At 49.7% G+C, this 69,749-nt stretch overlaps 1 protein-coding gene across 1 annotated transcript; it reads left to right on the forward strand.

Annotated features, from left to right (window-relative positions):
* Positions 1 to 3,080: 3,080 nt before the first annotated feature.
* IL1RL2 (interleukin 1 receptor like 2) lies at positions 3,081 to 49,669 on the forward strand. Its single transcript, XM_084900508.1, has 11 exons — positions 3,081 to 3,188; positions 5,756 to 5,820; positions 6,527 to 6,758; positions 8,794 to 8,983; positions 13,597 to 13,756; positions 19,131 to 19,205; positions 24,422 to 24,551; positions 25,175 to 25,314; positions 35,425 to 35,568; positions 43,302 to 43,463; positions 45,561 to 49,669. The coding sequence occupies exons 2-11, from the start codon at positions 5,760 to 5,762 to the stop codon at positions 45,926 to 45,928; spliced, it is 1,662 nt and encodes a 553-aa protein (XP_084756634.1). The 5' UTR covers positions 3,081 to 3,188; positions 5,756 to 5,759; the 3' UTR covers positions 45,929 to 49,669.
* Positions 49,670 to 69,749: the final 20,080 nt, after the last annotated feature.

A 69,749-nucleotide genomic window follows, 5' to 3' on the forward strand; every position in this document is an offset into this window, starting at 1 on the left:
AAGGTACTAGGTATAAAATATACATCCCGTCGCTAATATAAATAATTGCCCCGCTGCTCTTCTGATCATGTATCCTGGCTTGAAGATCAAATACTGCAGAGAAAGTTGCTCAAAAAAGCAATAACAAAAGGAGTCATTGCCCATCGCTGACTAACAGCAGGAACACCCCTCCTGAAATAGCATAGGCTTTTAAGAATATTTGCATTGCAATTACAATCTCAAAACCTTGCGACTGGGGATGATTGGGGAGGACTTGGGAGAGGGTGATGATCAGAGGTCTGGTTCATTGGGGACCTATCAATGTGCCTCACTCTGTCTTGTAAGGAAGAGGGCCAGCCGGCGCGTTGGCGGTCTGCATTTCCCGGGGAAGGCACCCCCCTGAGACGTCGCAGGTAGAAGTCAGTGAGTTTTCTACAAACTAATGAGAGGAAGACAAACCAAGCGGGCAAAAGGGCAAACACATGAGAAGAATTCCATACGGAGAACACACATGTGGCCAACGATGTCCCACCTGAGCAGTCAATAGTGGAATGCAAAATGAAATCAGAAGACAGCTTTTACATCCTTGGGCTGACAAAACTAGCCACAGGTAACAGTGTGACATGAACAAACATGTTGGCAAGCAAATGAAGCAGGAACCCTAATCTTCCAAAGGACACAGATGTGGAGAAAATCAGGGATGTTCTAACATGATTGAAGACACACCTACCACTGATCACTCACAGCCAACCTCTGAAAACCCAGACTGAACATTACAGAAACCTGCACTGCAGCACCACTTTTAAGAGCAATACATACATTTGAAACATCGTAAATGTCCAAGGTGAAGGCTATGTGAATGGGGTCTGGCTATGCAGTGGGATCCATACATGTTCCAAGTGAAGGAGAGCTACGTCCTCCAAGTGCTTGGTCTCTCAAATGAAATGCTGAGTGAGAGAAAGCAAGTTACCAGTGAGAGCAGAGTTGTGTAAAGACGAACAATGATACTTTGTATTGCTTAAGGAACACACACACACACACACACACACACATTTTACGAAGCTGAGGGTAGCACAATTAGTGGGTGGGAGAGGTACATAGAGTAAAACTGCTAATTTTTATTTCTGCTGCTGAGTCTTGCTGACATAAAGAATGCCCTGTTTTGAGTTATTTAGCTCTTAAATATTGTATGATACACATTTAAAAACATCAAAAGTGAAAATTAGAGAGAAAAAATAAAGAATTCAATTTAGGAGCTTCTGCACCAGGACCTCCATAATGAATTCTGTTTGAATTCCTTCCTTCCCTGCTCTTGCAAACAATGCTCTGGTTCCTCCGGTTCCTCCGGTTTCTCCAAGGTGATTGAGAACCTGTCCGAAATCTTGGGCCTTGGTTTTTCAATTGCAAAGGTCACAGTCCCCACGCCATAGGTCCATGGCTTCACTAGCAAAGTAAAGTGTCAGAAACATCCAACGAGAGAGAGAGGCGGATGGGCTGGGATGGCCTTCTTAGCTCCCGCACTTGGGGCACCTGTATGATTAGGCTTGGCACATACTCACCTCAAACCACAGCAACAAGATGGGGCACACGCTTGTCTCTCCATAAAGCAGAAACTGAAAAAGACAAAATAAAAAGACGCTGCTGATAACAACAGGTGTAGTGCACATGCTTGCCCTCTGTGATGGTTTGGTTTGGGTGGACGTTGGCCCCAGTGTGTCTGTGGAGGAGGCTCACCCAGGCTGTGAGGGCAGAGGGCAGGCTCACCAGGCTGTGAGGGGCCCAGGGCAGGCTCAGCAGGCTGTGAGGGCAGAGGGAAGCTCAGCAGGCTGAGAGGGGCCCAGGGCAGGCTCAGCAGGCTGTGAGGGGCCCAGGGAAGGCTCAGCAGGCTGTGAGGGGCAGAGTGAGGCCCCGCAGTCCCGGGCTGCTTCCCTCCATGGCGGCGGGCGGCTGACATGTTCCCTCGTAAGAAATTAGGTGCGGAAGCAGATAGAAGCCTGCTTTCTTCTGTTGGGTTAGACATCAAAGAGACTTCCAAATATTGCACATGGGTATGCAGTGGTTTGTAGCACAGTGTCATTTTTCTCAGTAAGTTTGTTGGCTTTGGAAAGTATAGTTATTTTTCATAAAATGTCTGATATGCACATATAGTACTTTTTTATTGTTATTATTTAAAATGGATAAAGTAATGTTCAAACACTCGCTGCTTAATTTCTAATATAGCAAGTAATGACAGACACACCCACAGGGGGGCCTCGGAACCCGAGCGCGTGGCCTCTGCAAGCCACTGGCCACACCCCAGCCCCCTTCCCCTTCTCCCTCCCCCCATTCCCCCTCTTTCCCTCCTCCCCGTCCCCTTCCTCCCCATATCCCTCCCTCCTTCCCCTCTCCCTCCCCCCATTCACCTCCTCTTATCCCCCCCCACACCTGCCCCTCCCTCCGCCGGGCGGCCTCTCGCTCTGATCCTCCCCTGAGAATAAGCTTTCCTTGGTTTTTCCTTTTTCGCAGAGAGAGGGGAAGAACCATAAGGTGAGAGCGCACCCTGAGTGCCTGTCTCCGGCAGGTGCCCAGAGGGGGCGGGCGGAGCCACCCCCAGGTCCTTGCCGGGTCCGCCCGGTGCCGGGTGCCCGGGGTGGGGGGGGGGGGCGCGCAGCCCCACAGGCCGGCGGGTCCTGAGAAGGACGCAGCCCGCGTGTGCTGAGTGTCCGCCGGAGGGAGAGCCCGGTGTCCCCGCGCCAGGGCCACAGCCCCGCTCCCGGCTCCGGCTGAGCCGGCCCCGGGGCAGGGGCCTCGCCCCCTGCCCGCCTCCAGGTCCCGGCTCCAGCTCCGGCACCAGGCGCTCCCGCCCGCCGGCCGCCTCCCCGCGCGCCCAGGAGCCCGCCCTGCGCGCCCAGGAGCCCGCCGCCCCCCCCCCGCCACCCCTCCCCCCCCTGCCCCCCCCGCCCCGCGCCCAGGAGCCCGCTGCCCCCCCCCCCCCCCGCGCCCAGGAGCCCGCCGCGTCCCCGTGCGCCCAGGAGCCCGCCGCCCCCCCCCCCCCCCCCCCCCCCCCCCCCCCGCGCCCAGGAGCCCGCCGCCTCCCCGCGCCGCGCGCCCAGGCGGGAGGGAGCAGCAGGCCTGGAGGTGCCGCCATCCCGCCTGGAGCCTCTCCATGCACCCCAGCCCCTGCCCCTGCCTCCTGTCCACCTGCCGCCTGACAGCCTCGGGGCGCCCAGGTGGGTGTGTGTGAACCAGGTGGGTGTGGGGGAACCAGGTGGGTGTGGGGGAACAGGTGGGTGTGGGGGAACCAGGTGGGTGTGGGGGAACCAGGTGGGTGTGGGGGAACAGGTGGGTGTGGGGGACCCCAGGTGGGTGTGGGGGAACCAGGTGGGTGGGGGGGAACAGGTGGGTGTGGGGGGAACAGGTGGGTGTGGGGGAACCAGGTGGGTGTGGGGGAACCAGGTGGGTGTGGGGGAACCAGGTGGGTGTGGGGGGAACCAGGTGGGTGTGGGGGGAACAGGTGGGTGTGGGGGAACCAGGTGGGTGTGGGGGAACCAGGTGGGTGTGGGGGAACAGGTGGGTGGGGGGGAACCAGGTGGGTGGGGGGGAACAGGTGGGTGTGGGGGAACCAGGTGGGGTGTGGGGGAACAGGTGGGTGTGGGGGAACAGTGGGGTGGGGGGGAACCAGGTGGGTGGGGGGGAACAGGTGGGTGTGGGGGAACCAGGGTGGGTGTGGGGGAACCAGGTGGTGTGGGGGAACAGGTGGTGTGGGGGAACCAGGTGGGTGGGGGGAAGGACACAGGTGGGTGTGGGGGAACCAGGTGGGTGTGGGGGAACCAGGTGGGTGTGGGGGAACAGGTGGGTGTGGGGGAACAGGTGGGTGGGGAACCAGGTGGGTGTGGGGGAACCAGGTGGGTGTGGGGGACCAGGTGGGTGGGGGGGAACAGGTGGGTGTGGGGGACCAGGTGGGTGTGGGGGACCCAGGTGGGTGGGGGGGAACAGGTGGGTGTGGGGGAACCAGGTGGGTGTGGGGGAACCAGGTGGGTGTGGGGGGAACCAGGTGGGTGTGGGGGGAAAGGTGGGTGTGGGGGAACCAGGTGGGTGTGGGGGACCAAGTGGGTGTGGGGGAACAGGTGGGTGTGGGGGAACCAGGTGGGTGTGGGGGAACCAGGTGGGTGTGGGGGACCCAGGTGGGTGTGGGGAACAGGTGGGTGTGGGGGAACCAGGGTGGGTGTGGGGGAACCAGGTGGGTGTGGGGGGGGGAACCAGGTGGGTGTGGGGGGAAAGGTGGGTGTGGGGAACCAGGTGGGTGTGGGGGGACCAGGTGGGTGTGGGGGGAAAGGTGGGTGTGGGGGAACCAGGTGGGTGTGGGGGAACCAGGTGGGTGTGGGGGACCCAGGTGGGTGTGGGGGAACCAGGTGGGTGTGGGGGAACCAGGTGGGTGGGGGGGAACAGGTGGGTGGGGGGGAACCAGGTGGGGTGTGGGGGAACCAGGTGGGGTGTGGGGGGAACCAGGTGGGTGTGGGGGAACCAGGTGGGTGTGGGGGACCAGGTGGGTGTGGGGGGACCAGGTGGGTGTGGGGGAACCAGGTTGGGTGTGCGGGAACCAGGTGGGTGTGTGTGGGGGAACCAGGTGGGTGTGGGGGACCCAGGTGGGTGTGGGGGGGGAACAGGTGGGTGTGGGGGGACCAGGTGGGTGTGGGGGACCCAGGTGGGTGTGGGGGGGGGGAACAGGTGGGTGTGGGGGAACCAGGTGGGTGTGGGGGACCAGGTGGGTGGGGGGAACCAGGTGGGTGTGGGGGAACCAGGTGGGTGGGGGGAACCAGGTGGGTGTACAGGAACCAGGTGGCGAAGTGTGTGCGACCTGAGGACCAAGGTCGGACCCAGTTATCTTCCCACCAGCCTGGGACCCACATCTGCCTGCCCGCCCGGCGGCCCCTTCCAGGTGGCCCTCACTGGCCCTCACTGGCCCCTCACTGGCCCTCACTGGCCCTCACTGGCCTCCCAGGTGGCCCTCACTGGCCCTCACTGGCCTCCCAGGTGGCCCCCATTGGCCCTCACTGGCCCTCACTGGCCTCCCAGGTGGCCCTCACCTGCTCCCAGGTGGGCCAGGCTGGGATCTGGGTTCAGGCCGGTGGACCTGAGGCCTCAGGCGCCGAGAGGCACTCACCCCATGCACAGAGGACCCGCAGGGCTGAAGTGTTTGGGGGCGACCCCCCAGGATGCTGATCCCACCTCGCTGCCGGGGAAAGGGGGTTCCGCCGCCTCCCAGGAAGCGATGGCGCTCCTGCCCCCACTGCACCCCCTCCCTCAGCGCCCGCCCCCTCAGCGCCCGCCCCTCAGCGCCCCCTCCCTCAGCGCCCGCCCCCTCAGCGCCCCCTCCCTCAGCGCCCGCCCCCTCAGCGCCCGCCCCCTCAGCGCCCGCCCCCTCAGCGCCCCCTCCCTCAGCGCCCCCTCCCTCAGCGCCCGCCCCCTCAGCGCCCGCCCCCTCAGCGCCCGCCCCCTCAGCGCCCGCCCCCTCAGCGCCCCCTCCCTCAGCGCCCCCTCCCTCAGCGCCCGCCCCCTCAGCGCCCGCCCCCTCAGCGCCCGCCCCCTCAGCGCCCCCTCCCTCAGCGCCCGCCCCGTGGGCCCACGATCCTCCACCGGATCCTGAAGGTCGGCCCCAAGGACAGGAAGGGGCAGGGAGGGCACCCGGGGCCACGGGTGGAGGGCACCCCAGGAGGAAGGGAAGGCCAGTGGCTGATTGGGATCTCCCGGGCTCAGAGGTCGCCGGAGCCGGCCCCTGACACCCCTCTCCCCGCAGCTCGATGGGGGCGCCGTCCCTGCTGCTGTGCCTGAGCGCGGCCCTCCCGCTGCTGCTCCACGCAGGTATGCTGGCTTTGCCTGGGCCTCCGGCCCCCTCACATATGTCCCTGTGTGTGTGTGTGTGTGTGTGTGTGTGTGTGTGTGTGTCTGTGTGTGAGTATGGGGGCAGGGGAGGTGCGGGGGGCGGGGTGCTCTGAGCTGGGCAGCTCACCTTCCCCAGGGGACAGGCCGGGTCTGTGGAGTGGGATGCTCGGCCCAGAGGCCCCTAGAGCTTCCAGGTGACTTGGAGAGGAGGAGCGTTCGGCAAAGTTGCAAGTCCAGACTTGGGTTCAAAGGCCAGATGGGCGCAGTGCTGCCTGTGTTATGGGGACAGGGCCGCTGTGGGACCCAAGGCAAATGCAAACTAAGCAGTTTGGCGGAAAGGAACTTTAAAGCGAGCAGGCCTTTAAACAAACAGCTGGTGAGAGAAAGCAGGACAGGAGCGCTGGGAGCAGGAAGGGTCCTCCGAGGGAGGGGCAGAAGAAGGCCTTCGGAGGTCGGAGGTCGGGAAAGAGCGGTTCCTTCCGGAGGCTGAAGGTGGGGAGGAGCAGGGATTCAGTCCCATGGATACACAGAGGATGTGGCATTCTGCTTTCACATCAGCACACTATTTGGGGACATTCCCACACTGAGAAAGCTCTCAAATGCAATTGGCCTGGCATTGACACGTTTGTTAAACTAGTAATGAATGACGGCAAGTTCTCCCAATTGCTTCCCTTCCTCTCCCTAGACGAATGCCAGGACATCCGCACGCTGATCGAGGCACAGCCGGAAAAGCAGCCTTTTGCCATTAACTGCACATCCCCTCTGCTGACCGCCGCAGCGCGCGCCACGTGGTACAGACACCCGAGCAAGGCCCCCATCTCCACCGACCGGCAGGCCCGGGTCCACCAGGAGCAGAGCTGGATCCTGTTCCTCCCCGTGGCCTGGGGGGACTCGGGGACCTACCGGTGCCTTATAAAGTAAGTCCCCCTTAATGAGCACTAGCACACTCTCCCTCACAAGTCATAATTACATGTCTATAATTCTCTCAGGAAAATCCTTAGTAAATTCTTAACAACTTAAAAACTCAGTGAGAAGAATAAAACGTAGTTTTATAGTTGTAAGACAACTTCCAATGAAGACATTTTAAAGAGAGAAGACTTGTAAATCAGTTGTTAGAATGTGAAATACAGCTTTCCCGTGGAAATGATGCCACAGCCAGACCGACTTCCAAAGCTGGTGCCTCCCAGTGTTACTGTCGCTGCCCTCTTCCTCCGCGCGCCCAGCCACAGGCTGCCGTCCAGCGGGGAGCCAGCCTCCTCTGCGCACCGCTCTGTAAGGCGCCTGCTACGGAAATGGAGCAGTGGCAAGCACCACGCGTGTTCCGGGCCCAGTGTGCGCTGAGCTGGACCTAGCCCTGTGTGGACGGATGACAGCTCTGGCGGGAGAGCTGAGCGGGTGGGCCTGCGGAGAGCCGGAAGCATGCCTCACTGAAGGCGGCATCTATTCAGCTCATCTATTTTCCAGTTTTCCGAGGAAACGTGAACATCAGTGCGTGTGTGTGCGTGACCTACATAAAGCACACCTTGGACCCAGTTCTGCCTTTACTGACATGCACGTGCAGGAGCTGAATGCCTGCGGGGACCCTGAGGCTGGGCTCTCTTATCTGCAGAGTGGGCCGAGGCCCTGGGAGGGCTGAAGGGAAGTGAGCTGGGATCGTGGGAAGCAGGCGCCTCCGGAAGGAAGCTGCATTCGCTCTCATTCTGTTTCTGTGGTATCTGCCGGTCCCTTTCTGTGTCCAGCTCCGATCATACGATTCCTCATTTTCATACCTCAGACGGACCTACGGGACAAAACCACGTGGCGGTGCAGAAGCAGAAGTGGCGGGAGCCCGAGTACTGGCCCCTTTCCGCGGCTCCACTGCCCGCGCCATCGCCATCCTGCAGGAGGGAGCTTTGCTCTCCCTGACTGCTCACGGTGGTGCACTAACTAGAAGGGTGACTGTGTGTCACACAGATTCACCCTGAAATCCAGACTGCACTTACAGTGTCTAAACCTGGGGGCCGGGAAATGGGGAAAATCATCTTTCAGAGAAAGGAAACATATTGTCTGTAATAGAAAATTAACAAGAATTTTCACAAAATTTTAACATATACGTATATAGACATGATACATATTTAGTAAACTGTGTATTTGAAATACTTTCAAATTCACATAAAATTTGCAAGACTAGTATAAAGAACTCTCACTTACCCTTTAACTGTATTTCCCATTATTTGATGTTTTGCCACATTTACCTAATTATTCTCTCCCGGTATATTTGTGCATCACACATGGCAAGTTTTCTAACTCATTATTCCCAAACCATGTGAGCTGTAGGCATATGACCCCTGACCCTTCACTATTTCAGTGTGTGTTTTCTGAAAACAGAAACATGTTCTTGCTAATCGCACACAGAGCACACATTGGGACGTTTTACTGTAACAGTGTTTTACACCCGCCCTCCGCAGGCCGCGGTGCCGTCCTCCGCGGAGCAGTGCGCTCCTCCGGGGCTCTGGCAGGAGCGGCCGGCCCGCGGCCCGCGCTCCCGTCCCTGGAGCAGTCCGCAGGCTTCCTCACGACGCCGACCGTTAGAAGCAGCACAGGAACCTGTTTCATATGAAATCCCTAATCTGGGTTCTCTCTCCACGAGCCTCCAGGTTGGAACACTGTGCCGGGCCGTGTCCTCGGAGGCCACATTCAGCGGCGCTGTGTCCTCCCGCCGGCCACGTCCGCGCTGGTCACCGGGCTGGGTGCTCCCAGTTCCCATGAGCCGGCACTTCCTGGGTGCAGTGGCTGCAGTGCTCCCAGTTCCCATGTGCCGGCACTTCCTGGGTGCAGTGGCCGGGCGCTGTGCTGGTCCCGCTGCAGGCAGGTTCGCACTATGCCTCTCGGGGATCAGCTCGCGTTAGGAGATGACCAGCATCATTGGCTCTGTGATTGTTTCATGAGGCTCCACTCTGTTATCTCTTACAGTGATACAGACGTGTGTCACCAAGTACATGTAAACCTCACTGTGTTTGGAAAATACGGGTGTGGCAGAAACAGTCAGAGGATCTTACCAGATGGGCACGAGCAGATCCTGCATGTTGGGAGAGATGACAGCCTCTCGTGCCATCTGAACTTCCCGAAGAGTTGTGTCTTGAACTCAGTAAAGTGGTATAAGGTAAAAAAAAAAAAAAAAAAAAAAAAAAAAAGGATTTTCCTATTAATACTCTCTCTTCTTTTCTTTAAAACCCACTAGTGCCAAAACCGGTTTGACTCAGTGGTAGAGCGTCGGTCTGCGGACTGAAGGGTCCCAGGTTCGATTCTGGTCAAGGGCATGTACATTGGTTGCGGGCACATCCCCTGTAGGGGGTGTGTGGGAGGCAGCTGGTCGATGTTTCTCTCTCATCGACGTTTCTAGCTCTCTGTCTCTCTCCCTTCCTCTCTGTAAAAAATCAATAAAAATATATTTTAAAAAAATAAAACCCACTAGTTTTTTCAATTTTAAGGCAATTAGTAAAAAGATTGTGTATCTCAGACAGATTTGTTAGCTAATTGCTATTGCCAATCTTATCTGCTAATTATTTATGTTTAAATTTATGGTTATTATAGCTTTGTAATATTTTATTATTTGTATCTTCCACCTCCCCCCTCCCCCCACCATCCTTACTTTCCAGACCATCCTTGGCTATTTCTCTTTTCTAACAGACTAATTAGTCCATTTGTTTGAATGGCCCTCTCATGCTGCAATAATCACACAGCACCACCCCCTGAAGTCTCCTTCCCACTCTGATCTGTGTGTCCTGGGCCCATGCCCCTCCCCCAACAAGTGGCTACTCTTATTAGTCCTATTAAGTGTGATGTTTATTTTGGAGTTAAATGCCCTTTACCAGATCAAGGAAGTTCTAGTTTGCTTGAAATCATATTATGAATGGATGTTAAATTTTATCTGCCTTTCCTAATTATTAGATACTAGAGGCCCGGTGCATAGAAATGGGGAGCCCTGGATGGGGAGCCCTCAACCTGGCCTGCCCCCTCAAACAATCCGGGAGCCCTCAGAGGCAGGAGGTGACACCCCATCACGCCACTGCTGCTGCCACTGCTGGAAGCACAAGCCTGCTCCTGTTACCTGAGCCTCTGGCAGCCCTGGGCAGCTGGGGGGCTGAGGGGACTGGGTACTCTGGAGGCAGGTGCACAGTGCTGAGGGGACTGAGCACTGCCAACTTGTGGCTTGGGCACTGCCATCTTTGAGGGTGGGGCAGCCAATTAGCATATTCCCTCCTCATTGGCTGTGGGCACCACCATATTTGTGACAGTGTGAGGGTCAATTAGCATATTCCCTTGTTATTAGGAAGGATTTTTTTCTTTTTACTCTGTTCTGTACTGAATAACAGGAACTGATTTGTGAATGTTATACCAATGTTGCATTACTGGAATAATCTAAATTGGTGTTGTCTTATTGGCTTGCCTGATTAGTTAAAATTTTTTCATCTAAATCATGAAGTAGTTGTTTGTAATTTTTGTTGTCTGCTTTGTCCTTGTCAAATTTTGGTATGAAGGATATGCTGACCTTGGAAAATAACTTGGGAAGTAATCTTTACTTTCTTCTGGAATGTTTAAGATTGATTTTATTTTTATGCTATATGCTTTAAGTGTTTATAGTAAAGTTATGTAAGACTGGGACTTCCTTTGAGGGAAGGTTTTAAATTATAGAATTCAGTGTCCTTAATTATAGAACCACTCAGATGCCTTACCTGTTCTTATAGCAAATTAGCACATCGTGCTTGCTTAGAAATTTTCATTTTATTTTTATAATTTTTAAATTATTGAGCTAAAATTGTTCAAAATATACTCTTATTACCTTTTTAATATTTGTAGGATTTGAGGTGATGTCTTTTTTCATATCTGGTGTCATATCTCCTCTCTCTCTCTCCTCTCTCTCTCTCTCTCTCTCTCTCTCTCTCTCTCTCTCTCTCTCTCTCTCTGTTGTTTTGTTTTGTTGATGATTCCTGCCAAGGGTTTTTCAACATGAATAGTTTTTTCAAAGCCCTAACTTTGTTAACTCTGTTTCATTAATTTCTGCTGTCTTTTAGCCACCTTCCCCCTCCCCTGTTTTCTTGGGTTTTAATTTGTTGGTATTTTAATAACTTTATGAGATGGATTTTTGGATGATCCTATATAATAAAAGGCTAATATACTAATTAGACTGAATAGCAGGATGACCATCCAGTAGAAGCCAGCGCTGAGAGGGCTAACTAGGCTGCAAGGGCTGAGCCTCTTGCAGGGAATTTATGTGTTGGGCGTCTAGGTAATTATAAGCCTTTCTTCTTTTCTACTATATGCATTTAAAGTCACTTTTCTCTAAACTAATTTTAGCTGCTTTCTACACTTTTGATATATAGTATATTCTTATTCAGTTGAAAGTATTTTCTAATTTCTAATGATTTCTTCTTTGAACTCTGTATTATTTTTAAGAATTGCCTAATTTGCAAATATAGTGGATTTTAGTACTGTTAATCCTCACCTAAGGATATGTTTTTCCATTGCTTTTTCTGAGTGAAAGGAAGGGAGGGAGGGGAGATAGAAACATCAGAGTGAGAGAGCCACATTGATTGGTTGCCTTTCACACCCCCCAAGTAGGGGCAGGGAGTGAACCTACAACCCAGGTTTGTGCCCTTGACTGGGAGTCGAACCCATGACCCTTGGTTGTGTGATGCTCTACCCACTTAGCACAACAGCCAGGGCAATGTAGTGGATTTTTGAAAAGTTACTTTTCTGCTTACTTGCACTGTGGCAGAGAATCTACTCTATATGTTGTAAATAGTTTGGAATTTGGTGAGACTGCCTTCTAATTCCATGTTTGTAAATGCCTCAGGCTTATTCACAAGAATGAGAGCACTGCAGTTGGTTTGGTAATTCTGTTATTCACGTCTACAATGCACTTCCCGCCTTGCCTTCTTCTTTCAGTTCCTTAGGAAGAGATGCAGAAGTAACTTTGGTGGCCGTAGGTTTTGGAGTGTGGCTCACCCACTTCTGAGCCCAGCCCAACTTCTCAGGAACCAGTGTCCACTTCCCTCTTGTGGGTCCTGGACTCTGCTCCTCAGGCCTCTGGCCACCGCCGCTGCCTCGCAGCTCCTCCTGGCACTGGTGTGACTGGGCAGGGGCCTCCCTGAGGACTCTGGCCTGGCTGCACCTGCTGACATCATAGACATGAAAGCAGTGACATTTGAGAGGCAGATTTTTAGCATTAACTCTGCCGCTACCCCAGTGTCAAGATGCAGACACATTGCACCTGGATTTCTCCCTTAGAGAATAAATGAGAGTTTGGACCACATGATTTCAAGCTTTCCAACCCCCACGGCCACTAGTCTGAGGGAAAACCTATTCCCTCCCACTCCCGTGTGATCAGACTTAGAGGAGCGGGCGATGGTTAGCATTTGGCAGTGCTATAATCAACGCATGTCAATTTCTGTAAAACACGGAGACAGTCCAGAGCGTGTGATTGGCCTACGTGCGCACCACCTTTAACCTGTGGGACTTTTAAAGTTGGATGCATGGCCTCTTCTCTGCTGCCGAGCCAGGCCATGTACGAGGGAGACCCAGACAGATTTCATTCAAAATAGCCACTATGCCTGGGAAGACAGGAGGAGGCAGGGAGGCAGGGAATATAAGAAGCAGGGACCGTTCTCCAGTGTCAACCTGTGCAGACCCAGCGACCTCAGTTACGGCTGTTTTTGCTGTGGGTCCCCTTGGGCCACAGTGTTTTCATCTGTAAAATGGGATACATTATGAAAATATTTAGAGCTTATATCTGCCCAGTGTTGTGCCAGGCACTGGAGATGTCCTGAAGAGAGAGAGCCCTCGCTGCCCAGCAGTTACAGTTCACCAGAAGGCAGACAGTCAAACAAAAGGAGTAGTTGCCGAGACCGGTTTGGCTCAATGGATAGAGCGTCGACTTGGGGACTGGAGGGTCCCGGGTTCGATTCTGGTCAAGGGCATGTACCTTGGTTGTGGGCATATCCCCAGTAGGGGGTGTGCAAGAGGCAGCTGATCGATGACTCTCTCTCATCGATGTTTCTAACTCTCTATTTCTCTCCCTTCCTCTCTGTACAAAATCAATAATATATATATATATATATATATATATATATATATATATATATGGGAATAGTTTCATTACAGCACGAAGTCAGTCACAGGACTTCTGAGGAAATGCTTCTGGGCGAGTGGCTGCTGAGCTGTGTTCACAGAATGATTGACAGCTAACTCGGGGGGACCCCAGGTTAGCTGTCAATCATTCCTAAACCTGGTCAGCACACATTGACTATGGTCCAAATAGGATGTTGGTAAGGAGTTATTTTGACCTCTGTAAAGGCCAGCCGTTGGTGAGTGCAGGTACAACAGGGCCTGTGACACAGAGAAGCAGTCCTTGGCCAAGGGGCGTGGCGCCCATTGGGAGAGAACGCCCTGAGGGTGAGGACTCTGCCTGTCCACATCCTCCCACTGCATGCATTATGGCCCAGCCTGTGTTCCCCCACGGAGTCCTCCTGCAGCCTGAGAGGCCTGTCCGCAGACCCCCATTAGGCTGGGTGTTTGTAACACCATTTCAGCCTGCTGAACGCTCTTTCAGCTCTTCCTGGAGAGGGTTACAGTCTTTAGTAGGTTGTAAACTACCTAACGTCTAGGGGCCACACAGTTTCTTGTATCTCCCACAATTCAGAGAATGCTGCCAACTGGGAATGGAACTGATCCCCAAATGCTCTTTGAGTTGAATTTTCTTTTTTTTATATTTAGGACTGTAAAGAGATTAAAGAAAAGCGGTTTGAAAATTGGGGGAAAAGCCTGTTAGTGAACAATGTCTCGGCAGAAGACAGGGGGAGCTATGCCTGCAAAGCCAACCTGACACATGAAGGGAGGCAGTTCACCGTGTCCCGGAGAATTGCTGTGAATGTCAGTAAGTACGCTCATGGCCTGCCTGAGCCCCCAGCTCCGTGGGAGACGGTGCTCTCCCTTTGAGACGAGGGGTTGATCCTCCTGAAGGTTAGCGGGCTCTCACATGTCACTGTTAGAATCAGGGTAGAAAGAACGAGGCAGGAACAGTTTAGTTTCCTCATCTGAGAAAACAGAATACTCAAAACCCTTGGTCTACTGTAATGGAAACACACACACATCCTGTATTAGATAGCTCCTGGGATGCCTGGCCAGAATGGGGATGCAGTGCGTGGTGGACATTGTGAAAAGTACTCTGTTCCCCTGGGCCCTCACTGTGTGACTCTTTCGGTGGCCATGCCAGCCATGGTCTCTGGAATTGGTTCCAGATGCCTCATGCCCATGGGGTCTTAGTTCCCAGCCCAGAGTTCTGGATTTCTTAAACACATGCCCAGAACATTTTAAAGCCGAATCTTAGCAGGAGAAGAAATCCTAACTAGCAATGTCACTTGAGCCATTAAGTTTGCAGAGGCTCAGGAGGAGAAGGGCCTCCTGCCCTTACACAGCGGTCAGTGGTGGCCACAGGCCTGAACCCAGGCCGTAGGGCCGGGCAGCGGGTCCCTCTAACACTCAGCAGGGGTTTCTGCTCGCTGCCTGGGCTTTTTCCCAGGAAAGAGTTGTTTTCTACATTTACTCGGCTAAATGAGAAAAACTGAAGGCTAATACATCTTTATTTTAATATTAAATTTATTGGGTAACATTGGTTAATAACATTATGCAAACTGGAGGCGAACAATCCCATATAGCACATGTCTGTGTATGTCTTTGCCTTGTCTCTTCATGCTTGTCCCTGATTTCTGTCAGCCCTCATGTCCTGGGGACGCTGGATTTCTTGATGGTGTGGCTGTCTGTGGAGGTGTGTCCAGCTGGAGTGGCTTCCCGCTTCCCACCTGGAGTCCCTTCATTATGAAAATTAATTGCATTCATTGTTATGATTTTTTGCTTTGGGTTTTATGTAAGTGATACAACTCTGGAAGTAGGCACTTTGTGTTGGTCACAGTTGAAGCCCTAACATTGAACCCAGTGCCTGGCCCACGTCAGACAAAGATCTATGTCTGAACTGAATGATTGACTGCTCCTATACTTTAGTTTTATCTGTAGCAGAGAGAACTCTTTGAAAGGCAAAATTTCAAAGGCATCTGAAGAATAAGTCAGAGGTCACTGAGTCTAAGAGTCTAATTTTATGTAATTGAAGTAAACATTTATTTTTGATCTATTGTATACCCCAAACTGTTAAAATTTGATAAACAAAAAATTTTAAAAACTACACTTTGTTTTTTCTGTTGAGAAGCTCTCAGCCGAGTGGTAGCTGAGCTAGAGAGCATTTCACATTCTACAGTGAGGACAGAGTTAAAGACAGTGTCTGAGGTAGCAGGAAGAGACTCAGAGGTTGCCCCATGGGGGCAAGTAAATGGCCAGGAAGGCTTCAGAAAGGAAACGTCATCTGAGCTGAACTGTGAAGGATGAGTAGGGTTTGTGAAAATAAAGAAGAGTGAGGAGGAGCAGAGAGAGTATAAGGCAAAACATACAGTGTCTGCCATTGTAGATGATGTTGGATGTAAAACTAATCGTGTTAGAGCAAATGTACGTACAGGTGAGGAGGCCATAGAGTCCAATGGACAAGGTCAAGGGGATCGTTACAAGCAGGATGTATCATGTTGCCTCTGAAGAGCCCTGAGTCAGGTGCAAGTACAGAGTGACAAGGCTGTGTTTGTGATGGTGGACGTTTGAGATGGTTTGGCAGGAGGTGAACAGGGTCTGGAGGCCTGGACCATTTAGGATGCTTCTCCCATGCCCAGAAGAGCGTTGACCATCTGGATTGGATGGAAGTGGTAGGGCTTCTCAGGCAGCCACTCAGTGAGTCTTCACTCAGTGCCTAACAAGGCCAGGTCCTGTGCTAAATAGCGAGAACATGATGGTGAGAAAAACAGCCAGGACCACTGCTCTGATAGGGCTTTGAAGCCTGAGCAGGTGGGAGGGAGACATTTACCAGACAGTGTCCTGATGATGATAACCAAGGCAATGAATGCAACAAAGGAAAGGAAGATAGATCAAACAGACAAGGACCTACTGAAAAGTCAAGGAAAGCTTGGGCGAGCTTTTTTGAGACTGAGGGTGCAGCCAAGTGAAGGCCCTATAACAAACAGACAATGGCGTGTCTGAAGGGTAGAGAGCAGACAGGTTGGCTGGAGGTGTGGTGAGTGAGGGAAATCATGGTGGGTTATAAAGTTGGAAAAATAGTCAGGAGCCAAGATTCAATGGGAATAGGCACTCTAAAGCAGGGAGCATGGATTTATCCTAAGAGCAATGGCAGAGAGGTTGAGAGCAGGCTAGCTGATGGGACTCACATTGCTGAAAGCTCACTGGGGCTGCTGGGCACGGGTGATCCTATAGAAACAGGAGCGGCGGTTAGTTGGCAGGTGAAGAAATGCAAGTGAGAGGTCAAGTAGGTACAGGCAGCATGATGGCCCTGAAGATGGAGGGATGTGATGAGATGGATTAGAGGCATTTTAGGAGGTAAAATCCACAGGTCTTAGTGTTGGATTGGAGGCAAAGTGAGGGATGTGGCAAGATCAAGGAAGCTAGGCTTTTGGGCATACGCAAGTAATTGAATGATGATATTATTCAATGAAATAAGGTAACTTTAGAGGAAAATGGGTGAGGAATTGAAAATGGGTGATCATGAATTTGGTCATGGATAAAGTGAGTACATGGGTAAAGTGCGTATATGGATAACTTGTGGATAACATGAATACACGGATAAAGTGAGTACTTGGTGCTTCTGAGATGCTCAGTGGAGACATTGAGTAGGCTGTGGCCTATGTTGATCTGGCTCTTAGAGAAAGAACAGGAGACATTACAGCTTACAAGGTCACTGGCCTTGAGAGGGTAATTGAAGACCTGGATGATGAGCGTGCCCAGGGAGAGAGCAGAGAGAAGAAATAGAGGGTCTAGGAATAAGTAGTCACTGACTGAGAAGTGTTAGGAGGTAAAATTAGTTTGACTGGGTGACTGGTCACTTGAAGAAGGTAAAGGAAAAGCTCTTGCCTAGAATGACTTTCAGATTTTAGATGTGTGTGGTTCTTGTGGAAGGCAGCACATTATCTATCTGGTGATGACTTTTGTTTGGGATGTACTGAATTTGAATAGTTTTAGAAGGTGCAAATATTATTGCCATCTTAAAGGATGCATGTTTTGCATTTTTTTTAGTTTTTTAATAACTTTTTTATAACTTTCCACATCCCACCAAATGGATAGGAAGAATAGAGAGTTAAATTTTGGTGGACAAATGTGGAAGGGAAGAAGTACAGAAAGACGAGAGTGTGAGGGGGTCCATGTCATATAAGCTAAGCAATTATAAAGTGGGGTGCAGGAATGAAAGAGCTAAAGAAAAACAGGAGGGAAAGACAGAGAGGACATGAAAAGCAGGGTTAGGGGATGGAGGAATGGGACTAAAGACCAAACATTAGGGTCATTCTTTCTATCTAGGACCTAGGCCAGAGCTTTAATATTAGCCAATGTTTTAGGGTAATTTAGAGTACCAGAGATTTTTATTACATAACTAGGAGATCAGTGCACAAATTTGTGCAACTTGAAAGGTACTGTGGGCCGTGAGGTTGCAGTGGGCACAAGGACGGATGTCGGCTCATCCTCTGTGCCCTGCCTGTTCCCTCCCACCATGGCCCCCAGTCCCATCTGCTGTCAGCCCCACCCCTGCCACTGCCGCTGCTCCCATGCACTGATGGCACAGGCCCTGCTCGCATCTGCTAACAGAGTGGAGAGATTGGGGCCAGCTCCAGCAGGGGGTACGAGTGGGGCCAGTGCCATCAGCAGGTGTGAGTGGCGGTACTGCCCCAATTGTCTCTCAGGAGTAGGGGGAGGTGGAAAAGCCCTCAGGGACAATTGAGGCCAGCAGCCGGCACTCACACGTGCTGACAGTGCCAAGTGATCAGGACCAGTGTCAGGCACCGGCAGTGGGTGCGAGTGGGACCAGCACCTGCAGCAGATGGCAGTGCAGGGCAGGACCGGGGCACATGGGCGTAAAGAATTTTCAGAAATTCCAGAAGCTTTCCCGGATGGTAGAGACCAGTGCCCTGCTTGGTCTTGTGCTCCTGCTCACCTGCTCCACCCTCCCGCCACTGCCAAAACCCGTCATGTTCCATGCATGCCCCTTGGTGGTTAACGCATGTCACAGTGACCAGTTGTTCAGCTGTTTGGTTGTTCCACTGTTCAGCCCATTTCATATTAGAGTTTTATATATATAGATCTTTTCAGTTTATATTTACACCAAATAAGTAAATACTAGAGGCCCGATGCATGATTTTGTGGATGGGTGGGGTCTGGCCAGCCTGCCCTGATCAGGACCAATCAGGCCGGGCTGGTTTGGGGAAGGGGATGTGGGAGGTTGGCCGGTTGGCACCACCCCCAGGTCAAACTCCCAGTTGAGAGGGAAATTTGCATATTAGCCTTTTATTACATAGGATACTAAAGGCCCTGTGCATGAAAATTTATGCACTGGAGGGGGGGGTCCCTCAGTTTGGCGTGCCCCCTCTCACAGTCCAGGAGCCCTCAGGGGCAGGAGGAGGCCTGGAAATCAGGGGAATGTGACATTCCCCCATCACACCTCTGCTGTTGCCACTACTAGCAGCACAAGCCTTGGCTGGCCTTGGTTACCTGAGCTTCAGGCAGCCCTGGGCAGCTGGGAAGCCACTATTTGGGGCTTGCCTGCACCTGAGGTCAGCCCTGGGAGGCTGGGGGATTGAGGGGACTAAGGGACTCTGGAGGCAGGCACTCAGCATGGCCAGACTACCTGGCTCTGCTACGTGCCTGCTGCCCTAGCAGGACTGGGGAGACTGTGCACTGCCGTCTTGTGGCTGTGGGTGCTGCCATCTTTAAGGGTGTGGCAGTCAGTTACCATATTCCCTCCTTATTGGCTGTAGGCACTGTCATCTTTGTGAGGATGTGAGGGTCAATTAGCATATTTCATCTTTATTAGACAAAATAATGCAAAGCAAACTCTTGGTAGGCCAGTTTTTAGGTTTTTTTCCTTAGCAATTCAATTACTTTTGGTTTAAAAATATGCATTTATAGAGTGACACTTTGTCACACCATGAGTTCTGATTTTTCTTGGCAAATATTTTTTGAGGGTCTGCAAGTTTTTTAATGCTATTATATACATAGGGCCTTTAGTATCCTATATAATAAAAGGCTAATATGCATTTAATGCTATTATCACTTTAGTAAACTATGTAATAAAAGGCTAATATGCAATTTATAATTAAAGTAATTGGGAATGTATTGTATGTGATCCTAATGCAATTTCATGTATGGTTTCTTAGCAGAAATTGTTGGATATGCAGGAAGATTCCCTAAAATAACATATCCAATAAACAATACAATTGAAGCACAACTTGGTGAGTAAAGTTATGAAAGCCATTGAAATCACTAAGGGCAGAAATCCACAGCCTAGTGAATTTCTTGAATTTCAAGGATGAAGAAAATTCCATACACATCCCGTTTTCCAGCGTGGAGGTACCTGAGCTCCGTGGGAGAGGCACGGAACAACAAACCCAGGGAGCTGAGTCCTGGGCCGTGGTGGGACAAAGGCCTGGTAGTGAGCACGGCTGTCTAGGGAGTGAATTTCAACCCACTGACCTCAGGCATCTGACAGCCTGCACTATCTGCTGTGTAGTCAGAGGCACTGACCCCTTCCCCTAGGCTGTCAAATTTAAAACTAACAACAGCCAACACAACAACAGCCATCCAGGGTGAACAAATCAAAATTACACCTATTATTTTGTCAGATTGGCAAAAAATATATTTTTTGGTGTGTTACAAATTTTAGTAATTAGTTTATGTGTGCCATGAGTCAAAAAAGATTGGAAATCACTGGTCTGAATCATTATTGTAAATCTGCTTATGCAAAGGCAATGAAAATGTAAATATAGTTCCTGAAAGAGGTGATAAAATTACTAATACAACGTTGGTCAAGAATTCTGAATGATATAATCTCGGACTGGAAATTATTTTATAGGACTAGAAAGAGTTATCTTGTTATCCTTATTTTACTTAGGAAAGACACAGTAAACATTGCCTCAGTTTATGATCTAAGTGAAGAAAAAGGAGCTCAAATAATTTTTGAAAATGTAAAAGTAATTACTAATAAAATACTAGTTGAGTACTTTCTGAAGAAAAAAGTAAATTAAATAAATTATTATTAAAAGATAAATGCTGAGGTTGAATCAAATATTAAAATCTGGTTACCTGCTATTTTTAAAAGGCATAGTTCTAAAATACATGATCTAGAAGATTAAATATATATTCATATGCCTTGTATTACTTAACACAAAGAAATCAGGATGGCAATATGAATCTTTTAATCTGATAAATGCCTTTCAATGCAAAAAATTAAATGACAAATTAAATCATTTGATACTAATAAAATTATAATTATCCCCTTCCTCCACCCCAAAAACGTTATGTTCCAAATAACAGTGCATCAGAATATTTGAAGATAAAACTCTTGGATATACAAAAGCAATATGATAAGACAATACAATTATTTCAATTATAGCGGGAGATTTTAATATACTCTGGATGTGACTAATTTGTTAGTCAAATCAGGATCTGAAAAATTATAGTAACATGATAAGAATAGTGTATTAAATAAATCACACTAATACAAATTATGAAAAACTCAGAGTCCCAGAAGAGAAAATCAACAACTCTTATCTTTTATTTATTTGCTTTGCTGGTTAGATTTGACTCACAGTCATAGTTGCAGATTACTTAGAAAATAATGGCAGTGAAAACATGTCAAGTTTCATGGAATGCAACCAACACTGAATCTAAACAAGATATAAATATCATCATCAATAGTAAGTGCAAAAATAATAAAAAATGCATTAACTAATCACTTAACTTTATAAAAAGAGGCAACAAAATAACCCATGGCAGAAAATAACAAAGGTAAAAGTAAAAAGATAATGACTTTATTAAAAGATTAGAGGCCTGGTGCATGAAATTTGTGAATGGGGGAGGGGGTGTCCCTCAGGCCAGCCTGCACCCTCTCCAATCTGGGACCCCTTGAGGAATGTCCAACAGCCCATTTAGGCCCAATCCCACTGGGATAGGGCCTAAATTGGCGATTGGACATCCCTCTCACAATCCAGGACTGCTGGCTCCCAACCGCTCACCTGCCTTTGCCTGATTGCCCCTAACCACTCCCTTGCCAGCCTGATCAATTCCAAACTGCTCCCCAGCTGGCACAATTGCCCTTAATTTCCCTCCCCTGCTATCCTGGTCACCCCTAACATCCCTCCCCTGACAGTCTGACTGTCCTCTCCTACAGGCCTATTTGCCCCCACTGCCCTCCTCCCCTGAAGGCCTGGATCCTCCCCAACTGTCCTCCCCTGAAGGCCTGGGTTCGTCCCAACTGCCCTCTCCTGCTGGCCTGGTCTCTTCCAACTTCCCTCCCCTGCAGGCCATCTTGTGGTGGCCATCTTGTGTCTTGGAGTGATGGTGAATTTGCATATCGCTCTTTTATTAGATAAGTTTCAGGGTTGGTTCTGGGATAGAAGGGCTTGTGGTGGGGTGGGGTGGGGTGGGGGAGATAAAAAGAGAAGATAGAGAATCTCCAGTAAATGTAACCTACCAAAGGTAGAGAAACTCAAATGTAAAAGAAATGAGAAAGCTTATCAAGCAACAGTGGAAAGGAGATAAAATCTTTTAAAAGGCTTTGGACCTACATATATATTTTAATAAACTTTTAATATCTTGTAAACTTTCAAGGAAATAGTAAAGCTCATAACAGAGGATGTTTGTCTACATATTGCCATGTAACTTCACCAGTGGATTTTGTAAACACCCAGAAAATATGAGTATCTGTTATTGACTCTTCTGATTAATTTCTTGTCTTTGGAAATTCTAGCCATTGTGTTTAGACACTAAAGAGAAAAGATATGTAAACTGCTGTGAAAGAGGAAGGGGTAAACATATAATTATTTTAAATGACCTATGGTTATCTACTTGGAAATTATAAAAAAATTCTCTTAAAAAACTATGATCACTCACAATTATTCTGTAAGGAATTCCAATATAATATAAACTTTCAAATCTAATAGAACTTTTTTTTATACCTGAAATAATTGTATATTATGTAATTAGAGAAATGGCATTCAAAATTGCAATAAAAATAGCAAATTATTAAGAAATAAAAAGAACAGGAAATTTGGAAAACCTGCCTACATAAAAAAAATTGCAACATTTTATGCAAGGACGTTAAAAAAGACAAGTCCCAGTGATTCCTTTGCATGTTTCCAAATGGGACACTCAGTATCAGAAATAGTTATTTCTCCCAGATTAATGTATGCTTTTAATATCTCACCAACTAAATGCCACTGAATTTCCTGAAACTTGACAAAGCTTTTCTAAAAGTCATGTCAAAAAATGCTGGCAAGAGTCAGCAAAGAAATAATCAAAGAGAAGAAATATATTGAAGTATATTATAAAGTTACTAGAGGCCCGATACACAAAGATTCATGCAAGAATAGGCCTTCCTTCCTCTGGCTGCTGGCACCGGCTTCCCTCTGGCACCCTGGACCAGGCCTTCACTCTGGCCACCGCCTTCCACCTTCGCTCCGGCCCTGCCGCCATCCTTTGGCTCCCTCCACCCTTCACCCCCCTATAGCAAGTGTCCTGGGCCAGCCGCCACCATCTTTGTCATGTCAATTTGCATATTCCCTCCCTATTTGCTGTGGGTGTTGCCATCTTTGTTGCAGAGTGGTGGTCAATTTGCATATTCCATCTTTATTAGATAACACAATAAATAAATATTTATATTTGCATACAAATATCAATAGATTAAAGTAACATAAAACAATAAACAGTTGCTGGAATATATTGGAATTTAGTAAAACAGATTTGGTGGGCATTTAAAAATGGGTAGGGAAACAAATACAGTATATATGTGAAGTTAATATAACTTATTAAATTTGAATACTGTGTAGTTTATTCTTTATCTTATAACAAACACAAAAATGTATTTTTGATGAATTAAAGAAATATCTCTATATATAAAAGGCTAAGTAACTGACCATGTGTCTGACTGACTGACCAGCTGGTATATGATGTGCATTGGCAATCTATCAATATATATATAAAAAGCTAAGCAACCATCACATCCAAAGCAACTGAACAGATGACCAAACAGGCTGTGTGGGGCAACCAGGCTGGCAGGGGGTTGGTGAGGGATGACCAAATGACTGAGCAGCAGGCTTCGCAGGGTTACCAGGCCAGCAGGGGGGTTAGGGAGGGATGACCCAACGATTAAGCAGCAGGTTGCATGGGGCTATCAGGCCCACAGGGGAGGCAATTGGGGTGACCAGACCAACAAGCGGGGGCAGTGAGGGGTGACCAGGTTGTCAAGGGGGGCAGTTGGGGACTACTACATCTGCAGGAGGGACAGTTGGGGGTGACCAGGCCAGCAGAATTGGGCCTAAACCAGCAGTCAGACATCCCCCGAGGGATCCTGGATTGGAGAGGTTGCAGGCTGAGCTGAGGGGACCCCCTTGCATGAATTCCATGAGTTCCAGGCCTCTAGTCTATAATAATGGAAGTATAATATGCTAATTAGACTGGACAGCTGAACGACCTTCCAGATATCCTTCCTGACGACCTTCTGGATGAAGCCAGGGCTACAAGGGCGGAGGCAAGCTGCCATGGCTGTGAGGGCCAAGCCCCTTGCATAAACTTTGTGCATCGGGCGTCTAGTTTAAAAATAAACATTGATTTCCACATGTGCAATATTTTTCCCTGTCTGATACTGGCCTCCCATTTAAATTAATTCAAAAACAGTTACCTGTGATGTCAGCATTTGCAATGACTATTAATAAATCACAAGGACAAACTCTAAACAGAGTAGAAATATTTTCACCTGAATCCATTTTCAGATATGTTGCTTTCTCTCAAGTTCAAAAATGTGTGACATTAAAGTTAAAGTTCTAAATACCTCATCACAAGGGAAATTAGTCAAGCACTCTCAAAGTGTTTTCACTCTTAATGTGGTATTCAGGGAGATATTAGAATAAGTTTAACTTATTAGTTATTGTTTTTATATCATGCTTTTGTTGTTATATCATGTCATTATTTATTAATCATTTTATATATTTTTTCATATACATTTTACTAATTTTCTTTCATCTCTAACACCTCTATTATAGAGAAAGAGTGAATAGCGATATTAAAATATTTCTTCTAATTAATTTCTTTTCAATGTGCATGAATCCATGCACCAGGCCACTATACCACAAAAGTTACATTAAAAACTAAAGACATTTTTTAAAAATCTAATGCCAGAATTAGATTTCAAAACTAAAATCAGTGGAAGAAATCACAGAAGATCAAAAATTAGACGAGCATAAAAATGTAGATGGCGCTAGGATGAAAAGCGATGATGCAGGGTCCCTGCCCCTTATGCCCTCTGCCCGGTAAAGAATCAGCTCTGACCCAGGAGTCTTGGGGATGAGAAGGCGGAGTCTTGGGGATGAGAAGGCGGTCAGCTCTAGCCAGGGTGTGCTTGTTAAGCCTACACTGCGGGTCGGTTCACCGAGTGTTGTGAATGTGGTTTCAGGCTCCTCCCTCACTGTGAACTGCAACATCACAGACTCCAGGGACAACACCAACCTGCGCTGCTGGCGGGTCAACAGCACCTTGGTGGACCACTACTACCCAGAGTCCAAGCGGGTCCGAGAAGGAAACGAGTAGGTGTTCTGTCGTCCTGGCCTCTGCCAGCCAGCGGCACTTCCTCCAGTTCAGTGATGGGTTAGCGCTGCTCCCGAGAAGGTTCCTGCCTCTGGTCGCTTCCTTTGGCTTTGTCTGGAGAAGATCTCAGTGCTCTGCGTGGGGAGCAACTGTTCAATGATCCTCACTCTCCTGTCCTCATTCCAGAGGAGGTGACGGGGCGTGGCCTGCGGGGAGGAGATCAGTGTCTGTCAACTGCCACTGAGCACCAGACATCCCCAGGCACGTGATGGACCAGAGGCCTTCAGCCTTAAGCAGCAAAACCCATGGCGATACAGGAACCCTTGGGGAGCAGTGCATGGTCATTAGCTGATTGAGGGCAGAGAACGTGTCAATAAGTTAGGGAAGTGGAGAGGGAGAGGGGATGTCCTTTGGGGCAGAGGATGGAGTCTACAGTGTCCCCAGGAGAATGCAAGTTTAGAACTACACCATGCACACCCCTCCCTGAGCTACTCGGGGAAGTGCTCATAGCACACGGTGGCTGGAGTGTCTCTAGGAAAGAGCCTGGTTCTCCAGACGAGGGATCCTGAAACTCTTTGGGGAAGATATGACTCAGGCACTGATGCTGACTCCTCTTCCACAGAACCTGCGTTGTGTTTAAGGAACACGCTGTTTACACAGTTAGCATAACCTTTTTAGAAGTGAAAATGGAAGATTACGGCTTTCCCTTCACATGCCATGCTGGCTTCATGTCTGCGGCACACTTCCTGCTAAGGCCCCCAGGTAAGGTTCCCGTGGGCGAGGTACTGCTCAGAGGGCTCAAATGGTGCATGGACACACTCGGAAGACAAGTGGTGTGAAATGCAAGCGTGAGGCAGCAGGGTGGTGGGCACAGACATACCCAGCATGAGGTCCGAGGTGAGTCTGAGAAGGCTTTCTAGGCTCTTCGACTCCAGTGTGGGGGTGCCATATAAATATACGTGGAATGGGTGTGGAGTGCCATATAAACATATGTGCAATATGTGGGGAGTGTGTGTGGGGTGCCATATAAACATACGTGCAATGTGTGGGGGTGCCATATAAACATACCTGGAATGTGTGTGGGTGCCATATAAACATACGTGCAATGTGTGGGGAGTGTGTATGGAGTGCCATATAAACATACGTGGAATGTGTGGGGAATACCATTTGAACACGTGGAATGTGTGGGGAGTGCCATATTATCAGATGTGGAATGCATAGGGAGTGACATGTTAACAGATGTGGAGGTGTTCTCTGCCAAAGTTCTGGAAAACAGGTGTTCCTGTACCAAACCTGATTGCTCAATGTTTATAACATGTGCTTGTGATTTTCAGCCTTTAGGTGGTTTGTTATAAACAATTTCATATGAAAGTAAAATCTTTGTGTATGTTTTTATCAGGTACGTTTGTTACATTATCTGTAGAGGCTGAAGCAGAGGCGTTCAGATGTATGCACACACAGAGCTCACTGCTGCCCACTGGAGGGGACGCACCGGGAGATCCTGACGCCGTGCTCACACCCTGGGCAGCTTACACTGCCAGCGGGCGAGGGCAGGGGCCTGAGGACCCTGTAGAATGCTGACGTGCCCCTTAGCAAGACCGTACTCTTGATTCTATTGACACCAGCTGGTTTCCTTGGCACACTGCATGAAGAGGGGGCTGGCCTTAACAGTGTCCCTTGATGACTGGTTTAACCGTGCTTGCGTGTGTCTAGCTGGAGAGGTGTGTCTGGAATGTAACACCAACATGAGCTCAGTGGTGCTGTGTGGAGCTTGTGCCTGGCCCCTGGCCTCCTGCATGTCCATCGCCCCTTCCAATGACGATGAGCAGGGGTGCATCCACACAGCTGGCAGTCCTGACGCACGTGCGTGGCCCCGAGGCCATAGTCACTCTGCCCCAAGTGCTTCAGCCATGAGTGAGCGCCCGGCACCGCTCTCCTCACCTGGGCCCTGGGAACTCTCTGGGTTGCAGCAGGTGGAAGAAGCCTTGGGCCCATCAGCCGTTATTGTTCATTTTTACTCTTCTTAACGGCTTTCTCTTGTCATAGAAAGTAAATTTTTAAAGTATTTTTGTTGGTTTTAGAGAGGTAGGGAGAGGGGGATAGGAACATCAATGACGAGAGAGAATCATTGATCAGCTGCCTCCTGCACGCCCACACTGGGGATCCAGCTGCAACCCAGGCATGTGCCCTGACCAGGAATCAAGCCATGACTTCTGGTTAATAGGTTGACGTTCAACCACTGAGTCCTACAGATCAGGCAGACAGGTAAAAAGTAATTTTCGATGGTTTCCCCCAATAATCTTGAGCATCTGTCTCTCTTCGTGGCACAGCTGAGCGATTCTTGAGGCTCTGTCACCAGTGCAGTCCTTTCTGCATCTTCCTCCCTGGTGACCTCTCAGGGCTTCAGTGCGGGCTCTGTGCAGGTGCAGCCACAGGGCCAGCCGCCGTCTCCCTCTGCTCCCAGGTGGCATTGCCAGCTGCTTGCTGGGCTAATTCTGAACTTTGGGAGAGAATGATGTGGTCAGTGTAGCTGATTGGGCCTAGGGGGCTCATTGCTGCATCATGATGTAGCATGTAGCTGTAGTTCATTTTATTGCCGAATCCTATTTAATTGAATAACGAAATCACAATTTATCTATCCTACTATAAATACATCATCATTGGAGCGGTTCCCACTTTGGAGCTATTCATAAACAATGCTGCTGGGACATTTCAGGCTGAGTTGGTAGTCGGAGAGGCAGTCCTCCGTGGCATATCCCTGGGAGTGGAGCCACAGAGGACTCAGAGCCACCCCAGAGAGAGGAAGGGAGGAGACTGCACAAGACTCCAGGAACTGGAATTGAAATCAGCGCCACACTGTTGTCTGTGTTGATGGGGGCTGTGCGTATATGCTCTTTGGCCACTCTCTTCGCCTTCTTTCATCCAGTCGCCCACACCTTAGCCTCCTTTAAGATCCACGCCTCTGGACCTATTTTGTTCATTAGATTCCATGTATTAGTGAGATCATATAGTGTTTGTCTTTCTCTGACTGGCTTGTTTCACTTAGCATGATACTCTCCAGGCCCCTCCATGCTGTCTCAAATGGTAAGAGCTCCTTCTTTTTTACTGTTGCATAGTGTTCCATGGTGTAAATGTACCACAGCTTTTTATCCACTGTCTGCTGGTGGGCATTTGGTTACCTATACTAATAAAAGGATAATATGCTAATTAGACTGGATAGACCAGACATCTTCCGATGTTCTTCTGGACAAAGCCACGGTGGCAGGGCTGAGGCAGAGATGGTTAAGGGTGATGAGGCAGGCAGGGGAGCAGTTAGGGGCATCAGGTGGGCAGGCAGAGGGGGTAGGGGTGATCAGGCAGGCAGGCAGAAGCAGTTAGGGGTGATCAGGTGGGCAGGCAGAGATGGTTAGGGGCGATTAGGCAGGCAGGGAGAAGAGTTAAGGGTTAGGGGAGATGAGGCAGGCAGAGTGGTTAGGGGCAATCATGCAGGCAGGCATAGTGGTTAGGGGCAATCAGGCAGATAGGCAGAGTGGTTAGGGGCGATGAAGCAGGCAGGCAGAGTGGTTAGGGGCAATCAGGCAGATAGGCAGAGTGGTTAGGGGCGATGAAGCAGGCAGGCAGAGTGGTTAGGGGCAATCAGGCATGCAGGCAGGCCAGTGGTTAGGAGCCAGCAGTTCCAGATTGAGAGAGGGTACAGGCTGGTTGAGGGACTCTTCCTCCTTCTCCCCCTCCCCACCCCACTTCCGACCTGCATGACTTTCATGCACGTGGGCCTCTGGTTGTAAATATTGCTTCTATGAATGTAGGATTGTGTGTATTCTTTCTGACTGGTGTTTGGGGACTCCCTAGATATATTCCCAGAAGTGAGATGGAAAGGCAGTTTCATTTTTAATTTTTGTGAGGAAACTGTACTGTTTTCCACAGCAGCTGCACCAAGCTTTATCTTCACTAACATTGCACTAGGATTTCCTTTCTCCACATCCTCCCCAACACTTGTCATTTGTTGATTTGCTGACAGGTGTGAGGTGATAATTCATTTTCATTTTAATTAGCAACTTTCTGATGATTAGAGATGTTGAGCATTATTTAATATACGATTGGCCATCTGTATGTGCTCTTTGGAGGAGTATCTATTCAGATGGTTTGCTATATTTTAATTGGCTTATTTGTCTTCCTGTTGTACTTTATTTTTTTGTTGTAATAGTAAATGGTATTGTTTTCTTATATTTTTATTAATTTCATGGAGGAAGGGAGAGGAAAAGAGAGATAGAAACATCAATGATGAGAGCGAAGCATTGATCAGCTGCCTCCTGCATGCCCTCTAGGGAAATTGAGCCTGGAACCTGGGCATGTCCTCTTGTCCGGAATTGAACCCAGGACCCCTCAGTCCATGGATGGGTGCTCTATTAACTGAACCAAACTGGCTAGGGCATTTTCTATTTCTGATAGTTCATTATAAGTGTATAAAAATGCCACTAATCTGGATGTTAATTTTGTATCCTGCTACTTTGCTGAATTCATATGTTAGACTAGAGGCCCAGTGCATGAAATTCGTGCACAGGGTGTGTGTGAGGGGGTGTCCCTCAGTCCAGCCTGCACCCTCTCCAATCTGAGACCCCTTGATGGATGTCCGACTGCCCGTTTAGGCCCGATCCCACTGGGATTCACAATCTGGGACTTCTGGCTTCCAACTACTCACCTGCCTGCTTGACCCTAACCTCTTCTGCTTGCCAGCCTGATCGATGTCTAACTGCTCCTCTGCTGGCCTGGTAACCCCTAACTGCCCTCCCCTGCAGGCCTGGTCCCCCCATACTGTCCTTCCTTCCCTACAGGCCTGATCCCCCCTAACTGCCCTGCCCTGCAGGCCTGGTCACCCCTAACTGCCCTCTCCTGCCTGCCTGGTCACCCCTAACTGCTCTCCCCTGCTGGCCTGGTTCCCCCCCAACTGCCCTCCTCTATAGGCCTGGTTCCCCCCAACTACCCTCCCCTGTAGGCCTGACTCTCCCCCCCCCCCCCCCCATGCCCTCACCTGCAGGCCTGATTGTCCCTAACTGCTCTCCCTTGCAGGCATGGTCCCTCCCAACTACCCTCCCCTGCTGGCCATCTTGTGGCGGCCATCTTGTGTCCACATGGGGGCAGCCATCTTGTGTGTTGGAATTATGGTCAATTTACATATTAGATAGGATTTAACAGTTTTTTGGTGGAGACTTCCTGGTTTTCTATGCACAATATCATGTTATTGGTGAATAATGACAGATTTGTTTCCTCCTTTCCAATATAGATACCTTTTATTTCTGTGGCCAAGACTTCCAGTACTATGTTGAATAGGTGCTGAAAGCAAACATCCCTTCCTGTTCCTGATCTTAAGGGAAACACTTTGGGGTTTTGCTCAATGAGTATGATGTTGGCTGTGGGTTTGTCATATGTGGCCTTTATTACACTGAGGTATGTTCCCTCTATTTCCACTTTGCTGAGAGTTTTTATCATAAATGGGTGCTGGATTTTATCAAAATTTTTTGTGTACCTATTGATATGACCATATGGTTTTTATCTTTCATTTGTTTTTCGTGATTTATCATATTTATTGAATTGTGAATATTTTACCAGCCTTGCATCCCTGGAATAAATCTCAACTGATTATGGTCTATGATCTTCTCAATTTGTTAATATTTTGTTGAGGATTTTAGCATCTATGTTCATCAGGAATATTGGCCTATGATTTTCTTTCTTTGTAGTATCTTCATCCAATTTTGGAATTAGGGTAATGATGGCTTTGTAAAGAGCTTTAAAGTCTTTCCTCATCTTGGATGTTTTGGGATAGTTGGTGAAGGGTGGGTGTTGATTCTTCTTGTGCGCTTGATAAAACTCACCTATGAGGCCATCGTCCATGGCTTTTGTTTCCTGGGAGAATTTTTTATTACTGCTTCAATTTCATTAGTTGTTATTGACCTATTCAGGTTTTCTGATTCTTTCTGAATGAGTTTGGAAGATTGTATGTTTCTAGGAATTTGTCCCTTTTGCCCAGATTGTCCAATTTTTTTGGCATATTTTCTTACAATTATTTGTATTTCTGTGGTGTCGATTGCTACTTCCCCTCTTTTATTTATGATTTTATTTATTTGGGTTCTCTCTCTTTGTTTCTTGGTGAGTCCATCTAAATGTTCATCAACCTTATTTGTCTTTCCAAAGAACCATTTCTTGGTTTTATTTATCTTTTGCTTTTTTTTATTTTTTGGCCTCTATGTCATTTATTTCCACTTCCTTCTTTATTGTTTCATTTATTCTACTTCTTCTGGTCCTTGTTTGTTGTTCTTTTTCTAGTTAGTTTAGGTGTAGGGCTCAGTTATTTATTTTAGATTTTTATTGCTACTTGAGCTAAGCCTGTAATGCTGTGAACTTCCCTTTCAGGACTCTTCTCATTGTGTCCATATATTTTGGGTTGTTGTGTGTGCATTTTCACTTGTTTTTATTTCTTTCTTGATCTAATTGGTAACCCACTCATTGTTTAATAACATACTATTTAGCCTCCATTTTTTTTTGAAATTTCTTGAGGGTTTTTAAAATTGTAGTTGATTTCTAGTTTCATGCCACTGTGAGCCAAGAAGATATTTAATAAGATTTCAACCTTCTTGAATTTATTAAGATTTATTTTGTATCAACCATTTGGCCTATCTTTGAGAATATTCATTATAAATTCAAGGATAATGTATATTCTGTTGCTTTGGGGTGAAATGGTCTGTAAATTTCAATTAAATCCATCTGACCTAGTGTGTGTGTGTGTGTGTGTGTGTGTGTGTGTGTGTACGCACACACATGTGCCTATATGTTTACCAGGGCTATAGCTGCTATAGTATTATGTAGTGGCCTTATTTGTCTTATTTATGGCCTTTGTTTTGAAGTCTATTTTGTTAGATATAAGCATTGTTACCTCACTTTTTTGTTTCCATTTGCATGGAATATTTCTGTTGTTGTTAATCTTCAGCTGAGGATATTTTTTCCATTGACTTTTAGAGAGAGTGCAAGGGAGGGAGGGGAAGAAAGAGAGAGAGAGAGAGAGAGAGAGAGAGAGAGAGAGAGAGAGAGAGAGAGAGAGAAACTTCAATGTGAAAGAGATACATTGATTGGTTGCCTCCTGCACACTCCCAAACTGGGATTGAACCTGCAGCCCATGTACATGCCCTTGACTGGGAATCAAACCCATGGCTATTGCTGCACGGGCTGACACTCAAACCACTGGCTTGCACTGACTAGAGCATGCATGGAATTCTTTTTCTATCCCTTCACTTCCAGTCTGTGTGAGTCCCTTGTTCTGAGGTGGGTCTCTTGTAGACAGTATACATATGGATCACATTATCTTATCCATTCAGCTACCCTATGTTTGTTTTTTTTATTAGAGCATTTAATCCATTTACTTTTAAGGTTATTATTTACTAGAGGCCTGCTGGATGAAATTCGTGCACAAGGGTGGGCGGGGGAGTGATAGCTTTGCTGGGTAGATTATTTTTGGCTGTAGGTTCTTGCTATTCATCACCTTGAATATTTCTTGCCATTCCCGTCTGGCCTGCATAGTTTCTGTTGAGAAATCAGCTGACAATCTTATGGGTGCTCTTTTATAGGTCACTACCTGCTTTTCTCTTGCTGCTTTTAATATTCTCTCTTTGTCTTTTGCTCTTGGAATTTTAATTATGATGTGTCTTGGTGTGGTCCTCCTTGGATTCCTTTTGTTTGGGGTTCTGCGGACTTCCTGGACTTGTAAGTCTATTTCTTTCCCCAGGTGGGGAAAGTTTTCTGTCACTATTTCTTCTAGTATTCTTTCGGTATCTTGCTCTCTCTCTTCTTCTGGAATCCCCATAATTCTGATGTTGGTTCGCTTGAAATTGTCCCAGAGGTTTCTTACACTATGTTCAACTTTCTGGATTCTCTTATCTTCTCCCTTCTGCAGAGGAGTGTCCTCTCGCTCTTTGTGTTCTAAATCTTTGTCTTGATTCTTGCGATCTTCCAGTCTGTTTTTAGGACTTTGTATAATATTTTTTATTTCAGACAATGTTTTCTTCACTTCTAGTTGCTCCCTTTTCATATCCTCATAGGTGTCATTTATTTTATCAGCCTTTTTTAGGATATTGTTGAATAACCTTATAACTGTAGTTTTGAACTCAATGTCCAATCTTTTCTTTTCCTCCATCTCCTTCCTTTGTGTCCTTCTTCTTGTCTGCATTTTAGTTGTTTCCCTGATTTGATGGAATAACTTTGTGTGCTAGGTGTTCTGGTAGAGCCAAGTAGCACAGTCTTCCCAGTTACCTGCGGTGGACAGTCTTGGTGTAGCCCTTTATGGGCTGTGTGTGCAGTCTTGTTGTTAAGCATTGCTTATTGTTGGTATCACTGGGAAGCATTGATCTCCAAGCCAATTGGCTGTGAGGATCAGCAGTGTCTCAGCTAGGAGGGCTTCTGTATTCCGTTTGGATAGGGCGGGGTCTCAGGGTGGCGCAGACAATCTTTGGTTCCCTGTCAGTCTCGCCTTAGAAAAGTCCTGTTCCTGGAGAGTTTCGGTAGATTGGTTGCAGGCTCGCGCACCTCTTTGGTAAAGGCGCATACAAGCTTTGGATTCTAGCCAGTCCCTCCTTAGAGAAAGCCAGCCTCTGGGAGAGCTTTTGTGCTCAGCCACAGATGGGGCAGAGTCTCGGGTTGGTGCAGACAAACTTTGTTTTCCCTTCGGCTCCTCCCCAAGTCCCGCAGTAATGGCCTCTGGCTTCACACACCTCCAAGAGATCTCTGCCCGCTGCTTGACAGTCTGGCCTCTCCCTGTCTGGGGCCGTCTATCAGAGCAATAGGGTGGTTCTGTTTTCCTCTCGAACAAGAAAGCCAGCTGCGGGTTAGCTGTTCGCCCTCTCTGCGCACCGGGAGTAAGCCAGCAGCAATCTCGGTCCGGCCCTTCCTCTCCGTGCTCCGGGAGTAAGCCAGCGCCTTTTCGCGCACACAGTTCTCCATACCTTCACAGTTCCTGAGGTTCAGCGTGCCTTCTCTCTCCTTCCCAGATGGCAGAGCCTCCTCTCAGCTAGCCTTCCGGTGCTTCAGGGCAATGCCTCCCCTGTTTTTCAGTTCTAAATTCAAATTTGTTGTGGTAGGCTGCATTCGGGTGTCTACCCTATGCCGCCATCTTGGTTTCCCTCCTCACTTTCAATTTTAAATGCAACCCCAGAACCTATCACTGGCCTGCCTGGCTCCCAGACAGAAGCTTCCCTTGGAGGCGTGGTCTTTAGGTGCTAGCTCTGCAGTCTCCCTGGCACCTCTGTGCGTGGAACCAGGAAAGCAGGGGAAGAAAGTCATCCCTGAGCAGCACTTTGATTTCTCCATGTTCTTCACCACATTTCCAGCTCTGCTCTGGGCCCCTGAGCAGTGGACAAAGCAGGACAGGCTAACCGAGTATTCAGCCTGGCACTCAGCATGGGTGAGACCCACCTCCTTCCCACGCCCATATTAGCCCCTGCTAAGGACCTCTGGCCACCCTGGGCCCTCTCACCGAGGGCTCCCGAGCCTCACCCGCGGTGTGAGCGTGGTCTCCTCAGTGCGACCATTCACCGCAGGAGACCCCTGGCGGTACAGTCAGGGTTCCCAGAACAGAGCCTTCCGAAGGGAGGGAGCCTCGGCGTCCCCAGAGCTGGGAGAGGGCAGAGACGCAGAGGATGGGAGGAAGGCAGCAGCATTGAAGATGAGAAAGTAGAGGCTCAAAGAAGTGGTCAGATTCAGCTGGGCACCAGCCATGTGGGCTGGGCTTGGGAGAAGCTAGTGGGTGGCCCTTGTGATGACACAGTCTGTTTCCGGATGCCCTGCCTGGGCCCGCACCCGGGCCTGCGGTGGTGGCGGGCAATCCTGGGCCTCCGAGTGCTGGCAGCGGCGTGGCCTCGGCTGGCTGTGATCAGCCTGTTTAAGCAGAAAGTACTCTGGAAGCTCAGAGGGCGAATTCCTCCCTCCCTCGCGTCCTTCTTTGGGGACTGGAGGGTGGAGACGGCCCTGGAGGAGGTGGCGTGTGGGAGGGCCCCAGAATGAGGGGTTTCTCTCCTGGCCTCCCGCCCTCCGTCTTCCTCTGTCCTGGGCACCGCCTCCATTGGCAGCACAGGCTGGCTGTGGTGAGGAAGCAGCGGTTCCTCTTGTCCGAGACCCGGGGGAGCGTGTTTCTGTGTGCACGTCCAGGCGTCCAGGCAACTGCTCTGCTCCCGGTCAGGCCTGCCCGCAGCTTTCCCCACAACTGCTCCCTCTGCAGGGAGCTCTCAGCAGCGCAGCTTACCCGCCCTCTGGGGCTCTGACCCCGGAGACTGGGGCAGGTTGGAGTGGGCACTGGTAACCAGAGGCTGGGGCGCTGACCCCGGAGGCTGGGACGGGTTGGGGGTTGGGGTGGGCACTGGACCCCCAGAGGCTGCGGCACTGACCCCCGGAGGCTGGGGAGCACACTGGCTCCAGGCCAGGCTTGTGGAGCCAAAAGAGATGGCTTTTAAGGCACCCGAGGGCTCTGTATTTATGGCATCAATCTTGAGCAGCAGTTGTAGCAGCATCATAGGAAGAAGGTGTGGCAGTGCCAGCTGGGGGCTCTCCAAAACCTGTGCTCCTTCACATCTGGAGGCTGACAGGGGGCCAGCCCTGTGGGGCGGGCAGGGCAGCATCCTCATGCGGGGAGAGCCTCCTCCTGGGGGCGGTGCGTCCTCATGGGGCATCTTCATGGGGGGGCGTCCTCACCCAGCGGGTGGCAGCACCGCCCCGGGCCTGTGACTGAGGAAGGGAGGGGAGCACGCTCTCCCTCACTGACCTGGACGCACGCCGGGGCCTGCATGGCGGCTCTGCAGGACACAGGACTGACAGGCTGTCCTCTGCTCCCCACAGCGCCGGACGGGCGAGTGTACCTGATGGGCGGGCTGCTGGCCGCCGTGGGCGCGGCTGCGCTGGTCCTGTGCGTGTCCAGGAGGTTTAGGATCGACATTGCGCTTTGGTATCGAAGTGCCTTCATCTCCACCAGCGCCACAGTGGGTAAGTGGGGAGCCTGCGGGCCTGCCTCCGTGTGCCCCCAGTGGTGTGGCCGCTGGAGACTCTTGGTCATGCTTCTGGTCCTCGGCACCTTCGGAGGCAGGCCTCTCCCAGATGTTCATGCTGAGAAACGCCACCCAGTGCCAGCACTGTGTGCCACACCCGCCTGAGGCCGCAGCGGCCAGGGGGCAAATTCCCCAGGTCCCCAGCGGAGCCTTTAGGAGGGATCTCACAGCCACTGGTGGGAGCAAAGTGCCTTCACCAGGAACGGCCCTCACCCCGGTGGGCGGGACGGGCGTGGGCGGGATGGATGTGTGGGCGGGATGGGTGTGGACGGGATGGATGTGGGTGGGACAGGTGCCAGGGACGCCCCGCTGCCTGTGGTGCAGGCCGGGTACTTGGTGCTGGAAAATCTAAGTCGCCCACGCTCCGGTGTGAGGAGGGACAGAGTGAGTGTGAATGGAGTTCTCCATCCACTCCTTGTGTGAGCCTGGGAAGTATGGTAAGTTTTCTCTTTCTTAGTTCCAGGATGAGGAAAAGGAGGGAAGGTGGGAGGGGGGCAGGAAGGAGCGACTGGATTGAAGTCAGAAAGGCAATGGGCATACCCCAGGCACAGGCGGGCTCCCTGCTGCCGGGAGGCCAAGGCCCGCTGCCGGGCGGCTTCCCTGGAGGTTTTGGTTGGGTGGCTGATCTGGCCCCGCGGGTGCTATTCACCACGGGAACCCTCAGTGTGACTCTGAAACCAAGGAGCCAGCATCCCCACCAGTGTGGTTTTAACGGTGTTAACAGGGTGCAGCAAAAGTGAGTCTACAGCTGTGAGTACAGAAAACACAGCTTGTTCTTGTATTGACATTTATTAATTACTAGAGGCCTGGTGCATGAAAGTTCATGCCCTGGAGGGGAGTCCCTCAGCCCAGCCTGGCCTTCTCCCAGTCCGAGAGCCCTCAGGGGTGGGAGGTGACCCGGCAATCAGTGGAAGGTGATGCCCCATCACACCTCTGCTGCTACCACTGCCAGCAGCACAAGCCTCAGCTGGAGCTGGTTACCTGAGCCTCCGGCGGCCCTGGGTGGCTGGGGGCTGGTGGGACTGGGGTATTTCAGAAGCAGGCACGCACCACAGCCGGGCCCAACCCCTTGCCGCATGTCTGCTGCCCAGGCAAGGTTGAGGCAACTGGGTGCTGCCATTTTTTAGGGTGGGGCAGTCAATTAGCGTATTCCCTTCTTATTGGCTGTGGGTGCTGCCATATTTGTGAGGGTGTGATGGTCAATTAGCATATTCCCTCTTTCTTAAATAGGATTGTATTATTTTCCTTACAAATAACTATAAACCTACTTTGCTGCACCCTGTATACTTGTCTCAGAATGGACACGACCTATTCCGGCCTTGAGTAAAGTAATAAACCTGCTGTTGGTCTCCTGACTGGGTGGAAAGATTACTAGAAGACTACAAGACCCTGTGCAGCTCACGTGCATGCAGAGACACGTTTTAAGTCTTTCCGGTCCAGACCCTCGCAATGCTCACAAGAGAGGGCACAGGAAAGCAGGCGTGGACCGCGCCTTCCGAGTCCCTGCTCAGAGATGGCATCGTTTACGCTAAGTGCCTGCTCTGCATGGAGAATCACATGGCAGAGCTGCCCACATGCCCGGTGACATGTCCTAACTTGGACTTTATTTTACATGATATTTTAGAATTCAAACATGGCAGCCCTTGAGCAACAGAAGAGAAACTGCTGTTTTCATGATGACAGATTACACTGCAGAATCTTGCTGTGGCTCCTGGCCAGCGTGAGAGCCCCCTATCCTTCCAGTACCGCTGTGTACGGTTCACTGCGAGGGTCCGGACTGGCGGCTCAGCCGTGTCCCCAGAACTCTGTCACCCCCTGACCGCCGCTCAGTGAGGCCCAGCTCAGCACGAGGCGAAGGCAGCAGCTGACCCCTGCCGGCTGAGCTGAACGGAGGAGCACTCCGAGCCCCGCCCTGGGGCTGAGGGTGGGAGGTGGGAACCCAGTCAGCCAGTGGTCCTCTTCCTCTTTTATTTAATCCATAAAAGATCAGGGCACTTTGTGACTACCTTCTCCACAGCTCAGCTGTGCGTGCTCTCGGGAAGCCCCGTGGAGTGCTGGCCTGACAGCCAGCCGGTGGCGGAGGAGGCCAAGCTCCTGCGGCCTCCTTCTGGGAGGACAGCTGGTTGCCCGGGAGCCTGTGGAGCAATGGATGGCAAACACCATGTGGAGAGAGAAGCTGCCCTCCTTGTGGTCCAGTGTCCGTCCCAGGGATTAGTCAGGCTTTGTGCGTGACTCCTAGTTACTTGTGTCTGCGTCGCGGTGTTATAAGTGGGTTCTCTTCTGTAGGCCTGGCCACGCCCACGAGTTCTGTCTGCTCTCCATTCAGTCACAGGAGGCACTTTGCACACTTCCTGCCAGGGGTGCCCGTGTACAAAGCACGCAGATCTGCTCACACACCATAGGGATGCGTATGTGTGGGAAAGTTCCCGTAATCAGAACAAGCAAAACCAGAACCCAAGTAGGTGCAGTGAACACAGGGAAACAAAGGGAGAATGGCGAAATCAAGCCAGGCACTGTTCTGAGAAATCCTGGGCATGTTTTATTTATTTATTTATTTATTTATTTATTTATTTATTTAAAATATATTTTATTGATTTTATTTTTTATTTTATTTTATTTTTTTTATTTTTACATAGAGGAAGGGAGAGTGATAGAGAGCTAGAAACATCGATGAGAGAGAAACATCCATCCGCTGCCTCCTGCACTTCTCCCACTGGGTATGTGCTTGCAGCCAAGGTACATGCCCCTGACTGGAATCAAACTTGGGACCCTTCAGTCCACAGGCTGATTCTCTATCCACTGAGCCACACCAGTCAGGGCTTGGGCAGGTTTTAAAGGTGAGCTTGCGTTAGAAGCAAACATAATTATGTACTTCCTTGTGTGCTTTTCACTGAAACTTTTCAGTGGCTCCTGAGAGCACATGGCCTTTTTGGGGACAATTTTGCAAGAAACATTGTTTTCTTTACTGTTTTTGTTTTATTTTATTTCTTTACAGATGTCCCTATTCTCTCCCCCCCCCACCCCCATTTCTCCTGTCTACTGTGTTCCTGTTCCATCCCAGGCTCCACCATCCTATTGTCTGTGTCCATAGGTAATGCATATATGCATATAAGATCTTTGGCTAATCTCTTCCCACACCCCCACCCCCCACCGCTTCCTTCTAAGATTCATCAGTCTGTTCCATGTTCCCATGCCTTTGATTCTATTTTTTAGATTTAATTATTGATAGATATGTACTTACTGCCATTTCCATTTCATTGTTAATGATTTTTTCTTCTCCTTTTTTTCCTCCTTCTTCCCTGTCTCCTCATTCTCCTCCTCTTCTTCCTCCTCCTCCTCCACCTTCTTCTTCTCCTTCTTCTTTTTCTTTCTTCAGTGCCCTTTAGCCCTAGCTGGTTTGGCTCAGTGGATACAGCATCAGCCTGTGGACTGAAAGGTCCTGGGTTTGATTCCAGTCAAAGGCACATGCCTGGGTTGCAGGCTCAACCCGCAGTAGGGTGTGTGCACGAGGCATCTAATCAGTGATTCTGTCATCATTCATGTTCCAATCTCTCTTTCCCTCTTCCCTCCTCTCTGAAATCAATAAAAACAATCTCTCTATATAAAAAGCCAGTAACCAGAACACAGTAATGATGGGAATGACTGGTCACTATGATGCCCACTGTTGCCAGTGAACTTGCCCATTTGGGGTTGGGGCTGTGGAGGGCCAGCTGGCCAACCTCCTGGGGCTCCTCCCCCTGGCCAGCCCCGCCCCTGATGGGCCCCTACCACCCCGATTGGCCCACAGCCCCTCTCCTGGCCAACTCCACCCCTGGTTGCCCTCCCACACTCCAATAGGGGGCAGGGCTGGCTAGCCAACCTTCTGCAGCCCCTGTCCTGGCTGGCCCAACTCCTGATGGGACCCCACCACCCCAATCAACCTATAGCTCCCCACCACAGCTGGCCCAACAGAGTGTGGGGATGGCTGGGGAAGGGGCCTGCCAGACCCACCCCTGCTGGGCTCCCATCACCCCAATTGACCCACCGCCCCTCCCCCTAGGCAGCCCTGCTCCTAATACCCCCCATCACAATTGGGTTTGGGGCCAATTGGCCAACTGCCTGAGGCCCCTCCCCCCAGCTGGCCTCAGCCCTGATGGGCCCCTACCACCCCATTGGCCTTGCCCCAGCCAGCTTCACCCCCAGTCAGCCCCCTCACTTCAATCAGGGGTAGGGGCAGCCGGCCAACCACCTATGGCTCCTTCCCCAGGCCACTGGTACCCAATTGGCCCTGCCACCCCATTAGGGGGTAGGGCAGGGTGGCAGGCCCACCACCCACAGCCCCTCCCCATGGCCCTGATTGGCCTGCAGCCCCTCCCCCCAGCCAGCTCTGTCCCTGACCAGCCTTCTCCCCCACACCAATCAGGGGTGGGGCTGGCCAGCCAACCTCCCACGGCCCCTCCCCACAGTGGTTCCACCCCAAATCAGCCTCTCCACACCAATCAGGGGCAGAGCATACCAGCTAATCACCCATCGCCCCTCCCCACAGCCTACCTGGCCCTGATCAGGGTGGTCAGCCGGGCAACCTCCTGCCATCTCCTCCTCCCAATAAGCCAGGCCAATCCACCCCAATTGGGGCCAGGCCTGCTGAACTCTACCCATGCATGAATTCATGCACTGGTATGTGTGTGTGTGTGTGTGTGTGTGTGTGTGTGTATGAATAATGAATATCCCTCAACATTTCATGTAATACTGGTTTGGTGGTGATGAACTTCTTTAGCTTTCTCTTGTCTGTGAGGGTCTTTATCTGACCCTCAATTATAAATGATAGCTTTGCTAGGTAGAGTAATCTTGGTTGTAGGTTCTTGCTATTCATCACTTAGAATATTTCTTGCCACTCCCTTCTGGCCTGCAGTTTCTATTGTGAAATCAGTTGATAGTCATATGGGCTCTCCCTTGCAGGTAACAAACTGCTTTTCTCTTGCTGCTTTTAAGATTCTCTCTTTTTCTTTAACCCTTGGCATTTTAGTTATGATGTGTCTTGATGTGGTCCTTTTTCGGTTTCCTCTTATTTGGGACTTTCTATGCTTCCTGGACTTGCAAGTCTATTTTACCAGTAGAGGGAGTTTTCTGTCATTATTACTTCAAATAGGTTTTCAATATCTTGCTCTCTTCTCTTTCTGGCACCCCCATAATCAAATGTTAGCACACTTGAAGTTGTCTCAGAGGCTCCTTACACTATCTTCATATTTTTGGATTTGTTTTCTTTTTGCTATTCTGATTAGTTGTTTTTTTGTGTGTGTGTTTCCTCATATTCCAAATCATTGGTTTGATTCTCAGAATTCTGTACTCTACTGTTGAGTCTCTGTAAATTATTCTTTATTTTAGTTAGTGTATGCTTAATTTATGACTGGTTCTTTTTCATGTCTGACATTCTCACAAAGAATCTTGAAAGTCTCACTAAGTCCCTTGAAGCTCTTATGAATGTCCTTGAGTAACCTTATAGCCATGTTTTTTTAACTCTGTATATAGTAATTTGCTTGCTTTTACTTCATTTACTTATTTTTCTGAAGATTTATTCTGTTCTTTCATTTGTAACATGTTTATTTGTCTCCTCATTTTATTTCTCTGTGTTTGTTTCTATGTATTAGGTAGAGCTGCTGTGTCTCCTGGAATTGGCAGAGTGGCCTTGTATAGTAGGTATCCTGTAGGGCCCAGTGGCTCAGCCTCCCCAGGCACCTGAGCTGAGCACTCTAGGTATGCTCATATGTGATCTGTGAACACAGTCTTGACTTCCAGGCCAGTTGGCTGTGAGGGCTGCTGTGCAGGATATACCCTTCTGGAGCAGGACTTGGTATAGTGGGGATTTGGTGCTCACTGAGTCTTCTCCTTGAGTGTGTTGCTTATGGATGTGTACAGTTGTAATCTAGTGTGGTCTGAAGCTGCCCACTGGGTGCACTGGTTCTAGGACCTCCTGGGAAGCACAAATTCAGCCACTGCCTGGGGCCACCCATCAGGAGCTACAGAGAGATATGCAGATGGATGCTACTTGTATTGGGCTTGGAAGTGCCCAGGTGAGGCAAATCTGTGAAGCAAGGCATGCTGGTGCTAGTGCCAAGTCTTGAGCCTTTAATTGATAGTCTGGGGCCTTTTATTAGGAAATGCTGATGCCACCTTCTGCTTGTTTGAGAAAATTTAGCCAAGTCTGAATCCTGAGCCAGGACAGGCCATTCATATGGAAAAGCCTCTGCGAACAGCTTGGGTGGGCCTGCAAGTTGGACGAGGCAGGGTCTCAAGGAATCACCAACGTGGGGCGAATAGTATGGACCACGCTGATAGAAACTCTGCCAGTCAGCTCTGAGATGGGGCATAATGACACCTATGAACATCCCTGCCTGTAAGAAAACCACTCCCGAGTTCCCGCCTGAATGTCTGTAACCCCGTTGTTCCCCATATGTCCCTGGATCCCCTAAAGTTGCCACCCAGAGCTGGTGCTCAGGAGAAGTGGAACTGTGTAACTTTGTGTACCTAGCCCTTTAAGAGGAACTGCTGGGTCTCTTCTGTTCACTCAGCCATTTGCTTACTTACAGTGCTGCATGCTTTTATTTCTGCATTTATGAATGGCCTTCTGATTATATCTGTGTCTTGTTCATCTGTACACTGAGCACAGTGGCTGTGGCCTGTAGCTGGTCAGTACACACTGGCTCACTCTGATATGGTGACGTGCTATGGTGTTTGAATTCTTAGCATGGCACAGCCAATTCCTAGAGTCTGCTCTTTGGGTTTCCTGGTAGAGTAGTGTGCAGTTTCAATGAATGAATGATGGGGTTCACCACTGGGGCTAAATTGTGAGGATGTGGCCCACTTCACCTGGTGCAGTTAGGATAGCACTCTGTTGCACAGGACCCATCAACAGTGATATTGATGCAGAGTCTTGCTTCCAGTTCTTCTTTTCAGCTGCATACCACAGGAGGTAGTATAACAAAAATGAAGGTTGCCTCTGATGGGCTTGTTAGATATGCCATGGCCCATCAGAGAGTTTCTGAGCTTGATGATAACTAAGTAGAACCTTCTCCCCGCCCCCCCGCCCCCCAAAACTGAAAAGTAAAGAGAACAAAGACTGTAAAACAAAACAGAGCTAAACTGTGGTACAACCACAGATGGGTGAAGTCTAATTGGAGTCCCGGAAGGAGAAGAGAGAGAGAAAGGAATAGATATGTTTGAAACAGTAATGACTGAGAATTACCCCAAACTAATATTAGACACTAAATCACAAATCCAGGAAGCTCAGAGAACACCTACCATGATAAATATTTTTAAAAAACCACAAAAAAACAACAACCTCGCATACACCTAGGCACGTTATTTTCAAACTACAGAAAATCAAAGATAAGAAAAAATATCCCAAAAGAAGTCAGAGGCAAAAAGTCACCTTAACCATAGAGAAACAAAGATATAAATTATCTAAATTCTCAGACACCATGCAAGCATGAAGCCAGTGAAGTGAGATATTTAAGTGTTAAAGGAATGAGATGCTGAGAGCAGCAATGCTTGGCACCACGTCAGCCTGCTGGGCACTCTGAAGCCATCAGGCCTGAGCGAAGAGGACAGCATGGTAGCAACTCCGATTTCCACCTTGTTCATGTAGGAGGACCGGTAGGAATCACTCCATGCGATCACCACCCTCTCTTTCAGACGGGAAGCTGTACGACGCCTACGTCTTGTACCCCAAGCCTCCCCAGGACCTCCAGCGCTCTGCTGTGGACACGCTGGTTCTGAGAGCTCTGCCCGAGGTGCTGGAGAGGCAGTGTGGATATAAGCTATTTATATTTGGCAGGGATGAATTTCCTGGACAAGGTATGTGTTAACTGAGGTGTAAAAACAACAAATGAATAAAAAATTAAAGGAAACTTTCCTTTCCTTTCCTTTACAAATAGTAGGGACTCTGCTTGCCTTCCCTACCAAACCACAGGCAGTCTTCTACCTCCCAGCTCCCAACCCTGAGCTGGGAGCTCAGAACCCAACTCTCTTCTCCCATACATCTCATTCCTTCAACAGGTTAACAGAGACCCTGATTGAAACACCGTGACTCTCACACTGAGCAAGGATATGGCTAAACCACCCATGTGCACAGGTGGTGGGCGGCACAGAGACTGAAAGTGGTCGCTTGCCCTGATGTCCTTGAGACTAACTGCTGAGTATTTTTTTTCAGTTTGAACATGTAAATAAGCTCATGTTTAAAGTGGATTTTCTAATCCTCAACCCCTGTCCATCCCCTACCTAAATTGAATAGGTATTTACTTCTCTCCTTTAATAGCAGTATAGCTTTGAGCTGTGTAGCTGACATCTCTGAACCTCAGTTGGCTCATCTGTCAAATGGGGTTAAGAATACTTCCCTGACTTGGTTGAGAGAATTAAATGAGTTTAAACCTAAGCAGTACTGATTAGACAATTGGTGGACAAAGATCCCTCCTTTGATGGCTATAAAGTCAGTGGCTAAAATTTGAAATAAGTCTCATTTTCTACTCACCAGGAAATCAATATTACTACTTTATTGCACATGGTAGTGGCTTATTCTGGGCTGCTTTAAAAGGTTTCTAACTATTTTGGATTTATAGGCTACTTATGCCCACAGAGCGACCATAGCTATATCTCCGCCCAGAACTCTCCATGTTCAGAAATCACCCTCTATGCCAAAACCGGTTTGGCTCAGTGGTAGAGCGTCGGTCTGCGGACTGAAAGGTCCCAGGTTTGATTCCGGTCAAGGGCATGTACATTGGTTACGGGCACATCCATGGTAGAGGGTGTGCAAGAGGCAGCTGGTCGATGTTTCTCTCTCATCGACGATTCTAGCTCTCTATCTCTCTCCCTTCCTCTCTGTAAAAAAATCAATAAAATATATTTTTAAAAAAGAGAGAAAGAAAAGAAATCACCCTCTATGACCCTCTATGAGGAAATGAAAATTCAGTCCAGTGCTTGTGGTAAACATGTTGAAGAGCTCTCATTTCATAAGCGGACCAATCTCCATTCATTCATTCATTCATTCATTCATTCAGCAGATATTTATTGAGAACTTGCTTTTTTTTCCAGGTGGTGTTCTAGGCTCTAGAAATGTGAAAACTAACGGGAACTACAAAGTCTGCTTTTGGAGAGGTTATCTGTTCATATGTTCTACGAATAAGGAGGATATAAAACTTGGTCTTTATTCTGAAAAAGACCAACTTATTTCAGGAACTCTCCCATCCCTGCCACCAGAACCAATCAGGATATATAAATCCTGGTCATTTAAATAGCTATGACACATAAGAGGAAAACACGAATAAAGATTAAAATGACATTTGAGTTAACTGCTTATTCTTTTTAAAAAAAATATATTTTATTGATTTTTACAGAGAGGAAGGGAGAAGGATAGAGAGTTAGAAACATGGATGAGAGAGAAACATCGATAAGCTGCCTCCTGCACACCCCCTGCTGGGGATGTGCCCACAACCAAGGTACATGCCCCCGACCGGAATCGAACCCGGGACCCTTCAGTCTGCAGGACGACGCTCTATCCACTGAGCCAAACCAGTTTCAGCTTAACTGCTTATTCTTTTAAAATATATTTATTTTTTAAAAATATGTTCATCACCTTATACCAGACCTTCAGCTAAGTCTGGCAAAACTAGGCATGATCAGATGAGCAGTTCGTGCCTGTGTGAGCCGAGGAAAGTGACATACCAACAACTACTATCAAAACACGTGGTTCTTGAGTGTAAAGGACCAGTGTTTCAGGGGCAGTGAGGAAGCTTTCAGAGAGGGAGATGCATGTCAAAAGACAACTCTCGTTAATCCATTGCTAAGTCATGTCTGTTTTAATGTCATTCTTAGGGTCCATTTCTAAGGCTCTCAGGAGCAGTAAGATCCAGGCTGCTTTACTCATGAGGTCTTCTGCTTCTTTTCCTCTGTGTGCAGCTGTGGCCAATGTCATCGATGAAAACATTAAGCTGTGCAGGCGACTGATCATCATCTTAGCTCCTGAACCGCTGGGCTTTGACCTGCTAAAGAACATGTCAGAAGAACAGATTGCAATCTACAATGCTCTCATCCAGGACGGGATGAAGGCCATTCTGATTGAGGTGGAGAAAGTCTGGAGCTATGCCTCCATGCCAGTGTCGATCCAGTATCTCAGACAGAAGCACGGGTCCATCCAGTGGAGCGGGGACGCCGCAGCGGGGGCACCGTGTGCGAAGGCCCGGTTCTGGAAAAAAGTGAGGTACCGCATGCCGCCCAAAAGGTTTCCACCGCCTTCCACGGCCAGCTCCGGAGCTCACGCCCTGTGACCTCACAGCTGGCAACAGCTGGCAAGCGGGAGGCCACCTGGCAGGTTTTTATCCCGGCATGGAGAGTTGGCCCTCAGGAAGTGGCTCACAGCTGACAAGGTGCACTGCATTCATCCACCAGAACTTGGAGTCTGTCATTGTGGACTTGTGAGAGAGACTGTTTATTTTTGTGTTTTGTTTTTGTTTTAAAAATATGGTTTTATTGACTTCAGAGAGGAAGGGAGAAAGAGAGACAGAAACATCAATGATGAGAGAGAATCATTGACCGGCTGCCCCCTGCAAGTCCCACACTGGGGATCTAGCCTGCAACCTGGGCACATGCCCTGATGGGGAATCGATCCGTCATTTCCTGGTTCATACGTCGATGCTCAACCACTGAGCCACACCAGTCGGGTGAGAGGGACTGTGTTCATTTGCTTGTTTTGGGCAGAGATGCTTCTTTAGGGAAAGACATCCCCTCTCTAGAAGGCCCTCATTCACTTATGGCTCTGAACCCCATGAACACTTGCTGGACATGGAGTGGACTTGAGCCCCTGAGAAGCGGGACACAGGGCGCTGTGGGCTTGTAATTCAGATGTCCAGAAGCTGGCACATGGTGTGGCACCTGTGAGACCAGAGCTGGGAGCCTGGTGGTCGGGGAGGGCAGGAGGCAGGGTGTGGGGTGGAGGGCTGGCAAGGAGAATGTCAGTTTTTACGCCTGACCAGTGTCCACAGGGCCCTGTCCTTAGGGGACATGTGCTATCTGTGAAATATACAGCCATGATCTCAGTCTGAGCAGGTGATACCGGAAGCGACTTAGAGGTCACCCAGACCAGTGGGGTAACAGTGGCGACACTGTCATTGTGGGGTAATGGGCGACACTGTCATTGCCCATTAATCAGCCTCTGGTGAGTAAGTCACACTTCACTTGTTTTTCCAGCTGGCTCACGTCAGCCAGAACGCTGAGCAACATGTGAGAGGCATGGCTACCACCTGAGATGATGTCATTATGGTCCAAGTAAACAAGTGACCTCGTCACAGGGCAGGCCATGATGTAACAAGTCACAAAGAATCTCGATACTACAAATAGCTGTCATTCTTGTCACAGCTTTCAAAGACCCTGTCTTGAGGAGCCCATTCTATGGTAAATGACACTGAGCCTTAAAAAGTGGCCTGCTAGGGTGCACAATTAATATTCAGAAACTGGTGGCATTTTTATATGCCGATAATGAACTACGAGAAAGAGAAATTAAGAGAACAATCTCATTTACAACTATAACAACAAAAATAAGATAACTAGGAATAAATTTAACCAAGGAGATTACTCAGAAAATTATAAGACACCGAAGAAAGAAATAGATGAAGATACACATAAGTGGAAGCATATACTGTGTTCATAGATAGGAAGAATTAACATCATTAAAATGTCCATACTACAGAAAGCAATCTACAGATTCAATGCAATTTCTATCAAAATACCACTGGTGTATTTCACAGAACTAGAACAAATATTCCAAAAAATTTATGTGGAACAACAAAAGGCCCTGAATAGCCCAAGTAATCTTGAGAAAGAAGAACGAGTTGAAGATACCTGATATCAAACTATACTACAAGGCTGTAGAAATCAAAACAGCATGGCATTGGCATAAAACCAGACACATAGACCAATGAAACAGAATAGAGAGCCCAGAGATCAACCATGGCTTATTGTCAATATCTAACAAAGGAGACAAAGACATACAATGGGGGGAAGACAGTCTCTTCAATAGTGGTATTGGGAAAATTGGACAAACCAAACAAAAAACAAACAAACAAAAACAACAACAACAACAACAAAAACTACACCACCTCCTTACACCACACACAAGAATAAATTAAAAATGGATTAAAGACTCAAATGTTATTCTCAAAACTATAAATCCCAGAAGAAAACACAGGCAGTGAAATCTTGGATATGTCTTATAGCAATATTTTTTTCTGTAACTCCTCGGGCAAGGGAAACAAAACAAACATAAACAACTTGGACCACATCAAACTAAAAGGTTTTGCAAAGCAAAGGAAACTATCAACAAAATGGAGACAACCCACTGAACAGGAGAACATATTTACCAATGATGCATCTGATATGGGGTTAATACCCAAAATTTATAAAGTGCTTATACAACACAACACCAAAAAACAATTCGATTAAAAATGGGCAAAGAACATGAATAAATACTTCCCCAAAGAGGGCATGGAAAGATGTTCAATGTTACTAGTGATCAGAAAAATTCAAATGAAACCACAATGTGATATCACCTCACACCTGTCAGAATGGCTATCATCAATAAATCAACAGACACCGAGTGCTGAGGATGGGGAGAAAAGGGAACCTCAATTCACTGCTGGTGGGAACGCAGACTGCTGCAGCCTTTAAGGAAAACAGTATGGAGTTTCTTCAATAAATTAAAAATGGATCTGCTTTGTAACCATTCACCCCACTTCTGAGAATATCTCCAAAGAAATCTCAAAACACTGATTTGAAATACATGCAACCCAATGTGCATTGCTTTTAACAGCCGAGATATGGAAACAGCCCAAGCGCCCCTCAGTAGGCGAAGGTACATCTACACCATGGAATACTACATGGCTGTAAAAAAGAAGGAGCTCTTACCGTTTGAGACAGCATGGAAGGACCTGGAGATTATCATGTTAAGTGAAATAAGCCAGTCAGAGAAAGACAAACACCATATGATCTCACTGATGTGGAATCTAATGAACAAATTAACTAACAAAATAGAAACAGACTCACAGATACAGAGAACAGACTGACAGCTGTTGTGGGGCTGGTGAAATAGGGAGGGATTAAGTAAAAAACCAAAACCTGGCTGCTCTGGCCAGAATGCACGTGTCCCAGTCGATTCACTTGTTGCAATCCGAGCACCCAGTCGCCTGGTATTAGTTGGTGGGCCCTTGGCAGGTGATCAGGCCACAAAGGAGGAGCCCTGTTGGTGTCTGACCAAAGGGCCAAGGGAGCTCCGTTGCCAGTCCTGCACGGAGGGCACAGGAGAAGTCGGCCACTTGGAAGAGCCCCCGACGGTGCTGGCACCTGGCCTCACCCCCAGAGCTGCGAGGAAGCAGTTTCACCTGTGGGCGAGCGCCCAGTTGGTATTTTGCTCTAAAGTCTAAGCAGGTGCTGATCCCCAGGGACAGGAGGGCTGAGTGGGAGAACAGTGGCCCGCGAGGGCGGACGGGCGGGGCAGGAGGTGTTAGGGGCAGAGGGTCAGGCAGGTCTGGGCTTGCCTCCCAGGCGGTGGGTGATGTGGGCTTTCTGGGGGAGCTTAAGGGATAAGAACGCATTCTGGACTTTCAGGGTTTATATTCCCAGTGACCTGGTGTTGCATATTTCCCCCATCATGCTCAGGTCCTAACTCGACATCTAGCTGCTCTTTATTTTATTTAGTGTTTGCTCCTTAAAGAATTTTAAATAGTGACAATATCTATAACACGACAGTTACCATCCCAGCGCTTGTAGGTACAGTTCAAGGTCATCAAGCACATCCCTGTGTCACCGGCAGCATGGTCCCAGCGCTCCGCTCCCCAGAGGGGATCCTGAGGCCCAGGCCCTCCGGCTCCTGGTCACTCCGCCTTCTGCGCCATGAGCTGGCTGCACGGTGCCTCCCGGAGCCCACCCTGGGCCTGTGCCTCCCGGTGCCCACGCTGGGCCTGTGCCTCCCGGTGCCCGCCCTGGGCCTGTGCCTCCCGGTGCCCACCCTGGGCCTGTGCCTCCCGGTGCCCGCCCTGGGCCTGTGCCTCCCGGTGCCCGCACTGGGTAGGTGTGTCCTGGTGGGCTATGCCTCCGGTGCCCGCCCTGGGCCTGTGCCTGGCTATTTCGGGAGCAGCGTGCCCCAGGCTCCCAGATCTAGGGGCTTCGGTTCCTTATTCCTAGCTAGTCCTCCCTCCTTCCTCTCTTCCCGCCTAGCATGGAACAGTGAGACCCAACAGGTAAATCTCCGCACCTGGTTCCACTCTGACGGGTGTCACAGCGCCTCCCAGAGGACTGGCCATTGGTAAAATGAGCAGTTTCTCATGGTGGGCAAAGTGCTGGCCACTGAGTGCTGCCCCGGCCGCCCCTAGGACTCCCTGTTCCCGTGGGGCTGGAAGTACACCCTCAGAGGAGGAAGGATGGGGAGCACACCACGGAGGAGGAGGAAGGACAGGAGCACACAGAGGAGGAGGAGGAGGAGGAGGAAGGACGGGGAGCACACCGAGGAGGAGAAGGAGGAAGGACAGGAGCACACAGAGGAGGAGGAGGAGGAAGGACAGGGAGCACACCGAGGAGGAGAAAGGACGGGGAGCACACCGAGGAGGAGGAGGAAGGACAGGGAGCACCCCCCGGAGGAGGAAGGATGGGGAGCACCCCTCGGAGGAGGAAGGACGGGGAGCACACCGGGGAGGAGGAGGAGGAATGTCGGGGAGCAAACCGCGGAGGAGGAGGAGGAGGAGGAGGAAGGACGGAGGAGGAGGAGGAAGGACGGAGGAGGAGGTGTAAGGACGGGGAGCACACCGCGGAGGAGGATTAGGAAGAAGGGGGAGCACACCTCGAAGGAGGAGGAAGAAGGCCAGGGAGCACACCAGGGAGGAGGAGATGGAAGGCCGGGGAGCACACGGAGGAGGAGGAAGGACGGAGGAGGAGGTGTAAGGACGGGGAGCACACCGTGGAGGAGGGGGTGGGGAGCACGCCGCAGAGGAGGGGTCCACGGCAGCCCCTGCACAGTGGGAATCGCTCTGGGAAGCGGGTTGGAGCCTTTTCCTGGATCTCTCCTGCTGGGCTGGTGCAGGGGTGCGGATGCAAGCAGTGCCCTTGGCTCAGCCCTGGAGGAGGGCAGCAGAGCGTGGGGTGCCTGGCTCTGTCCGAGGGGAGTCCGCTGAGTGTTGGAGGCCGGCAGCCCAGTGTGCTCACTTTGGGGGTGCCAGGCACAGCTGTGTGGCACTCGTGCACAAATGACACCTCTGGTCCACCTGGAAATAAGGCCTGAAACAACCAGGTGTTCTAGTGCCACCGAGCAGCAGGAGTCTGGATTCTAATAACCACATGGAGGTACTCTCCCTGGGGGGGTGCAAGGTGCTAAGCAGCCTGGGATACAGTGACAGGGTGAAGACTGTGTCTGTTTCTCAGTGGGGTGTCCTTGGGGTCCCTCTACGTGTGAGCTGGTTTATCCGTTGTCCCTTCACTGACCCGCGCCCGGGAAGGGAGGTTCACACAGGGGTGCCGCCTCCGGACCTGAGCTCAGCCCCCCACTTCCCACCTTCCTTGGATCGGCAGCGTTTGCTTGCCCCCCGCCCCCCGTCCCCTCCCCACCTCCTCCCCCGCCTCCGTCAGGAAGGAGGCCCTCAGAAGGCGGTGTCCGGGTAGCGCCAGGGCAGCCGCTATTTGCACCTCCCGCCTGGCCTGGGCCTGGGCGTGAAGAGGCCAGGGCTCACTCAAGTGCTGCCAAGGGCTTGCGTGGTGTTTTTGTTTTTGTTTTTGTTTTTGTAACTAAAGCAACAGGATTACATTGCAACTCAGGACACGTGTACACAAAGGATGAAAATGTGTTCTACATTATTTTCCTACTGTATTCCAGACTTCTCCACTTTGCCCATGTGGGCACAGCCCACCCTTTTGTTCATGATCGATGTGTGTTCTAAGCACGTGACACAGCTCCCACTACAGAGTCGCGGCCACTCACCCTGCCAGGTCCGACCCATCCAGGGTCCGTCCCTGCCATCCAGGGTCCGACCCTGCCGTCCAGGCTTTTGCAGGCTGACTCCTCTGCGACCAGGCCAGTTAGCATCTCATTTCCTGTGAGCCCAGGTGGCAGGGGCACGTGAGTCTGTGTCAGAGGCACCACAGGGAGGAGAGCAGCCCCTGGTGGGCGGCCACCTAGGGAGGAGAAAACACCTCCTCCACCAGACATGGAGAAGCTGACCTCCAACCCGCAACTTGGCAAAAACCGAGGCCCCCCGCGCTGCCGCGCCCTCTGCTGGCCACCGGGCCATCTCTCCCTCCTGCTCCCACAGCCCCTGGCCGCCCGGCCCTGAGGCTGGGACCTCTGAGCACAGAGAGGGTCTTTGCCTCCCTCCCCCAGCTGCATTTGGGGCCTGCACGGTGACTGCAGCCTGGTGAGGAGAGGCCTGCTTTATTTCTGTCTGTAAGCGGAGACTGCTGCAGGGACTGTCTCCCTCAGGACTTCGCCCAGTGCAGCTCGGAAAGGGCGGCCTGGGCTGGGCAGCGGCCCTCCCCGGCAGGGGCTGCCCCCTCCCAAAGGTGTGTCTGGGGACAGGATCCAACAAATGTGCTTTGCCTGGGTTCCCGGGAGCCCCCTCTACTTCCTACCCTTCCCCCCATGTACCCCCCCCCAACCCCCACATCACACACACACACACACACACACACACACACCCCTGCTCTAGCCTCACCTTCCAAACCCAGTGATAGCCCTGGACCGTGGCCACTCGGAGGCGACGAGGGAACACTGACAAACGCCCCAGACTGGTTTTGTGGTCATCTTCTGCCACACAGACTCAGGGGCAGACGAAGGGGCAACAGAAAGGGGAGAGGAGATGCAGGGCAGAGAGCAGTAAGGAAACAGAAAGTTATGGATGAGAAAATGAACAGATTGGAGACCGCCTATCTAAGTGTGTGTCTATTCCCTTCTGTATCTATATCCTCCCTCTCTATTTTAATGCAGCCATAGTCAGGGAGATATGCTGACGGAACGTGGCCCTGCTAAGTGACGGCTGTTTGTGACCGAGGCCACCCTGGCTGATGGGCTGGCTCCTGGGGCCATCGGGCCTGAGCAGGGGCAGAGCCGCGGGCAGAGCCGTCCGACTTGGCAGAACGGAGCCGTGCTCCCTGCCACGCGGTGGCTACATGAGATCAGGCTCAGCTTGGCCAGCAGGCTTATGGAGCTGTTTGTGGAGCAGGTGGGAGGTCATTTCCCGTGGCTTCCCTCCGCGCAGAGAAATTGTCCGCTGTGACACTGGCCTGAAATGAACAGGAGAGCAGGGGTTCGCCGTGGGAGGGGTGGTGGCCTGGGGACAGGGCGGGCCTGCTTTCCTGGTGGCAGAGCGGCCTGGACACACTGGCTTGTGCTCAGACTGCCGTGGCCTCCTGAGCAGCCCCCGCACGCCAGAGCCGCCCGCCAGTCCCCCAGCCCGGGCCGCCTCCTGGAGGCACTGCTGGTCTCACCGTGATGACAAGGAGACTGTAACACCTGCAAATGCCAGCAGAGGTCCCAAAGCCTGAAACCCGGTGGGGGAGGCCCCGCCAGCAGCAATGCCTGGAAATGCTCTGCAGGGGGCGGCCTTGCCCTTCCCCTTCTAGGCCAAAAGGCGCCTCCAAATGGCTTCGCACAAAATAATAAAAACCTGCGAGGAATCACACACGATGGAGAGCATGGCAGCTTCGGACATGCTGCCCCTGCAGCTTCCTTCTTGTCTCAGAAACAACAAACGCCCCCTCCGGGCGCAGCACAGACGAGGGGGTGAGTGTTTCCCAGGGCTGTCCCCCAGGAGGGCCGAGTGCCCGGAACCTCAGGGCCCAGCTCCTGCAGCCTGGCCGCTGTGCGGGCGCTGCCAGAGGGCTCCCTGCGGTGAGGAGCTCCCTGGTGCCGAGCCCCTCTCCCGCCAGGTAGAAGCTCCCTTAGCAATAACCTGCCAGGGGTCCCTTTGGGGTGTCTCGCTTCTTAAAAAAGGAAAGAGGAGATCTGTGTTTGGGGAAGCTGTTTGGCAGACCACGCCTGTCCTTACGTCGTCCTCTGCATTTTATGCACATGAAGCACTTTATCATCCACACATCTGTCTGGTCTGGGCACAGTTTCCCTGGGGAAGGTGACATTCTGGAGATGGACAGACGGGGGGTGGGGGGGTGGACAACAATGGAATGCACTTAGTTGCACAGAACTGTACCTTTAAAAGTGGTGAATTTTACGTGCATAATTTACCATAATAAAAAGCATGAAATTGGTCCGGCCCTGTGCCTTACATTTTTGCACCGTGCTGATGAGACAGACAAAGGTCCGTCTCCGTTGTGTGATTGTCAGAACCGCCCACGCCCAGCTCTGATGGCATCTTTGGCTGTTGCATGTCTTCCTGGCTCGAGCATTTGAGACCAGGTGTCTGTCCTGAGCAGGAAACACCTTTGGTTCTATGTGCCCCCAAAGCTTGTTTTGACCCGAGCTTTCTTGACACCTGTCACCTGGTCCTGTGTCTCCATTAGATCTGGCCTCTGCACCGGCCGTTAGCTATCTGGTGCCTTGGCAGGCTCAGAGACTGTGCTCCTCCGGCCGTCACCACAGGCTGCTACCACAGCGTTTCCAAACGGAATGAAAAGGCAGTGAGAGTGTGCACCACCCGCCAGGCCGCTGCTGACATAAGCACGTCCCAGGGTGTCACACCCACACAGCAGGGGTGTGTGCAGCTGGTTGTGTTACAACCTGATGGTGAGTGGGGGGGGGGGGGGGAGTGCAGGTGTGAAATGGAGGCTTCGGTCCAGGAATGCAAGAAGGGGTGGCCCAGCGTGGGGTGCGGGGATCTGGCTGGGAAGGACCCTGGGGACAATGATCAGGAGGAAGCAGGACAGAGTGGAAGAGATGTGTGTGTAGATCTGCCAGAGGCAACTTTCTGTCTCCCAGGCACAGCCGATGTCAGAATCGAGAGAGAGTCTCGGCCACAATGGAGAACTGTGGAGAAGCAGGCTCAGAGCACAGGGCGAGCTGGACGGAGCCAGGGACCGAGGCCCTGGCTGCAGACCCGGCTCCCGCGAACCTGAGCTTCCTTGGGATCCTCAAGTTCAGGAGCTAAAGCTTCCTCTTTTCAACTTCAGCCGGGTTTCTGGGTTTTTGTTTGTTTTGCAACTGGAAGAACCTGGCACCGGTAAGCCTCCTCATGATTCCATCTCGCCCTCAGACTTCCTCTCTCACGGATGTCACCGCTGCCACATGCTTCTTCCTCAGAGTACGCGGGCTTCTCCCCGTGGGGAAGGGGCGGACGAGCTGCATTGGGTTTGGGGCTCCTGTGATGAGTGTGTTTTGGTTTAAACTAGAAAATGGCTCGATGGCTGAGAAGCAACTTCTTATGTATCCACTTGGTGTGACCTAGCCACATAAACGCTTTTGATGGCCGGCAAATAAAATTAACGCTGAACCAGAATGGAGTGCTCCCCTCCCCTCCCACTCCCCACAGGTCTGAGGCCTGAAGGCTGAATGAGGCTGACCCTGCTTCGGTGCAACCGCTGGCTGGCACAGACCAGCTCGTTACCAGAGGTTTTTCTGGGGTCGCTGGGCTGGCAGGGGGACAGCCCAGGCCGGACGGCACGTGGTTGTAGAAACATCAACAATTCTGCTGAGCATATGCACTTGTTTCCTCTGGCCAGGAAACCCTGATTTGCTTACCGTCTTACCACCGTTACCACGTGTGACTTCACATGTAAAAAGGCAAGTTTGTTTACTCCTAGTGGTTCCTTAACAAGAGACTAGATCTTTTTTATTTTACTCCCGTGGCTGAGCTTGCTACTAAGATACCTTCATTAAAAAGGGAAACAAAAAAATAAAATGGACAAGAGAATACTTTATAAAGGGAAGAAGGAGCCGAAGGTCCTCGTTGGGGAGGTCAAAAGGAAGCGGATGAAGTCAGAAAGAGGAGAGGGTCATTGCTGCAAACAGAACAGCAGGGCCACAGAGTGTTTTGAACAATAAAGGAAAAAATATCCCGTGAAAGCCGCTGTGGGAATCCATGCTGCTTTACAGACCCCCACAGAAGGCATATTAGAAAGACTTCAAACATCTGTTTTATGTTTTCTATGTCTGTTTTCAGACTATTGAAACAAACATCCTCAGCGATACCACCAATTTGTGTTTTAAAGGTATTTTGAGTTGAGATCAGCACGCTGGTTCTGAGTCTAGATCACCCCAAATGTGTCTCTTCGGCACAGGGTCATTTTGAGGACACAGGGATGCAGGCGAGCTCTGCTAGCAGAGTGCCAGTCCCCTTTGCAGGGTGTGTATGTCCGTGAAAAGGGCCCTGGCATCAGGACGAAAAGGAAGAAGATACATCTCGTCACACTCTTATTCTGTGCGACCCCCTTCCCCCCTGACCACCCCACAGGCCTCGCCGCCAGCACCTTTCCTTGGCTTTTAGCTGGAGCTGGAGTCTCTGTGGTGCTTGGGCCGTTTCGGAGAGTGTTACCCCATTTTCCTGGCCTCTCCCAGGTATACGTGAGACACTCGTGTCATTACGCTGGGTTTTCTCTGTTCACCTGTCTCCCATTACAAGGGGCGGGCGCTCAGCTACAGCACCTAGACTGGCAGAGGGAAATGATGTGTCTTCTTCCCCTGCAAGTTGAAAGCACAAGTGAGACGCAGCTCTTGAAAATGTCTCGTTAAAAATAGAGGTTACTTCAGCATGAAGTAAAATTCACCCCCCTTCAGTGAAGTACATCTTCAACCCGAGTTTCATTGATTTTCTTACACACAGTGTTCAGGTGATCTAGGAAGAGTAGTGAGGACAGGGCACAAGAATTCCTGGAGAACTTTCCAGAATATGTGACTCCTGGCAAGCTGAGGCAGGTGGAGACGGTGCAGGACCCGGTGTGAAGGGAGCGGCAGCGTGGTCAAGAGCACAGACCGTGGGGTGAGGAGCACGCACCTCAGGGCGCGGAGCCTGAGCCGGCGTGAGGAGGAAGGCGGGAGAGCAGGAGTCTGTCAGGGAGGCCGAGCAGATGACAGACTCTGGGTTTATATCCACATTGTGTTTTAAGGGCTTTTCTGCTTATAAACATGTGAATAAGATTTTGAAAATGTAAAAAGCACACAAAAATGTCACCTTAGGGGACTAATTAAATTTTCGACAGAGATGATCATATGAAGAATAATAACGAGCTTGTTCTCCTGGCTTTCATGGCCCTTACTTCTTCTTCTTGTCTGACAGGGAGGATAGCCAGACTTTTGTTCAACAAATAGAAACGAGAGTAGTATGTCTCTATGGCTTTTACCTTTAGCTGTGATGCTGGCTGTTGTAGAAAAACTTAAAAATTATTTCAAACTAAGTGACTGCCCCGGCCTTGCTCCCTGAGAGTTTGCATCAGAAAGTGCACATGAGTCGTTGGCACCTGCGTGTGGAAAGCCAGCTCCTCGCCGTGCCCGGTGGCCGGGCCGCTCTGGACCGGGCCCTGTAACTGTGGTGCTGGGTTCCAGCCCCGCTTCGCGCTGCTGCTGCTGCTGCTGCAGGAACAGGAAGAGCTGAGGACCTGGGTGGGAGCTTGGGGTCTGGTGACTTGGGAATGATGCTCATCCCAGGTTTCTGGTCTGCAAGATACAATCACGGTGTGGACGTGTTTGGGGATAAAACGAGATCATGCTGCTGCTGCGGGTACCCCAGCCCCGGCGCCTGCTCCCCTCTGGTGTGTGCCGGCGGAATGTGTGCATGCATGTGTGTGCGTGTGTGCACACCTGTGCGAATGTGTGCCTGTGTGTGCGTGCACGTGGTGTGATCCTAGCCCGGGCACATTAGCCATGTCTGAGGTGTTTCCATGGGGCTTTGGGCAGCTGCTGACTGAGCGAGTAGAGGTCAGGGCTGCTGAGCCCACGTGTGCGAGGACCGCGCCACATGCAGCGCTGCCGGTGGAGGGGCAACTGCTTCGGGGCGGGGCAGGTGCAGAGCCGCAGGGAGGCCTCTGGCAGGGGCCTCCTGGCTGACCTGCCTGCCTTGCTGGGAGGAGGCGGGATGGGGGTGCGCAGTTTTGTCCGGGGAGGCCCCCATGCCCAGGAAGTCTCTTCTCCAAACGCACACAGGGGAGGCCTCGGCTGCTCCCCAGGCCAGCATCCAGGGCATCCAGACACCCACCCGGGGTGCTCAGCTCCGCAGGCGAGTCCTGGAGGCTGAAGGCAGTGAGCTGCCAGCCCAGAGGGAGGTGCCGGAGGGAGGGAGGTGTGTCAGGAGGGAGGTGCCGGAGGGAGGGAGGTGTGTCAGGAGGGAGGTGCTCGGAGGGAGGGAGGTGCCCGGAGGGAGCAGGCAGTGGGCACAGCGGCTCCAGGACGGTGGGTGCCCCTCAGGCACAGGGGAAGGCCTGTCCTCTCACAGGGCCCTCACAGCCACAGCCCCCCCGCCCAGAGCACGCAGGAGGCCCAAGCCTCTCTTTCCTTTCCGAGCGGCTTCCTTTCTCAGAACCACTGCGCTGCCGCCACTGCTTCTGGGAAAGTGGTAACCGCTGCTCACAGCTGCTAGCTCAGCTCCTCCGAAGGCCCTGCTGGGCCCGCACCTGAGCTTCTCCATTCCCCCCCACACACACACACACACTCACATACACTCACACACACTGACACACTGACACACACACACACACTGACACACACACCATACACACACACTCACACACACTGACACACACTGACACACATTGACACACTGACACACACACACTGACACACACACCATACACACACATACACCACACACACTCACACACACACACACTCAAACACTCACACACACTCACACACACTTACACACTCACACACACACTGACACACACACCATACACACAAACACACTCACACACTCACACTCACACACACTCACACACTCACACACACTCACACTCACATACACTCACACACACTGACACACTGACACACACACACACTGACACACACCATATACACACACATACACACACACGCTCACACACACTGACACACATTGACACACACACATACTCACACACTCTCACACACACCATACACACATATAGACCACACACACTTACACACACACACTCAAACACTCACACACACTCACACACACTCACACACACACACACACACACTGACACACACACCATACACACAAACACACTCACACACACTCACACACTCACACACACACTCACACACACACACCACATACACCACACACACTCACACACACTCACACTCACACACACTCACACACACACTCATACCACACACACACACACCACACACACTCACACACACACACACACACACTCACACACTCACACACACACACTCACACATACACACGCGCACACACACATGTTCACACTCACACACACACTGACACACACTGACACACACTGACACACTGACACACACACACTGACACACACACCATACACACACATACACCACACACACACACACACACACACTCAAACACTCACACACACTCACACACACTTACACACTCACACCATACACACAAACACACACTCACACACACTGACACACACTCACACACTCACACTCACACACACACACTCACACACTCACACTCACAAACACACACTCACACTCACACACACTCACACACTCACACACACACTCACATACACTCACACACACTGACACACACACACACTGACACACACCATATACACACACATACACACACACGCTCACACACACTGACACACATTGACACACACACACACACTCACACACTCTCACACACACCATACACACATATAGACCACACACACTTACACACACACACTCAAACACACACACTCACACACACTCACACACTCACACACACACTGACACACACACAATACACACAAACACACTCACACTCACACACTGACACACACACCATACACATAAACACACTCATACACACACACACTCACACACACACACACTCACACACACACCACATACACCACACACACTCACACACACTCACACTCACACACACTCACACACACACTCATACCACACACACACCACACACACTCACACACACACAAACTCACACACACTCACACACACGCGCGCACACACACACATGTTCACACTCACACTCACACACACTGACACACACACACTGACACACCCCATATACACCCACACTCACACACCCTCACATACACTCATACATGCATGCACACTCACACACACTAACACACACACACTCAAACACTCACACACACACACTCACATACACTCACACACACTGACACACTGACACACACACACTGACACAAACACCATACACACACACACTCACACTCGCACACACTCACACACACACACACACACACTCACACACTCACACACATACACACACACCACATACACCACATACACTCACACACTCACACTCACACCACACACACACACCACACACACTCACACACACTCACACACACACACACTCACACACTGACACACACACACTCACACATACATACGCGCGCACACACATGTTCACACTCACACTCACACACACTCACACCACACACACCACACACACTCACACACACACTCACACACACTCACACACTGACACACACACACTCACACACACGCACACACACACATGTTCACACTCACACTCCCACACACTCACACACTCACATACATTCACACACACACTCACACCCCCACACACGCACATCTCTGCGTGTTGAACTCATGAGCAAGACCTCACACACCTTTTCTTACACTTGAGTTAAATGAAATATACAATAATTACAAAACCCAGTTGTGTTCTACTGCTATTCACTGAAGTTTCTTAAACCTGCAGTCATAGTATTTTGTTGCCACGGAAAAATCTTTTAACTTGTAAAGGCACCTTTTTCACAAAAAACCCAGTAACTTGACTTACACTGAGTGGCCAGAGTATCATGCATTCAGAGATCATAATACTCTGGCCACTCGGTGTCTGCCTGTAGAATGAAAGGCACACAGGCAGTGTCACGCCCCTGGCTGGGGTGCAGGCAGGCAGCTTCACCTCAGCGCTGGGCAGGACGCACGCAGTGTGACGTTAGTGGAAGTCCCTGCCCACAGACTGGTCCTGACTAGAACCCCATGATGGACAAATTAACATATTACTTCTTTATGGGTATAGATTGTCCACGTAAACGCATCATTTAATTAATTTTTAATCTTTTGGATACATTTCATTTCTGTCCTCCCATGCATCAACTTAGTGAGTTTTTCACCTTCTCTGGCCCTCACTCTCCTCAGGCCTGGCTGCGCGGAGGAGGCCCTGTGGCTTAAGGAAGCACATAATGCTCCCCCCACACTGATTCCGGTGACACGCAGATAAACCCTAGCCGCCGGCCATCTTGAGACCAGTTCCAGCTTTAAACGTCTGTGGTCGGACAACCCCCGTTTGATGAGGTGGGGAGACAGCAGATGGCTGAGGCTGAGGCCACAGTAGGCTGCTACAGTGCTTCTCAGGGCCAGGTTAGTTGCAGAAATCAAAAGCCTTAAACCTACTCTGACTCAGCACTTCTATTTCTAGGCATTTATTCTTAAACCATATGGCATCCACCAACAATGCATAAAGGCAGTCTTTCTTAAAATGCATTTTATTTTCAAATTTGAACTGGCAGCTGTCATAGTGCATACATTTTTGGGGGACACCCTGAATGTGATGTACCAAATATTTAGTTATGAGCATGTTCATTTCAGCATTATATATTGATACAATAGAGAAAAATTAAAATCAGCCTAAATGGGAGAATTTAAATAAATTATGGTATAACCACCCAGGGGAATACTATGCAGATATAAATATCATTATTCTATTAAAATTCTTTATATCATTGGAGGCTGCTGGTTCCACACACAGCTCGCGTGCTCCTTATTATCCTGTGGGGCTGGGCCACCAGGCTGGGCCCACTAACAGCATATAGGCGTCAGGATAAGATAGACCCACATGCTTCCCTGGCGGCTCTGACGGTCCCCGTGCACACGGAGGGCAGCCTCTGCAGGCCTCCCAGCCTTGGCTTCCCTGGGTCAGGAGTGACCCAGTTCCTCAAAGAAAGAACCCTTTCCCAGGCCTATTGACCTCTGTCTCTAGGGGGGCGGAGGGAGCCGGGTCCTTGGAATAATGCAGTCTCTCCTGCCTCCAAGCTTCCAGGGAGGCCCCCTCCCTCTCCCAGTGTCCCTGCTCTCAAGGTCTCACCATTACCTGTCCCCTGGGACCTCAGGTCTAAGCTCACTCCTACATTACCCGGAGGTGTCACTCACCCACAGGCCACATCCCCAGAGTGCCCTACCTCTCACATGGTCCCCAAGCTCCCGATGTTATAGAAAACCAAAGAAGAACAAAGCAATACTTAGAGAGATGGAGTTACATTTATTACACATGGGTCCAGAGAAAAATGTCTCTCAAATTCTGGGCCCCAATATGCAGGAATTCTCCCTATTTATATGTTTTTATCTTCTTTGTCTCCCAAATATGGAGTGTTTCTGACCCCTTTTGCAAGTTTCTTAAAGAGCCCATATGTATTGGGGCCTTGAGACCTCAACCAGAGGCCTGGCAAAGGTTTAATGGCCTCTCTGAAGTGGGAGTAGTCTTAGCAAGCAAGAATTTACAGAAGCCAACCAGCAGGGTTAAAATTTCAAACAGCAGCTTTTATATAAGATGGATGCTTCACCATGAACTCCCCATTCTGTTTCTACCTCCCTCCCCACCCCCCCTCCTCCCTAACAACCTACCCAATGCTCTGTGTCTGAGCCATTTGCAGTCTCCCCACCTCATCAAACGGGGGTTGTCGGACCAAAGACGGTTTAAGCTGGAACTGGTCTCAAGATGGCCGGCAGCTAGGGTTTATCTGCGTGTCACTGGAATCAGTGTGGGGGGAGCAACCTTGTTTCTCTGGAACTCATCCTTCATTTTTGGGCCTGGAGAGGCAGGTAAAGCCGTCCCTGCTGACTTTGCTGCCCTGGACCATCCTCTCACCCTGCCCCCTGACGGGAGCTTTAGGAGAGCTCTCTCTCTGCCCTTGCCCCACTGCCACCTGGGTCACTCTTCCTGGGGCTCCAAGGACCTGCCTGTGGGTCCCGGCCACTCCATCCACACCTCCTGCCTCAGCTGCTCATAGGATTTCCACGAGACCATCATGGCCATTGTTTATCATCGTATTGTCAAGTCTTGGTCTACTTTCTGCCCCTTTTCTTCCCAGCTCTTTCTTCTGACACCTTAACTCCAACAGTCAAAATAAAATCTATTGATCTGCACTTGTCCCGAGAGCCCCAACCCCTCACGTCTCCCCCCAAAATTCCACCTTTCTCCCACACAGCCCCCAATTCCCTTATTGCTTCCCTGTTCTGTGGCTCCCACTTGGCTAGATCTAACCCCTTATGATGCTTGCCTCTGTGTCCACAACTGCACAGCAGATGTGCTGGAGGCACCCCTCCCCCAAAGGTGACTGCGTCCACGCTAACCTCCAGCGGGTCCCTGTGTGCTTGATTGTCCTGCAGTTCCCCCGTGTCACTAAGTTTAGTGCTTTATTCCAAGTCTGCATCTTTATGTAAACATCTAGCAGCATCCAGGGGTTAATCACGCCTTCTCACTCAGCTCTAGCCTCTGCACACTCCTGGTTTTCTTTCCATCAAACTGGTCTCCATCACTGTTACTCTCCTCTCACTCAGCTTGATAATAGTTGAATCCCAAGGGTCCTTTTTTCTATCTTGGTGATTTCATCTATTTTAATGACTTTCTTTGTTTCTCTGTTTTTCCTTCCGGCTCTTTCTTGCATTAAGAACACTTAGCAAGAGGCAGGGTTTTGTGTCTCTTTCGTTCACTAGTGTGCCACCAGTCCCACGGATAGCATCTGGCTCTCAATAAGGTTTGACGAATGGAAAATAGAGGGTCTGAGGTTAATCACTCATATTCCACTTGGAAACCTGACAAAGGCCTAGGCTTGCCATGATTAGTGAACACCCACCTCATAGCATTCAGGAAGTATCAACACTGTGCTCCAGCTCAGACTGCAACTAGAGGCAGAGTTCTGAAGCCCCTGGTACCTTTGTGCCACTTATCCAAGTCCTCCTTCATCACAAACAGCTGCAAGGCACTTCCTCTCAGGCGAGCATTCCGACAGATCCCCTCCCCTTTGCTCCTACTGCTGCCCCTGGATCAGCACTTCCCCAGGACCTCTGGAATCTTCACAGAGCGACCAGTTGATTCTTCATTCCACACACTATTTTCTGAGCCCCTAATATGTGAGGCTACAATAGTGAACATAGCAAACCCATGTTCTGTCCTCCTGGAGCTCAGTCTAGAAGAACACAGATAATGAACAAATTAAGAGTGACAACACAGAAACAATATTCTGAGCCATGGACAGGGGGAAGTAGTTTGAGTCTAAAACGCCTGAGGAGGTCACTTAAGGTGAACCCGGAAGAAGTAACTAGGCTTGGGATGCAGGGGAAGTGAGTGAGGGGCAGAAAGAAAGGGTTACTGTTCCATCGTGAACACTTTCTTCACCCCTGACTTCTTTGGAGAAGATTCATTAGCTCCTGAACTTACCTGAGACTGACTCTCTTCTGAGGACACCATGCTCCCTGGGGGCTTCCGAGGAGGGGGAGAAGGCAGGGTGTTCCAAACAACTGTGCGTGCTGAACGTACCTTCTAGGCTTTCTTTTCAGTGCCCTGTCCTGCCCGTGCCGCCCTCCCACCCCTGACGTCCTTTCAGAAGGTCTTTAGAGACCACACTGGTTGCTGCCCTTTGCTCTGTTAGCCTTGCAGTAGCATTTACCACAACCACCTCTGCTCTGTGAAAGCTCTCACCCCTGGGTGCTGCAAGCACCTGCTCCTGCTTTTCCTCCCACCACACTGACAATGCTTGTATTTTCCATGCCTGCCATTCCCTCTCTTTCCCAGCAGGAGTTCCAAGTGACTTTCCCTATAAGAACAAGAAGCCTCTTTATCATTTAAAAAATGTATACACATATATACATAATAGAAGCCTGGTGCACGAAATTTGTGCACAGATAGGGTCCCTACGCCTGGCTGGGGATCAGGGCCAATCTGTGGGGTGACCAATGGAATGATCGGGGCCCCTGCTCATACCTGCCTTGGCCTGATGCCACCCACTAGCCGGCCCTGCCCCACCCCTGCCATCACCATCTGTCACCTCCTTTTGTGGGGCAACTGGCAGGGCAATACCCCCCTCCCCCCACATACACACTCACACCAGCCTTGTCTGCTTAGCACCGCCCGCTCCTGGCCCTAACCCACACACAGCTGCTGCCAATTGGGGCCTGTTGGCTGGGGGCAGCTACTATATTGAGCATCTGCCTCCTGGTGGTTAGTGTACATCATAGCAATTGGTCGTTCCACCATTATTCTGCCATTTGGTTGATTTGCATGTTAGGGTTTTATATAGATAGATATACATATATACATATCATCTATATATAAAAAAGCCTAAGTGACCAAATGATTGGAATGACCGGAACGACTGGTTGACCAGTTGTTATGATGTTCACTGTCCACCAGGGAGCAGACACTCAATGTAGGAGCTTCTCCCTGGTGGTCAGTGCGCTCCACAGACAACCTCCCAAGGCCAGCCCACCTCCCATGGCCCCTCTCCCCAGCCAGCTGGCCATGATGGTCCCAATTGGTGCAGCTGGCCAACCTCTTATGGCTACCCAACCTCCCACAGCTCCTCCCCTGGCCAGCTGGCCATGATGGCCCCGATTAGGCTGGCAGGCCAAATTCCCACAGCCCCTCCCCGAGCCAACCAACCTCTCACGGCCCATCCCCCTTGCTTCGCACCCTGGGTGACCAACCCCGATGGCCCCCATTGGGCCAGTTGGCCAATCTCCCATCGCCCCTCTCCACAGCTGGACCCAATTGCCCCTATCAGAACTTCCCATAGCCCCTGCCCTGGCTGACCAACCTCCCATGGTTCCTCCCACCTACCCCCTGAGAGCCAACCTCCTGCAGCTCTGATCAGCCTGATCACCAGCCAGGCTAAGGGACTGCACCCATGCATTAATTCATGCATCAGGCCTCTAGTATATATATAAAATCTCCCAATAGGGTTTGAAGTTCTTGTTTTAATTTTGGGATGTGTAGATCATGAAATTCCTATACTGAAGGGGCTGATAGTATTCTGGTTGCACTTTCTGCTTTCTGCAAGTATATATTGTGCTAAATATACCAGCTTCCTGCAGTGACTGCAGATGGACACGCAGTTCCAGGGCCGCCATGCCCTCTGTGTGGTGTGCTTTTGCCTGGCTGTGTGGCTTGCCATGAGGCTTGTGTCACCATCTCTGGGTCTTCCCTGCACATTCCCTCAGAGCCCAGGCCGTGACTGCTTTTGCATTCTCATTTAAGAGATTCTGCCCTGATGCTCTAATCTGTCTGAATGTTTATAAACATCTGTCTTTAAGCAAGGATTTCCTAAACACACTCTGGCCCCTGTCTTGCGTGCAGGAGCGAGAGCATCTGGCAGTCTTTAGTTTGGGCTCCTTCACAGGTGTTAGGCCACTCTGTCTCCGTGGCTTCCGGCCCTGCTGTCTCTGGGCTGCCTGCCCCAGGAGCAGCTGCCTCAGAGCACCGCCCACGCCCTCCGTGGGCCTGGCCTGAGGATCGCTGCTTTCTTCCCAACAAGTGACTCCCTGTTCCAGTTTTGCATCTACGTCCCTCTTTCATCTAAGAAGCAAACTTTCAAACACTCCTCCTGCTCTGACTACAGGGCCAACACTTGTTCTCTTGTTCTGTTTTTAAATGAAAATCATTTCTTCTCCAGTGTCCAAGTCAACAGCCTCTTAGAGACAGGGCAGATCTTTTGGAATTTCCTCTAGCTTCTTGTTGAGGTTTTGTTCTCTTTCATTTTTTGTTTTAATCTCAACCCCCGAAGTAGCAGACTTAGTATGTTGTAAGGTCATCAAACCTCTTTATAAAGGTCCTCTGATAACTCTACTGGCTGAGCTTGCACGCTGGGGTTCTGAAATTCACAACCAGTATCAGAAATTATGGAATTAACCATCCAGAATTAACATCGAGCTTCAGAGCAGAGTCTTTCTCTAGCCTCAGGCTTGTGTGCAGGCCTCCTGAACCCGAGGCAGTCCCTTCTGTTGAATAAGGAGGAACAGAATGTGGGCAGCTATCTTCCTGCTGCACCCTCCCCCCCCCCCTTTACTCCCCTCCCCCCATGGTCATGACACTAGAACAAAAATTCTTAGCTGCACACATGCCCTGGAGCTGTCACCATCTACACTCCTGGATAAGAACCGGCTGAAGGGGGAACAACAGGTGGTGTTTCTGCCTAAAACCTCACACTCCATTGGTCCCTAGCCTTTGCTTTGTATCCCCTGGGGCGCAAACAGTCCTCAGGGCACTTTATTAAAGACCCCTGCTCTCTTCTGAGTCTGGAAACTCGCCCTGAGGTTGAGTGGTGAGTCTGCAGGAGCCCTGGCTCCCAGGGTCACCTTGCCCAGCGCCTGGTGCAGTGCCTGCGGCAGCCGTGGCCTCTGCCAGATGTTGATGCTTGATTTCTCCCCGTTGGACATTGTCTCAGGTGCCACTGTGGCTGCGAGCCTGGCAGGGTTCCACCTAACAGTGTGCTGGACATTTGGGGTGTTATGCAGTAGCCCTCCTCACAGAGGGGTTCTGTATGATCAACAGGGAAACCCCAGGTCCCAAACCTCCTGGACGGGAAGGTGGGGTGCAGGAGAATCCCATCTGGGGCACTGAACAGTAAAATGTATAAAATGAAAAACTGGAATAAAGAGCTTCAACAATAGACTTGATCAAATAAAAGAAAGAATCTGTGAAGTAGAAAGTAGGCAATTTGGAATTATCCAGAGGAAAACAAAGAATAAAAAAATGAAGAAAGCCTATGTGAACTCAATGACATACCAGTGAGAGGGTAGAGGCGCATAAAGCTTATTTTAAAAATAATGGTTGAGAATTCCTCAAACCTGAGGAGAAATTTGGACATCCAGATTCATGAAACTCATACATCTCCCAAATTTTATCTCCAAAAGATGTTCTCTAAGACACATCATAATAAAACTGTCTAAAATCAAAGTCAAATAGAATTAAATGCAGCAAGAAAAAAAATTCTCACATACAAGGATATCAGTAAATTTCTCAGCAGAGATCTTGCAGGCCAGAAGAGAGTAAGATGATATATTCAAATTGCTGAAAGGAAAAACACAACAACAACAACACATGACAATTAAGAGTATGATACACAAGCAAGATCTTTCAGAAATGAAGGAGAAATAAAAACCTTATCAGAAAACAAAAGCTGGGGAATTATCATAATTAGACATGCCTTAAAAGAAATGTAAAATAAATTATTTAAGGAAAATGAAAGGGTACTAGTTAGTGATAGGAAAATATAAAACACACTGGTAAAGGCAAATTAAGAATACTTTAACAGCCGAAGCCGGTTTGGCTCAGTGGTAGAGAGTCAGTCTGCGGACTGAAAGGTCCCGGGTTCGATTCTGGTCAAGGGCATGTACATTGGTTGCAGGCACATCCCCGTTGGGGGGTGTGCAGGAGGCAGCTGGTCGATGTTTCTCTCTCATCGACGTTTCTAGCTCTCTATCTCTCTCCCTTCCTCTCTGTAAAAAATCAATAAAATATATATTTTTAAAAAGAATACTTTAACAGGCAATAGGGTAGTGATGAACGGTGGGGAGAGTAGATAGAGGCTGAGAAGAGGAGAGGGAAAAATGGGAGATATCAGTAATATTATTAACAATAAAAATATTTTTAAAAGAATACTCTAATATGGTGGAATTTTAATCATTTAACCCTATTACAAAGGTACAAAGACAAAAGTATTAAAAAAAAGCTGTAGCTACAATAATTTGTTAGTGAGTGCACAATAAAAAAAAATGTAACTGTGATATCAAAAGTCAATGTATGGAGAATTAATGAGTAGATTTTGTATGTGACTCCATTAATTTGTTATTAGCATAAAATAGACTGTTATAAATATCACATGCTTCATGCATGCCTCATGATAACCACAAAGCAAACACCTACAGGAGAGCCCTGGCTGGTGGTTGAGTGTCTTCTGTGCACTGAAAGGTCTCGGTTCACTTCCTGGTCAGGGGACATGGCCAGCTTGTGGGTTCTGTCCCAGTCAGAGTGTGTACAGAAGGCCACAAATTGTTCTTTCTCTCTTGCATCAATATTTCTTTCTCTCTCCCTTCTTCTCTTTAAAAATAAGATCAATTTTTAAAAGCCTACAGTAAATACATAAAATATAAAGAACAGAATCAAAGCATATCATTAAGAAAATCATCAGTTAAAAAAGACAGCAAAATAGGAACAAAGGAAATACAAAATAGCTATAAAATAGTTTAATAAAGCCTTACTTATCACTAATTAGTTTAGATTTAAGTGGGTTAAATTATCCAATCAAAATTCATAGTGACTGAAGAGTTAAAAAATAAGACCCAACTAAATACTGCCTAGAAGAGATTCATTTTAGCTTTAAGGACATACATAGGCTCAAAGAGAAGGAATTGAAAAAATATATCGTATTTCATACAAATGGAAACCAAAGACAGCAGGAGTAGCTACAGTTATACCACAAAACAGACTTTAAATCAAAACTATGAGAAAAAGAAGGTCAGTATATAATAATAAGGGGTTCATTAAATCAAGAGGATATGAAAATTGTGAAAATATATGCACTGAACATCCAAGTAACTAAATAGACTAAGCAAACACTAGCAGACCTGAAGAAGAAAGAGACAACAAATAATATTATAGTAGGGACTTTAGTATTCCCCTTTCCACAGTAGATAGGTGATCCAGACCAAAAATTAATCAGCAAACACTGGACTTGAACTATACTTTAGTTCAAACGAACCTAAGATTCATATACAGAACATTTCATCTGATAACAGTAGAACATACATTTTTCTCAAGAGCACATGGAACATTCTCCAAGATAGATCATATGTTAGGTCACAAAACATGTCTTAGCAAATTTAAGAAGACTGAAATAATAAGTATATTTTCAACCACAATGGTATGGAACTAGAAATCAGTAACAGGAGGAAAACTGGAAAAGTCATAAATA

Source organism: Pipistrellus hanaki (assembly GCF_964339955.1).
Source record: "Pipistrellus hanaki genome assembly, chromosome: 12".
NCBI classification, from domain to species: domain Eukaryota; kingdom Metazoa; phylum Chordata; class Mammalia; order Chiroptera; family Vespertilionidae; genus Pipistrellus; species Pipistrellus hanaki.

Excerpts from the sequence above, each read along its gene's own strand:
- IL1RL2 (XM_084900508.1), top strand. The coding sequence starts at position 5,760 with ATGGGGGCGCCGTCCCTGCTGCTGTGCCTGAGCGCGGCCCTCCCGCTG. Across the intron at positions 25,315-35,424 it reads CTTCCTGCTAAGGCCCCCAG|CGCCGGACGGGCGAGTGTAC; the intron begins GTAAGGTTCCCG and ends TGCTCCCCACAG. Across the intron at positions 43,464-45,560 it reads GGATGAATTTCCTGGACAAG|CTGTGGCCAATGTCATCGAT; the intron begins GTATGTGTTAAC and ends CTCTGTGTGCAG.